Raw genomic sequence first — 72,089 nt, 5'->3', positions numbered from 1 at the left:
GAAAACACATGACTTAAAGCAGTCCTTAACAGCAAGGGTATTAGGCTCAGGTGGTAATTGACTCAATTACATATATGGGGTGCCGAGGGCACTCAATAACATGCCAAGAAAATCCGTAAAGGGTCGTACTCCTTACGAACTCCTGTTCAGTGTGAGAATGTGGAAACCCGACCTTATAGAGTCAGCACAGTGGCGGTGAGAACACCATTTGACATCAATGAACGTTTGGCTGTTTTACAGGAACTCAATGAATTCCGGGGTGCACAAAGCAACGTCAAGAAAAATGCAGTGCCACTGGAGAAGTGAAGGTTGTACCGGCAAGACCAGCCTCGATCCCGAAGATTTGATACCTAGTCAGAGAGAACATTTTGGACAAGAAAGAATTTGGGCCATCTTACAGAGCACCTGTACCTGTCCTGGCTGTCGAAGGTACTGTAACTGTACTTCTTCGTCCACTTGCCGTTCGCAGAGACAAAAGGTTTGTCTCATTGATCTGATCAAACCACACTATGTGGCTGATTCTCAACAATAAGCTGCTTGGGCTCCTGGGTAGCCACCACACTCCTCTCGCTACCATTCAGGAAGTTCACATGGAAGCTTAAATAACTACAGAAGATTCCCCTCTGCAAAGAGAAGGTGTACACAAAGATAAAATGATACTTCTTCCAGTTGAAACAACTGAAAATGTACAGTCGACGAGTACTGAAATGTCAATTTTAAAAATTGACGACGTCTATGTGAATATGCCACAGATCGAGTCATCTCCCAGTTCTACAAAACCTGCTGAGCTGCCTAAAATAGTCAGAGCGGCGTATGGCTACTTTGTGCATTATGGCGACTTCTCATCGGATTCTAGTGAACTGAACTGCCACCACTGCCTCTCCCTTTCATGCTACGAGTGTATACTCTCTATCTTCGGCTCAAAAAGACATACTTTGTTGTTCCATGGATATATCTTTGGATAACAATCACTTTACTGTTTCTGGTCCTCTTGATTGGTTTGGTGACTGTCTTGTTGCTGCTCCAGAGTGGACACTATCTCCCAGAAAGCTCTGCAGTACAACTTGTGAACTTGGTTCTGAAACCACATACATCATCGCACCGTGAGACCTGTCCCTGGTGACGAATACAGCAGTTGCAGTTCCGGCAGGAATAGTTTGGGACAGGGTATCATATGATGTATACGGTCCGAATAAGCTATTGAAAATTCCATATTTGTTTAAAATTTCCTTAAATTATATCATCACCTCTAATACTTTCTCTGATGATTGGGACATTGAAACTGTGCATAATGTGCTTGCAGATCTAGAGCAATCAGCTGCATTTTCTAATGATGAATTGTATAATGGCTAGGGGTGGGCGAAATTTGCGAAGTCGTGCTACGCAAACCTCCAAGAAATGGTAAAAAATCTCCACGAGCACGCCGAAATTCCGCGAACACGCGGAATTGCTTGTTCCGCCATTTCGCGATGCTTTTTTCCTGTTCACGAGCCCCGTTTTCGTGCTCGGGGGGGGAAATATCTCGCGAACACGCATTTTGAAAGCGCGAACAAGCAAAAAATTCCACGAAGCCGTGGATCATGGAATTTTTGGCAATTCCGCGATCTCCGGCGAATGCAAAATTACCCAAATTCCGCGAGTGGAACGGAATTGACCACCCAGACTTGTTCTATTAACAATATTATGGTAACCATTTCTTACATAATGCTAGTGTCCCACGCGCTGTTTATAATTACACTCAATAGGAACATTGCCCAACACCGCCAAAGGGTAGTTCAAAAACGTTTGAACAAACATTTGATTATTTTTCTTGTTCTTTTTTTAAAAACATATTTTATTGAGTTTGTGAAAGTCAACACAGGGTTTCCACATGATGATAGACATATAAATCATATATAGAAGGGAAATTACAGTCCACATCTTATGTATCATATGATTACACACATAAACAAAAACAACTGCATCACACAGGTCCTAACTCTGCGCCTAGTCTTGTGCATTCTGTTCTTGGTTACTCGCGTCTCTGATATAGGCGTGTGATATTGGTATAAACCCTCCATCTTTATTGGATGCTATGACTTCATTCATTGATTGGCGATCCTCTGTGTTGTGCGTCTCCAAGGGAATGGTTCTATATATGGCCCACCGTTTCCATATTTTGGGGTGCTTCCGTGGGCATCCACGGGCTATGAATACCGGTGGCTCTAACTACAGAGCATAATCTATGCCTCCCTTCCTTGTCGATACATGAGGAGGGGTATCAGCCTTCCAATGTTTGGCAATATCCCATTTTGCAAGGGTCAGGCCCAAAAATAATAAATGTCTTTTGTAATGATTACCCCCAATTTCGTATGTGCAATGCAGGAACGTGAGTTTGGGAGACTGGGGAATGCCCCATGCTAATACTGCAGATAGGCTTTGAAGCACCCCTCACCAAAAACGATCTAGAGTGGGGCACGTCCAAACTGTGTGTAGGAAGGTGCCGTCCTTAGAGTGACAGTGGAGCACTGAGGAGAGGCGATCAGTCCAGCCTGCCATAATCTATGTCGGGTGTAGTACACCCTATGCAGGTATTCAAATTGAATATAGCGTAGGCGGGTTTAGATTGCAGCTCCACATGGTGATTGAAGTGCCTCGGACCAGTCATTGTAGTCTATAGGTCCTATGTCCATGTCCTATGAGGCCCATAGGGTAGCAAGGGTTGTAGGGCTGTTCATCACTAGGCTTTGATAGATTTTGGAGATTTTATGGTCCCTAAGGTCGCCCATCAGGAGCTTCCCCTCTAGTGGACTAAACTCAGGTAAGGCTGTCCGATCCTTAATGTAAGATTGCAAGGCATGATGTAATTGTAAGTATTTGTAGAATTGAGAGTGGGTGTAGGAGAGTAGGATCTGCACCTTATGTTGCCCCCACTTTTTTTCTGATGTTTACACTGGTTTCTGGCTATAGTCTGGCTGGGACCCTGCTAATCAGAGCGCCAGCCTCTCTGTTCTCTCTAAACGACTTGGAGTGCATATTAGGTGCAATAGTGATTGGATACTGTGGTACCTTATGAGCCCCTAGTATATGGTACCTTAGGTACCAAGGGCATAGGTACGTCACAGGTCTACCAGGGGCCGAAGCATGTATTATGCCACCCCTGGCAAGCAGACTAAATGTGACACCACAGGCCTGCTACTGCAGCCTGGGTGAGGTAGTGTTAGCACTCCTCACAGAGATATAGGTTCACTATATCTCACCCTGCACACACATTTAAACCTATCAGTCACCCCTAAGGCAGGACCTATCAATCCTGAGGGCAGAGTGCTTGGTTTCCATGTGAGGGGGTGCCTCTGCCTGAGCAGGGCCCCTCTGCAGCTCTCAGAGTCTATTCTCTGGGGCTGTTTGTGAATGCGGTCAAACCATATACTCTTAAGTGCATCATAACCTCGCGGTCAATGCTAACTTTGGAATGGCTGCATCAAAACATGTCGTGTTTGGTGTCAAATGCTTTGGAATCATACCCACACACCAGTAACTGGTGTGGGAGTATGATCCCACCCTTCTAGAGGGATAGACATATACCTACTGTGGAAACACGGTAAAATCCTGAAGAGCCCTGGCATCACAAAATGGATGCCACCAGTCACAGACACTGGGCTGCCCTCCTGCTGATGACCGAAACTCACAGTGGAGGAGGCCCAACAATAGGTATCCTGTCACAGGGAGGTGAGACCACCTCCCAGTCAGGGTTTAGTGTATTGGGGCTGGGTGGGTGCACTCCTAGAGTGCTTTGAAGTCCTGCAATGGGGGAGCAGTAGGCTCCTCTGTGCACATGCCAGTTCAAATCGGCTCCGGGGCTACCTACCCCTGCTCTGGCACAAAAACTGGACAAAGGGAAGTAGGTGTAACCACCCACTCCCCTGACCCTCCCATAGGAGGGGTCATAGAGCTAGTCCCTCCCTTTCTTCTAGTATAAGTTAGGAACCCTTGCCATTGCAAACTAGATATCCCTGGATGACGCTCTAAAGAAGAATCCTGGACCATCGACGTTCCATTACCTCTGGAAGACAGAAGAATCTCCCTTGGAGTCAAGGAGTGACTCCCCCGCTTGGCAGGCACCAAAACATTGCATCAACGGTCACAAACTTTCCCGCTCCTGCCGGAGTCCGAAGTCCCTGCAGCCCAGAAAGAGGATTTCCTGACTTCTCCAAGGCCATCGTGAGTCCCCAGCGACGGTGAGTTAAGTGGGCCCCACGAGTGACGAGGAACCGCAATCCCTGGGTACCGTACACTATTTTCGAGTGCAACCCGTTCACGACGTTCTACGAACTTGTGCATTGGACCACGTGTGGCCCAAGCCTCCAGCAGGATTTCCACCGAAGATCAGAGGCCTACCCCATCCCGAGTGACCGTGGGCCCCTGTTGAGCGAATCCTCCCGAGGCGTCTTCGCGATCCCTTTCCAGCTGGCTTGTGGGTCCCAAAAAGACTTTTCTACAGTTTCAAATGGCTCCCCTGGTTGCACCAGGCCTGCCCTGACTTATCCTCGCTGGGTGAGTCCCTCAGACCTTGTTGGTCTGCACCGCTGACTTTTTCTCCTTTCCACGAGACTTGTTGTTACCAAGGCTTGTTGGCTCCAATTTGGTCTTCGACACCGCAGTAAGCTGCAGACTTCATGGGACACTCCGAATCCAGCTCTTGGTCATCGTCAACACCTCCTGGACCTCGTGACTGAAGAGTCAAGACACCTGTGATCACCTGAAATCACCCGACGACTTTGGGCATCCATCTTCCTTGCCCCGGGTCACTTCCAAGTGACTTTGAAAACTGTCCCCTCTGCTTTCAGGTCTTCTTTCTTCTAAATCCAGCCTTGGATTCCACCGGACACTTGTCCTGTCTTCACAAGCAGCAAGTCTTCTTTGGCTCCCACTAAAAACTACGCCGCGATCCAACACCAAAAGACACCTATGCACCCGGCTTCCCTGGGTGAGGTAACTCCAGCACTACGGTGCTCCTGTGTGTGTTGGCTCTAGAACTACTTCCCCTGTAAGTGACTTGCTTGTAGACTCTCCTGAAGTATCCTAAAACTCTAAAATTCCAACCGCGACTTGCTTCATTGAAGTCAGTTGGGATCCGCGGCTGTGTTCTCACACTGCACGCGTCTCCCGTGGGTCCTTTACTTACCTGCCTTGGGTGGATTAGTGAGGCCCCAGCACTTCTGAAGGCCCTAGGCCTTGTCCCTTCTCAAGTTGTTGTTCTTAAGTCTCTTTTTAAGTATATGGTCTGGTACGTCCCTAGGGCCTCAGCCATATTTGTGCTTAATTTATTGTGAAACGTTGATTTGTGCATATGTTCCTGACTTCAAATCTCATAAAGATATTAGTAGAGTGTGTCTAGTAATAAATACATATATATTTGATATAGATAAATGTGTGGTGTCCTTTCATTTAGTTTACATTCCTCTAAAGACTTAGCCTGAAGGCTGCTCTCCACAGCTACCACTAGGATAGCTTTCTTTAAAAGGTTGTCTTAAACCTATCTACCATAAGAGTCGAATTGTACTGGTGCAAGGTGTCCACTTTAACTAGTGAACAGCATATACCAGGCCAACTACTCACATTGGTGGGCAGCGTGTGGGATTCCAGCTCGCCATTGTTTTACCAGAAAATTTCTATTTGAATTACTAACTGAAAACCACTTAAGGTACTCAAGGTACATATAAAGTCAAGCTAGTATCAATAAGTTCTACTGAACTTAGAGCTGTGTGTCAAGGGATAGCACACCCTCTCTACAGCTCAAGCTAGGATCAGTAGGCCACAAACTAGTGTAGGTAGTACAACACTGCAAAACACTAGAATGTCCTCAAGGGCTGGAACCAGTGGGTCCACCCAGCCTCAGTACAAGGACATGACTTTCTTTGACTTGAAAGCAATGTGTGCTGCAAGGCACCTGAAGCTAGGACAGAGTCCCTCCACACTACACCTGATAGATCTGCTGACAGCAGATGATCTTAGATTAGCTCTAGGAGCTAATAGGTCTGAATCAGGGGGTGGGTCAATTACAGTGTCTGGGTCAGATGATGAAAATCAAGATAACCAGGACTCTGTGGTTGAATTGTAGGGATTTGTAGAATTGAGAATGGAGAACTCCCCCTGGAGGTCATGAAAGGAGCCTAGAGTGTGACCCCTCATGACATCCCCAAGAGTTGATACTCCAATGCGATCCCAGCCGCTGAACCCCTGTAGGTCTGCTACCTGAAGGAGTAGACAGTTTTGCCACAATGAGGTCTCCTGCGTAAGGCACCCCCACCAACCCATGCGACGCAACATCTGTTGACAGGACATGATTATCACCTGTGTTACGGTGGGAGGAGCTTAGGGGCCGATATGCTGTACAGGAGTGGGTATAGGGATGGTTCTCCCATAATCCGCCATTCGATCTTATATACAGGTGCATCCCTAGGCCCATACCACCATTCATTCAAGACCTGTAGTTGTGATGGTGCGTGGCAGGAGTGTATGTCTGCAGTGGTGATGCCGCAGCTGGACTGGACTGGAGCTGGGCGCAGTCCAGGCATGGACGGGCGCAGACGGGCTTGCCTTAGGCGCGCCTTCGGCACGCCAGCCGCGCGCCCGGTGCGAGCGGCCGCCATAACAAGGGGAGGTGGGAGGGAGGAGCAGCTGGGAGGAGGGAACGGACGAATGGGAGCGGGGGGACGGGGCCACAGGGGACGCAGTAGCGAGAATGCGGGATCGGCAAAGGGTACAGAAGGGAAAAGAGGGGCACAGCGGAAACAGGGGGAATGAAGGGGCGAAAAGCGAGTACAGTAAAAACAATTACAAACAATTGCAATACAGGCAAAACAAAGCATGCAAGCAAAAGCCTATGGCCTACCACTGGCCACCAGAGATGAGGCGCTGGTGGTAGCCTGCGGTTGGAGGAGGGCCTTGAACTCACGGCAGAGCGGCAGCAGGGCTCAAGGGCGCAACACACAGGTGATGCTGTGCGGCGTGGGGAGCGACCTTCCTAAACAGGGTCAAGGGTCGCTCCCTTCATCGTGCAGTGGCTGCCATAAGAAAGGGAGGTGGGAGGGAGTGGCCGAATGGGATCGGGGGGCAGGGCTGCAGGGTACGCAGCAGCGGGAAACCGGGATCGGCGAAGGTTACTGTAGGGAAAAGAGGGGCACAGCGGAAACAGGGGGAATGAAGGGGCGAAAAGCGAGTACAGTAAAAACAATTACAAACAATTACAATACAAGCATATTGGTCTTTAGGATGAACAGAGGTCTATTTTCCTTGTTTTGACACAACAGACCCAGCCTCTTATTATTACAGGGTTGCACCTACACCAGCGAAGAGAAATATGCTAACAAACACCAAGCTGATATACTGTGCCTCCATTATTTCCCAACTGTCTGTTCAGGGTTTCGACTTTTGGAAAGAAACCATAGACACAAAATCTGTCTGGGGGACAAAAGATTGGCAGGTTCAGGGAACTGAGGCCTTATTCAGAGTATGCCTCCTACCACATCAAATAATTTTCCTGAATAAAACAGTGCAACAAACTTCCTCTCTTGGAATAGCCAAGATGAAGGATTTGAACACGCATTGCATTCCCTCATTTTCACGATTTGAGAACTGGCAGCACTTAACACACAACAGTGAGGATACACTAGATACCATGATACGTAATGGTTCTTTTAATTAATCAGATCCCAATTGGAAGGGGTGGTTGGTTTGGCCTGCGGACACAAACGGGTGTCAATCTAGAATCCTGGGTTACATCGAAGGGTTTTGGTTCAATAGGGCTGATCAACGATATGTACAAACAGAACACCCTGGGGTGGCGACATCATATAGTGTTGGGAAGTTATGCCTTGATTGGCTAAAAACCTCAACACTCTCCCAGATGAAGCAACACCTGTCCCTTCTTTCAGATTACATGGATCTCAGGGATTTTTTATTAGGTCCTCAGACCCCCCGTCAAAACCACTTCTCGTAACATCACAGAAGATAGAAACTAGAAGAAGCTAAACTTAACTTAAGTTAGGATTTTGTCTTAAGACCAAAATTTAAGACAAAATCCTAACTTAAATTAAACTTAATTTAAACTTAAGTTAGGATTTTGTCTTAAGACCAAAACTTAAGACAAACTTAAGACAAAATCCTAGCTTTACTACTCCTAAATGCCTTTTGTGAATACCGAAAGTCATAAAGTAAGGATTTTGTCTCAGATTACTTTTGTGAATCTGGCCCATAGTCTCGCCCTAAGTGTGCCGGGTATGCCCAGAAGTGGGTCCCAGGCTTACTGTGGCACTGGATTCAAGCTAGCCTGGCTGATGAGAGGTGATTCCCCGAAACCTGTGTTAGGATGCTTGTTTCTGGTCCAGGGAGGACCTGGCTTGGCAGTTTGGGCTGGACTATTCCCATGAGGAGCAGGGTCAAGACTGATTTACATATGGCTTGGTCCAAGCTGGAGTGGCATGGTGAGCTAAAGACCAATGAATTTAACTCAGATCTCTTGACTGGGGGTGAATGTTTGATTTGTTTTGCATTCCGTCAATCATTTGAGTTTCTTTTTCTTTCTCGCCCTAATTAGGGTGGGTATGCCCAGACATGGGTCCCTTGCTCACTGTGACACTAGATTCAAGAAAGGCTGGCTGATGTGGGGTGAAACCTTGAAACCGGTCATAGGATGCTTGTTTCGGGTCCAGGGAGGACCTGGCTTGGCAGTTCGGGCTGGACTCTTCTCATGAGGCACAGGGTCAAGACTGGTATGCATTTTCCTGGATCTAAACTGGGGTGGCCTGGCGAGCAAAAGAACGATGGATTTAACCCAGATCTCTTGACTGGGGGTGAATGTTTGATTTGTTTCGCATTCCATCCATCATTTGTGTGTCTTTTGTCTCCTCACGTACGGGCATAAAGGGCACTATCTGGATATAGCCACCTTGGTCGTGCACAGTGTGTCTAGTTTTACAATACGATGGGACGCTGCAAGATGGTTGAAGAAAGAGAGCAAAGGCCAACCCTCTGTTGTGAGAGACTGGATCTGGCTCCCATGGCACCCGGAAGTCCTGTCCTCAGTTAATATTAAGAATCTACAAATGTTCACACGCGAAAGGTTGTGAGAATCTGCGCATTCTATCCTGGAAGTTGGGAGGGATTAGAACACACACAGAACAAGGAAACCAGTGGAATTATTACTCAAGGATGAAATGTGATTTGAGAGACACAGCATCTTTGCACACAGTGACAATTCTCCAATGTACAGGTGCAGAGTTACAATGTAGTGCTTGTAAAGTTTAACTCTAGTACTACTGGAAAGCTGCACTGGGCACTGGTCTCCAGGCGTACCACTGGAAATATTATGTGAAATCACCTGTGGACTTCTGGTCCAAGCAGCTTCTTTCAATCACTCAGTAGATTTGTAGATTTATAGAGCGCTTCCTGTCACCAGTGAGGGTATCCAGGCGCTTCGTTCCCTTGTCCTCTGGTGGCTGATGCTGGTCCAGGCAGCTTCTTTCAATTCTCAGTCGTTAGATTTGTAGATTCATAGAGCGCTTCTTGTCACCCGTGGGGTTATCCAGGCGCTTCGTTCCCTTGTAGTACTGGTGGCTGATGCTGGTCCCTGGAGCTTCTTTTCATCAATCAAGGGGTAGATTTGTAGATTCGTGGAGCGCTTCTTGTCACCCGTGAGGGTATCCAGGCGCTTCTTTCCCTTGTCCTCTGACTCTCCTCCTCCTTGGATCATGGCAGCCACCGCAGGTTCTCTGCATCCTTCCTTTATTACAATCATAAAGGGCACATCTCACGCCCTTGTCAATGCATCTAACGCGTGCCCTGAGAGCCTGAGTGACGTCTCACTTCTGAAATGTTTTCTGTGATATTTATTTCATTAACTGGCTCCGTTGTTGGGTGGTTACGGCTCTTCATCTGCGCTCATCTTCCTCTTGCTGGGGTGTGTGCGCCATGATGGAAGTATCTGCTTTTCTGGGTCCCCCCACCTCTTATCTCGTCTCCTCCTCACTCTGCCCCCTCCCACTGACTCCCAAAGGCACTCTCTTGCATTTCAGTTCATTTATCCACATAATACACTGTCACCGCATAATTATAGGTAACTCAGGAATGGTGCAATGTGGAAGCCGTTAATCTTCTGCTCTTTATTCTGGTTTTATTTCATATTTCTTTGTACCAAGAATGTGTTTCCCGGCTTTTTATTGACGTGTCAGTTCCATCCTTGTGTCTTTGAACAGCAGTGCCTATGAGTGCTTGTTTGTGCCTATGAGTGCTTGTTTGTGCCTATGAGTGCTTGCTTGTGCCTATGAGTGTCTGTATGCGCCCATGAGTGCCTGTACGTGCCTATGAGTGCCTGTGTTTGACCATGAGTGCCTTTTTATGCCTATGAGTGCCTGTGTGTGAGCATGAGTGCCTGTGTATGCCTATGAGTGGCTGTGTGTGCCTGAGTGTGCCTGTGTGTGTCTACCAGTGCCTGTATGTGTCTGTTTATGCCTGTGTATTCATATGCGAGTGCCTGTGTGCATCTGTGTGCCTGTGAGGGCCTGTGTGCATCTGTATGCCTGTGTGTGTCCATGGGTGCATGTGTTTGCCCATGAGTGCCTGAGTGCCTCTGTGTGCTTGTTTGTGCCTATGAGTGCTTGTATGTGCCGAGGAGTGCCTGTGCGTGCCAAGGAGTGCCTGTGTATGCCTATGAGTGGCTGTATGTTCCTATGACTGGCTGTGTGTGCCTATGAGGGATTGTGTGTGCCTATGAGTGCCCATGGGTGCCTATATAGGACTGTGTTCCTATGAATGCCTGTGTGGGTGCCCATTTGTGCTTTTCGGTGCTTTTGAGTGCCTGTGAGTGACTATGTGTTTCTGTGTGTGTCTACCAGGCCCTGTTTGTGTCTGTATATGCCTGTGTATTCATGTGTGTGTGTGTGTGAGTGCCTGTGTTCATATGTGTGCCTGGCTGTGCCTATGAGTGCCTGTGTGTGCCTGTGGGTGCCTACGTGTGCCTCTTTGGGCCTGTGTATGCCCTTGTATGGCTGGGTATGGCTATGAGTTCCTGTGTGCCAATGAGTGACTGGATGCCTCTGTGTGCCTGCGTGTGCCTTAGCCCCTTGTGCCTATGAGTGCCTGTGTGGGCCTGTATGTGCCTATGAGTGCCTGAGTGTGCCTAGGTGTGCCTGAGTGCCTGTGTGTAGCTCTGTGTATCTGTGTTCCCCTGTGTGTGCCTATTATTGCCTGTGTGTGCCTTTGTATGCCTGGGTGAGCCTATGAGTGACTTGGTGTGCCTCAGTGTGTCTGGCGTGCCTGTGTGGCTATGAGTGCCTGTGTGCGGCTATGTGTGCCTGCATGTGCCTGAGTGCCTCTGTGTGCCTGTGAGTCCCTGTGTCTTCCTGTATGTGCCTGTGTGTGTCTGGGTGTGCCTATCATGTGTGACTGTGTGTGCCTGTGTGTGCCTATGTGTGCCTTTGCACGCCTGTGGGTGCCTGTGCGTAACTGGGTCTACCTGTGGGTGCCCCTGAGTGCCTGTGTATTCCTATGTATGCCTATGTGTGCCTGTGTGTGCCTATGAGTGGCTGTGTGTGCCTATGAGTACCTGTGTGTGCCTGTGCATGCATGTCAGTGCCTGTGTGTGTGTCTCTCTGTGCATGTGCATGCCTATGATTGCCTGTGTGTGCCTATGTGTGCCTATATGTGCCCATGTGTGTTTGTATGTGCTTTTGAGTGCCTGTGAGTTTTGTACCTGTGTGTGCCTATGAGTGCCTGTGTGTGCCTGTGCATGCATGTGAGTGCCTGTGTGTGCCTGTGTATGCCTATGAGTGCCTGTGTGTGCCTATGTGTGCCTCTATATGCGCGTGTGTGCATGTATGTGCCTTTGAGTGCCTGTGAGTTGTGTACCTCTGTGTGCCTATGAGGGCCTGTGTGTCCCTGGAAACAAATGAACAGTGGCATGTGCAAGCTGCTTGAGAATGAATTCAAACACTGACTTCTGTATGTTAAAGATGTTCTGAGGCAGTGTGGACTGGACACAAAGCATAACATTTGCTACTGAATGTTCATTTGTCTGCTCTGCACTGCTATATAGTTGTCCCTGTCTGGTGTCTGGTTGTCCCTGTCTAGTATGTGACTGTCCCTGTCTGGTATGTGGCTGTCCGTGTCTGATCTGTGGTTGTCCCTGTCTGGTTGTTCGTGTCTGGTGTGTGGTTGTCCCTGTTGGATATGTGATTGCCCATTTCTGGTGTGTGGTTGTCCCTGTCTGGTGTATGATTGTCCCTGTCTGGTGTGTAGTTGCCCCTGACCGGTTGACCCTGTCTGGTGAGTTGTTGTACCTGTCTGGTGTGTGGTTGTCCCTGTCTGAAATGTGGTTGTCTCTGTCTGGGATGTGATTGTCCCTGTCTGGTGTGTGGTTGTCCATTTCTGGTGTGTGGTTGTCCCTGTCTGGTGTGTGGTCATCCCTGTCTGGTGTGTGGTTGTCCCTGTCTGGTATGCTGTCCCTGTCTGGTATGTCGCTGTCCCTGTCTGGTGTGTGGTTGTCGCTGTTTGGTATGTGGTTGTACCTGTCTGGTGGGTGGTCATCCCTGTCTGGTGTGTGGCTGTCCCTGTCTGGTATGCTGTCCCTGTCTGGTATGTGGCTGTCCCTGTCTGGTGTGTGGTTGTCGCTGTGTGGTATGTGGTTGTTGGAGCCGGCCTCGTGGCGTGGTCCTGTTCCCCCTCGCTGAGCCGCACGAGGTCCCATGCATCTCGGGGCTCCTCCATTTTGGATTGTACATGACTCTACGTAACCACCTACGTGACCCCGCTCCACCCGGCCTCGGTCCCAGCGAGGCCCAACATCGAGGCGCCAACCCCTGGCCCGGGGGATACCACGTGAACCCTTCCCACTCCCGGCGGAGGGCAGTATCGATGGGACCCCCAACCGTCCTTCCACACCTAGGTGCGATCGCCCCACAGCTCTCTGGGGCCTGGCGCCTCTCCTGCTGGGTGTCTGGCCGCTCCCAACCCGGCCTCTCCGCCGCCCCGGGCGCAAGGGTCCGGACATCAAAGGGCTCCAGACCTATATCTGGGGCGACCCGGCAACAAGACGACAGTTGTATCCCGGAGTCAAGAGCCCTGCTGATCGGATCGCGGCTGACCCTACGGAGAAAGACTCATCCTGAAACCACCCTCTGAGCCCTGCTGACGACGTCGCGGCTCCATCGTGCTTAAAAGACCTTTACGAACCTTTGGGGCCCTGCTGACGCTGTCGCGGCCCGACCTTGTTGAACTTTCCATCAGAGCCCAGCTGACCTCGTCGCAGCTCGACCGAAGCGGACCTACCATCGGAGCCCTGCTGACTGTGTCGCGGCTCGACCCAAGCGGAACTACCACCTGAGCCCTGCAGACACCGTCGCGGCTCTCCACGTCCGAGCTGCTTTGAGACCAGCCCGCAAGGTCTGGCGCAGAACCTCCCCGTACCAGGCTGGTACTAAGACTGTCCCGCTACCCTACCCCCACAAAGACATTGAGACTCTTCTGGATCACTCGATCCCCCTGTAAATATATTGAATGTGCTACCATTGATAAAGTACCAAGATAAGCAACTGATACGGAGTCCTGTGTAGTGGTGTTACTGGGCCTAGTACGATCACAGGAGAAGGACCTCTCCTAGGAGGCTTCTCGGCGGCGCTCGGCTGTAACTTCGCGGTAGGAAGGTGCCCCGGAGTAGTCTCCCCCGACTCCCCGGTGGTCCTCCCTCCAACAGTGGTTGTACCTGTCTGGTGGTTGGTCTTCTCTGTCTAGTGTTTGGTTCTCAATTTCTGTTGTGTGGTTGTCCCTCTCTGGTGAGTGGTTGTCCCTGTCTGGTGTGTGCTTGTCCATGTCCAGGGTATGGTTGTCCCTGTCTCGTCTGTGGTTATCCCTGTCTGATGTGTGGTTGTCCCTCTAAGTGGTTGTCCCTGTCTAATGAGTTGTTGTCCCTGTCTGGTATGTGGTTGTCCCTATCTGGTGTATGGCTGTCCGTTTGGTTGTCCCTGTCTGGTGTGTGGTTCTCCCTGTCTGGTGTGTAGTTCTCCCTGTCTGGTGTGTAGTTCTCCCTGTCTGGTGTGTGGTTGTCCCTGTCTGGTGGTTAGTCTTCTCTGTCTGGTGTGTGGTTGTCCCTGTCTGGGGTGTGGATGAGGTTGGGTGGTTGTGAAGAGGGCCTTTGGAAGAATGAGGTAAAAGGTGTTTGTATGGGAAGCAGAAGCATGTCTGAGGTGTGACTGACAAGGACTCCTTGCACATGAGAAGGGGAAGAAGAGGGGCCTCTCCCAGAAGAAGCCAAGGGGCCTCTCCCACAAGGAGAAGCAGAGGGGTCCCTCAAAGAGAAGCAGAGGGGCCCTTCCAACAAGGAGAAGTAGAGGGACCCCTCCCACAGGAGAAGCAGAGGGGCCCCTCCCACATGGAGCAGCAGAGGGGCTCCCCCCACAAGGAGAAGCAGAGGGACCCCTCCCATATGGAGAAGCAGGGGGCCCCTCCCCCCTACAAGGAGAAAATGGGGGCCCCTCCCACAAGGAGAAGCAGAGGGCCCCCTCCCACAAGTAGAAGAAGAGGGGCCTCTCCTACAATGAGAAGCAGAGGGGCCCCTCCCACAAGAAGAAGCAGGCGGCCCCTCCAACAAGTAGAAGCAGAGGGGGCCCTCCCACAAGGAGGAGCAGAGGGGCCCCTCCCACCAGGAGAAGTAGAGGGGCCCCTCCCAGAAGCAGATGCTGGGGGCCTCTCCCACATGGAGAAGCAGAGGGGCCCCTCCCAGAAGCAAAGGGTCATCTCCCACATGAGAAGCAGAGGGGCCCTCACACAAGGAGACGCAGAGCGTGCCCCTCCCACATGGAGAAGCAGAGGGGCCCCTCCCACAAGCAGAAGTAGGGTGCTCCTCCCACAAGGAGAAGCAGAGGGGCCCCTCCCACAAGCAGAAGCAGAGGGTCATCTCCCACATGAGACGCAGAGGGGCCCTCACACAAGGAGAGGCAGAGGGTGCCCCTCCCACATGAGACGCAGAGGGGCCCCTCCCACAAGCAGAAGCAGAGGGGCCCCTTCTAACCTACTACAGGGGTCACCAGGGAGAGGCAGCAGCAGCCCCCCAGGGAGGGGTTTCTTCTGTATTTATTTTAGGATGTCTATAAAGCGTGAACGAGGCCTGGGGGAGGGGGGGGGGGGGGGGGGGAGGAGTCAAGGCGCCTCGTATTAAACATTTATTATCACAAGTTATGCGCAAGAAGAGATACACACAGTATAACACCCCTAGAGGGACAGACATCAGTAGTGGGGTACAGTGGGGTGCAGTGTCAGCTGCACAAGACGCGATCATCACCACAAGTCATAAATACCCCAGGAGATCTGCCCACTCCCAGAGAGGACACTTCCGGGTTAAAGGTCAATTTTTGGAAGGGGGGGGGGCAGCAGCATCACCGGAACCAGGTCCCGGGGCTGAAAGATGCGAAATGGAACAGGACATTTCCGTAATTTCCCTTATTCTGAGGGATGAACACGTGCCTGGTGTGTAGCGCCTCGTGTCTGGTGTGTGGTATTAAAGCTCCTCGGTCCGAGCCACAGTCCTGCCCCCGGCGCCTCTGGGCAGGTCCAGGGGAGCAGTGTCTCTCTTCGGGGCCTGTGCATAGCGCGCCCCGAGGCTCCGGGCGGAGTCAGAGGCGCTGTATGGGGTGGAATGAACTCTGGGCTCCTCTGTCCTTAATGAGAATCCTTCACCGAGAGCTCCTGTGAGAAGCACCGAGAGGCCTGTCCAGGGGTGCAGAGGAGGTGAGGCCTGTCCAGGGGTGCAGAGGAGGTGAGGCCTGTCCAGGGGTACAGAGGAGGAGAGGCCTGTCCAGGGGTGCAGAGGTGAGGCCTGTCCAGGGGTGCATGGAGGTGAGGCCTGTCCAGGGGTGCAGAGGAGGTGGGGCTGTCCAGGGGTGCGGAGGAGGTGAGGCCTGTCCAGGGGTGCAGAGGAGGTGAGGCCTGTCCAGGGGTACAGAGGAGGAGAGGCCTGTCCAGGGGTGCAGAGGTGAGGCCTGTCCAGGGGTGCAGTGGAGGTGAGGCCTGTCCACTGGTGCAGAGGAGGAGAGGCCTGTCCAGGGGTGCAGAGGAGGTGGGGCTGTCCAGGGGTGCAGAGGTGAGGCCTGTCCAGGGGTGCAGTGGAGGTGAGGCCTGTCCAGCGGTGAAGAGGAGGAGAGGCCTGTCCAGTGGTGCAGAGGAGGTGAGGCCTGCATGTCCAGGGGTGAAGAGGAGGCGAGGCCGGTCCAGGGGGCATAGGAGGTGAGGCCTGTCCAGGGGTTGCAGTGGAGGTGAGGGGTGCAGAGGAGAGGCCTGTCCAGCGGTGCAGAGCAGGTGAGACCTGTCCAGGGGGTGCAGAGGAGGTGAGGCCTGTCCAGGGGCAGAGGAGGTGAGGCCTGTCCAGGGGTGTAGAGGAGGTGAGGCCTGTCCAGGGGGTGCAGAGGAGGAGAGGCCTGTCCAGGGGTGCAGCGGAGGAGAGGCCTGTCCAGGGGGTGCAGAGGAGGTGAGGCCGGTCCATGGGTGCAGAGGACGAGAGGCCTGTCCAGGGGTGCAGAGGAGGAGAGGAGAGGCCTGTATAGGGGTGCAGAGGAGGTGAGGCCTGTCCAGGGGTCAGAGGAAGTGATGCCTGTCCAGGGGTGCAGAGCTGAGGCCTGTCCAGGGGTGCAGAGGAGGTGAGGCCTGTCCAGGGGTGCAGAGGAGGTGAGGCCTGTCCAGGGGTCAGAGGAGGTGAGGCCTGTCCAGGGGGTGCAGAGGAGGTGAGGCCTGTCCAGGGGTGAAAAGGAGGTGAGGCCTGTCCGGGGGTGCAGAGGAGGAGAGGCCTGTCCAGGGGAGCAGTGTCTATCTTCGGGGCCTGTGCATTGCGCCCCGAGGCTCAGGGCGGAGTCAGAGGCGCTGTATGTGGTGGAATGAACTCTGGACTCCTCTGTCCTTAATGAGAATCCTTCACCGAGAGCTCCTGTGAGAAGCACCGAGAGGCCTGTCCAGGGGTGCAGAGGAGGTGAGGCCTGTCCAGGGGTGCAGAGGAGGTGAGGCCTGTCCAGGGGTGTAGAGGAGGTGAGGCCTGTCCAGGGGTGTAGAGGAGGGAAGGCCTGTCCAGGGGTGCAGAAGAGGAGAGGCTTGTCCAGAGGGGGAGAGGAGGTGAGGGATGTCCAGGGGGTGCAGAGGAGGTGAGGTCTGTCCAGGGGGCAGAGGAGGTGAGGCATGTCCATGGGGTGCAGAGGAGGTGAGGTCTGCCCAGGGGGCAGAGGAGGTGAGGCATGTCCAGGGGGTGCAGAGGAGCTGAGGTCTGGCCAGCGGTGCAGAGGAGATGAGGCCTGTCCAGGGGTGCAGAGGAGGTGGGGCTGTCCAGGGGTGCAGAGGTGAGGCCTGTCCAGGGGTGCAGTGGAGGTGAGGCCTGTCCAGGTCGGCCGAGAAGGTGAGACCTGTCCAGGGGGGGCAGAGGAGGTGAGCCCTGTCCAGGGGGGTGCAGTGGAGGTCAGGCCTCTCCAGGGGTGCAAAAGAGGAGAGGCCTGTCCAGGGGGCAGAGGAGGTGAGGGATGTCCAGGGGGTGCAGAGGAGGTGAGGTCTGTCCAGGGGCAGAGGAGGTGAGGCATGTCCATGGGGTGCAGAGGAGGTGAGGTCTGCCCAGGGGGCAGAGGAGGTGAGGCATGTCCAGGGGGTGCAGAGGAGCTGAGGTCTGGCCAGCGGTGCAGAGGAGATGAGGCCTGTCCAGGGGTGCAGAGGAGGTGGGGCTGTCCAGGGGTGCAGAGGTGAGGCCTGTCCAGGGGTGCAGCGGAGGTGAGGCCTGTCCAGGTCGGCCGAGAAGGTGAGACCTGTCCAGGGGGGCAGAGGAGGTGAGCCCTGTCCAGGGGGGTGCAGTGGAGGTCAGGCCTGTCCAGGGGTGCAGAAGAGGAGAGGCCTGTCCAGGGGGCAGAGGAGGTGAGGCATGTCCAGGGGGTGCAGAGGAGGTGAGGTCTGTCCAGGGGTGCAGAGGAGATGAGGCCTGTCCAGGAGCATGCAGAGGAGGTGAGGCCTGTCTAGGGTTGCATGGGAGGTTTATTTATTTATTTAATGCATTTTTATAGAGCTATGACTTTACCCATAATAGAACGTAGCTGTGATTGCCCGTGTTGTAACATGGACAAGTCTTGTTCTAGTACATCAATAGGTGAAGATACAATGTTGCCCAGTAAAGAAATCCTGGATGTTAATGTCGTCATAGCATTGTCCACTACAGCTAACGCCTTTTCTAGGTTAATCCTGTCTATTTCTCTAAGTCTCTCCGCTGCTTCTTGATGGGAGATTTTCCGGATTTCGTTAAAGAGATCATATAAGAAACGTTTGTCACATGGCTTTCTGGAACCTAATAAAAAATCCCGTAAGTCCACATCATCTGACGGTAGGGATAAGAGATGTTTCACCTGTGTGAGTGTTTTCAACCAATCAAGGCACAACTTCCCAACACTGTATGATGTCACCACCCCCGGATGTTCTCTTTTTGCGTAGCGTGGGTCTGGCCTATGGATACTGAACCCTTTGTTGGTACCCCAGAATCTTTTCTGACATCTGTTCGTGTCTATGGGCCAAACCAACCATCCTTTCCAATCAGGGTCTGATCTATTGTACTGAAAAATGTCATCTATTTTTGCCCCTTCTTGTGATGTTGAATTTTGCACCCCTCCATTTGTGACGGTGTTGGAAACCGAGGTGTGTTCAGGTCCTTGTTCTTGGCTAGTCCAAGACAGGATGTCTGTTGCACGGTGTCATTCAGAAATATCAGCTGCTGTGGAATGAGGCATGCTCTAAATAGCGCTTCTGTTCCCTGGACTTGCCAGACTCTAGAACCCCAGACTGATTTTAAGTCTAGTGTCCTTCCATAGGACGAAATCCTGTTCAGACAGTTGGGCAATAAAGGAAGCTGAGTAAATCTGTTTTGTGTTTGTCAACATATTTTTCAGTGCCGATGTGGGTGCAACTTTATAATAATATGAGGTTGGGTCAGAAGTGTTAAACCTTGTAAAATATGAACATTTCTGTGCAAATGTTTGCGAACTACTTTTTGGTGGTTTAGGGCAATGTTCCCACTGGCGGTACTCGAAATCATTTCTAGGTGATATAGATTTGTGAAAAAAATGATGACCATAATGTCGGTAACCGTACAAAGTGTCATAGTCTGAAGTACCTTCTAACATTTCAGTGTTCGGAAATGCAGCATTTTTTTCTAAATCAGACAACATGTTATTAACAGTTTCAGAGTCCCAATCATCAGAAAATGTACTAGAGGTAATGATATAATTTAACAAAATTTTAAATACTTGTGCTATTTTTAAAAGTTCCGTAGGTCCGAATACATCATAGCCAACCTTGTCCCAAACTATCCCATCAGGAATAGGAATCGCTGTAATGTTCACATTGGACAAGTCTCTTTGTTCACGGCGTGAAGAAACATGTGGTTTTAAAATCAAGTTCACGTTCGAAGCTGCAGAGCTCTGTCTAAGATAAGTACCACTAATAAGCAAGTAGAAAACAGTAACTAAGCCTAAGCAGAAAAGAAAGAATAAAACCCCAGTAATTATCCACAGCTGCAACCATGGTGATACCAGGTATGTCAAAGTCAAAGTCGAAAAATACTTTTATTGATTATTTAAAAACCATAAAAGGATGGCAAACCATCATAAAGTACTGATTCTAAACATGAAATGAGCATATGTGTATAAAAATTATTGTTATGAATTTTTTTTTTTTTTTAAACATTAATCAAAAAAGAAAACCTTAAAAGAACCATGATCACAGTAAGAAGTCAGCCAGCGGGTTGTATAATAGCTACTTGGCTTGTAGAAATTGTGTCCAATTCTTTTGCTGCTGTTTTCCAGAATTTTTTATGGCGCTACAGGAGAGTGGAGTCGAGAGCCCTCCGAGACACCTAATGACCGCAGCTCTACATGTTCTGATCTGCTCATTCCTTAAAATCTCCCGAAGAATGGATTTGCGTGTTTTCAGTAAAAAAGGGCATATGCATAATAAATGTAATGATGACTCCTCCCCTTGACAGCAAACGCGACATTCCTTCGATGGCCATACGAATTTCCATTGCGGGGTTAAATCTTTTGAGGGGAATGATCCCAGTCGTAGCAACATCAGGTAATGCTTTTTATGATAAGAGATATGTTCAATCAGGTACCGTTGCGGTTTTAGCCTCTGATATGTCTGTATCACATCCCAGGCGTGGTATTTTTAAAAAAAAGTATTTTTGTCAGTTAGTAGGGAGTTCCTCTTAATTGCGGAATTCACCGCGTTTTTTAATCCAGAATACGTTACTGGTATTGACCAGAACTCCTCTAGCTGTAACGCCGACAAGGATTCCTGCAGGATTGTCGTCGTCGAGTTAGCTTGTCGAGCTTGACTTTCAATCTCAACCCAACAACGGTGGGCTAGAGTGTTATCTTCTGCCTCCCTCATCCTCCAGTAGTACTTCACTAAGGCACCTTGTGTGGCCATAATCTGATTTTTTTATCCAAAATCTAAACGGATTTGGTCTTGTGAGATGTGTAACGGGGTTGAGAACAGTCTTTTGAAAAATATGGATTGTGCTGTATTTAGGGTGGTGGCATCTTTGGTGTTCAAGATTTCTGAGCCATACGAGATGGAGGGTAGAAATTTTGCGGTTATCACTTGTAGCAGGTGACTGGTAGAACAACCTATGAGCTTTTTTTTCAGGACTTTAAAGGCGAACAACAGTTGTTTTGCTTCTATGCTTTTATACTTCCTTGTTCCACGTGTTGTTTAAAGTTAAGCTTGCTGTCTAGCACGAAGCCTAGATATTTGTAGGAGGTAACGCGGGCCAATGGTTGTTCGCCCAATTTCCAGGAGAAGGTATGCCTGGACGGTGTTTTATTATCTTTTGAAAAACGCATTACTTTAGTCTTTTGGTGATTGATCGTAAGCTGGTTGAAGGTGGTGTAGGCTCCTAGTCCCGTGATCAGTTTCTGCAGGCCAGCTGGTGTTTGTGCTAGCAGTACTATGTCATCTGCGTACTGAAGGCATGGCGTTGGTTATTTGCCCAGTTTTGGGGGGTCAGCTGGAATTGACTGAAGGCACTTGTCAAGATCTGACGTATAAATGTTGAACAAACAAGGCGCTAATACGCAACCTTGTTTTAGCCCATTTAATGTTGGGATCTTGCCGGTGGCACTGGACCCGTCTCCTTTCTTGATTTGTGCCCAGGTGTGAGAGTACAGGTTGATAATGGCCTCCAAGAGTCTAGACGGGACCCCCCAGGCCTGCATCTTAGCCCATAGAGAGGCTCTCGAAACTTTGTCGAAGGCCGCTTTAAGGTCCACGAAGCAGGCATACATGGGCCTTGGTTTTATGAAGGCCTGATTAGCTAAAAGAGTGACTGCAGAGATGTTCGTTAGGGTGCCCATCCCAGCCCGAATTCCGGTTTGCGTGGGAAGTATTTGGTTTTTTAGACTAACCCAAGCCTCTAATTCTACTAAGAGATTAGATGCGTAAATTTTCGCCTCTACATCGATCAACGCAATCAGTCTGTAGTTGGAGGGGTCCGAACGGGAACCCGACTTATAGATTGGATTAAGGACACTTCCTCTCCAGGACTCAGGGATCAAACAATCTGCTGTAACTTTGGAAAAAAGAGGAGTCAGAACTTGGGACCAGAATGCGGGGTCATGTCGAAACAGGGCATTTGGTAGTCCGTTCGGACCTGGGGCTCCCTCCGATTTTAAGTTCTTTATAATTTTTAGCACTTGAATTTCTGTGAACAACACTGAATCCTCAAGTGGTTCGAGGTTATTGATACCATTAACTTTATCTCGGCCTCCAGCCTCCTTCACTGTTAGTGCTTCACAGTTTGAAGCCTATCGAGGTGCAGCTCCGTTGTATAGGAGTTCGATGTAGACTCTCCATGTGGCCTCCAGTATATCCGAATGATGATGTTGATTCCGGCCATTGGTTGGTTGGTTTATTTGTTCCCAAAAAAGCCTGGAATCCCCCAATTTGCAAGCGTAATGAAGTTTGGCCCAGATATGTTCTTGGTGCTCTTTTTTTGTGAGTTTTATGTAATTTATTAGCTGTTTTCTAGTTTTTGCGATTAACAGTAGAAGTTCCTGGTGGCATTCTGGTCCCCGAGATCGTAATTGTCTGAGGTATTTATTTAGTTGTTGTTTTTGTTTCCTCAGATTATTGATAAACCAGGCGGCCCCTCTTGAATTTCCAGCTTTGCGGGCATGGGTATTTTTAAAAAATATATTGCTAATTTCATATATAAAAAACTCCCAAGCTTTTATGGTTAGTGTTTCGGGATTGGACTTTTCCAAAAGACTGGTGTAAGTGTTTGCGATGGCCTCGATGTTGTTTTTATTCCAGCGGAGGCGTTTTAAATTATAACATTGTGTTAAAGATGATAGCGCATTTACTTTCGCTGAGGTTTTGAAAGATATTAATAATGTAAAAGATTGTGGCTGATGATTACTTTCTGCCCTATCTTTTATCTGAAAATTCGCGATGTATGGAAAAAGGTCGTAATCTGTAAAGGTATAATCTAAAGTAGAGCGTGTTTTTTGTGTAACCCTGGTGTATGCTGCGGGCCGGTCAGCCGGACCTTGGCCATTGAGTATGCACATTGAAAGGTCTTTCAAGCGAGATGCGCATTTCTTGCCGGAAGTATCCTGTCGGTTGGGGGCTTGTATGGGGCCCTTTTTTCCCTTACTCCTATCGTATTGTAAATTCATATTAAAGTCGCCCGACAGAATGATTTTAGCATCTAAATAGGCAAGTTTTAATGTTTTTAATGAAGTACTTAGTTGTTCAATTCTTAGCTTCTTTAGATTAGATGGAGGGTGAATATAGATGTTGAGTATGAGCAAGGTATAGGTCTCTGGGACGTATATTTTGACGCACAACATCCAGGAGCAATCTAAATCTACAATGGAAGCCTGCTGGTTACGCTTTTGAGTTGTGATATCGGTCCCCAAGTTCCTTCCTTGTCCTCATCTTTTCCTTTTTTTGCTGGGGCTGGGGGGTGTTCTTCTTTCTTATCCCCTCCTCTTATTTTCCCTGACCGCATATCTTCTTTTTGTCGGTTTTTTGTCGGTTATTTGGGCCGACACTCTAACGGGCTGTAGAGTTTAACCAGCAACGGCAAACGGTTTTGGCGGTTTTTGGAACATGACGCATCTAAAATAACGCAATCCAAAGAAGAACTGTGGTTGACTGCGAGTAGATATAAGAGTGCATATATATCACCAACCATAGTAGTTACATGACCCGATAGGATGCGTAATCAATGACAAAGTGTATTGTCTTCATAATCTTTTTCTGTTATGCGGGCTCATAACAGTTCTGTGGATCATATAATAATGTGTATTTGTTATGTCTTGTGTTTATAAGCATATGCAATGTTAGTATTGATTTTATGAATTATATGTATACTTTTTTAATAAATGCCATGAAAATTTAATGTCTTTTTACGTTGATGAGTGTTAGAGTCTTAAGTTTGATACCATTGTGTCAGAGTATAGGGATTGTGCTTTTTCAGGTGTAAGCTGTACCCCATTCCCTGTAAAAGACAAGGGGTCTCTCTCGGTTTCTCCGATAAAAAGGTTTTTGGAACAAAGCAGAGTATTACGGAGTGTTTGCTTTTTGGAGAGAGAGACCACAAGATGTGCTTTTTGAAATTTTTGTGAGCTAGTACGCATTTAAGAATTGAGAGTTAGGATAATGTTTTTTTAAAACTGATTTGCTTAAATACAGTCATATGCTCGAGGACTCGAGGGCGGTCCCACAATGTGACGCGGCTTGTACTGTTATTTACAGTTACTTTCTGAGTGTACCCCAGCTCTCTCTGCTCACCTCTGCTCTTCCTCAATCCACAGCTTTCCTGGGGCCTTTAGCTCACACACTCCCCTGGGCTACTCTTGTGGCTTGCTCCTCGCTCCTGTGACTTCCCCCTCGCTTCCTCGCTTCCTCTCCTGCTGCTGCGGGGGAATCACAGCTCCCCACCTGCTGGCCGCTTCAGCTCACACCACCTCCTGACGCTGTTGGGGAAATGCTTGAGAGCTCCTGCACCCTTGTCCACAACCTCGCTGCCTGCCTGCCGCCGACACCAGCTAGAATCAAATCAGGCTGCTCCTGTGCAGGCTGCTCCAGTGCAGCTCGGATGCGGTAGGCAGTAGGCGGCAGGCGGCGGCGGCGGAAACAGCAAAATCACGGGCACCACCAGCAGTGGAGATCCTCCAGCAGCAGGGGGGGGGCCACAGGTTTACAAATGAATTAGGGAGCAGAGCCTCCGGCGTCTGGTGTTCGGTGGTCCGCTCCGGCACCAGCGAACTTCAAAACCCGGCAACTGGAGCCCGACAACTGGAGTCTACTGCTGCAAACCAGGTATGTCTTTTTAAGTGATTACGTGATTTTGGGGCTAACGTCGTTTCAGGTTCACTTGGATCCAATGAAAAGGAATCAAAGTCCTCAAAATAGCCAGATGCTGTTCGACCAATTGTTGGTAGCTCAGCAGGTTTTGTTGAACTTGGAGGTTGATCTTGTCGAGGCATGTTGACATAGATATCGGTTTGATTTTCAGTTCCAAGAGGGACGAGTTCCATGGAATTATTGCATAGTCCTTCATTCCGTGCTGGTGACTCCTCAATGGTGTCATTGCCTAAACCATTTTCATTTCGTTTTGAGTAACTTAACACGTATGAAATCATCGGCATTGTGACTAACATAGCATTCTCATTGGGTTAAATCCTTTATCTTTATAGCCTACCCGGATCCGAATTGAAAACGGAAAACCTTTGCAATATAATACTATACAAGATGATTACTGGTTGCATCTTTCTGTCTCTATAATTTCGAGACAGTGCTTTTTAACTCTCGGTAAATTGCTGTTATTCTCATATATATTCAGAGTAATAGAGCTATAAATATTTATATTAGTAGAGATAATGGATTTATTTTCATTCACAGAGCGTGATTAAAAACAGATCGATCAAATCAAATTAAAATAAATATGTGAAACGAGCCTACTTCGAATACATTAAGGTGAGAATTCAATATTAGTTTAGCTCCCAAAACTGTTGCATCATGTTAAATTATACATGGTCCCCTAATGGATTAACAATTAGCTACATCCTCTTGCTTTTTGACAGACATATTTCCTCATAGTAATTCCTGCTGCCGGAAGCCTAGAGGTTCACTGCCAGCTATTATTTAACGATATGGGCTGAGGTATTGATATATTTATGATGGTTTGCATGCATTACTCACCCTTCTGGGGGACACATGTCTGAATTTTGATTAGTGACTGACGTAGCGAGACACAGGGGAATACTGGCCTCTATCTATGAATGGGATCATGATTATTATTGATTATTTTATTAAAGCTGTGTAGTATCAGTCGTCTCTGGTTAATACATGAATGCCAAAATGTGTGAATTACAGATGTGTAAGAGATAGGTGGTAGAATATGGAACACTCTCAGTGGGATGTGTAGAAATCTACATATTGCCAACTTTGTGCAATAAGTATTTAATTCTTAGGCTATTTACATTGTTTGAATGTGTGTTTTTTCACATTGATCCTGTGACTGCAATTATTTTGAAAGATTCTTGAATCTCGGAGCATTTAGAACATGTTTTTAACTACTAAACGAAAGATTGTCAATGTCTTTGATTAATATGTATGTCTTTCATGTTTTTATTTATTTTTAATGACATTTATTTTGTATTATATTTTGTGTTAGGTATGCTCATTCACGTATACCAAAGGAAGGAATATTATACCAGTCCTGAAGAAGGTGGTTTTATCTTTTTATTCCACCGAAAAGCGTAGACGTAAAGTTTTTGGTTGAATTTGTCTTGGGACTAGAATTATTAAAATCAGGGTGAATTGCTCCCGGTTATTTCTGGTCCATATAGGTTACAAATTAACACGGTTAAGGCACAACTTTGGTGCTCTTTTTACACATTCTCCTTCCATGTGATGTTTACTCATTGTCTTTTTATGAGATTTCGAACTAATTAAATTGTTTTAAATTTGTATTTTCTGTATGAACATTTACATGTTTTTTTAATAAAGATACATATTTGTGTCATTATATGTTTTTTATGATTACCTATTGCTGTGAATTGGATCATTAATGTGTTAATAAATTTTATTTAATCTAGTGTTAGGTTTCTCACATCTCATTTTGAATTGTTCTTAGCTTGTGATATATTTGACTGAATGATACATTTGACTGCATGGTCTCCTAGTGCCGATTTAAGTAAAGTGTGTTTTTATAGTTCAAAGGGAATTTTTCTAACTATATAGTTGATTCTGGTGCTCTGTCCCTTTGGACTTAAATGAGCCCCTCTCCTTGTTTTCAAAGTTCTGGACTGCACACAGACTCTGCAATGGGAGGTCTGGGACACACTTTACAAGTTGATTCTGTTGGTGGCGCAATCAGCGCTGCAGGCCCACCAGCATTATTCGGTCTACCAGCCCTGGGCACGACCGGTGCACTATACTAGGGACTAACAGGTAAACCAAATGAGCCAATTATGGGTATACCAATTCATACAGTCAATTCTACAATAGGGAGCATTCGCGCGGTGGCACTGAATCGCAGTGGCACAGCGCCCAGAGCATCTAACACCAGCAGAAACAGAGGAGACAAAAGCGAAAAATGGAAGGGATACCCACGCCAATGGTGCCAGGTCTAACAACTGTGATATACTCACTCAAGTCCGCAGTCACCAGAAATTCCGTTAGGTTCTGGCAAGCTATTGTTACTTCCACTGCGCTGTCTAGCATCGTCAGAGCCCATTCCCCGTTCATTAGTTGAGTCCTCAGAATTCTGGGCATGTCTGATCTTGAGACCTGCTACCTTCTTCTTTTTGAACTGAGCTTTTGACTTTTGTTTGTCTTCTTGTTTAGGTGCGTTGTCCGCAGCACGTTGCGTGTCTCTGGACTTTGTACGTTCTTCTTGTCTCTGTTCTGGGCGGTAAATTCTGTTCCGCTTGCGGAATTTGGGTAATTTTGCATTCTACAGAGAACGCGGATTTGCCAAAAATTCTGCAATCCGCAGCTTCGCGGAATTGTTTGCGCTTTCAAAATGCGTGTTCACAAGATATTTCCCCCCGAGCACACAAACAGCATCTGCGAACAGGAAAAAAGCATCGCGAACGGGCTGAACAAGCATTTCCGCATGTTTGCGAAGACTTTTTACCGTTTCGCAGAGCTTTGCGTAGCGCGACTATGCAAATTCCGCCCACCCCTTCTGACCATCCTTCCCTCTCTAAGGTTTTTGATGAACCCTGAAAGGAACGAGAGGAACGTGTTTCAGTGTCCTGATACCTGTCAGGTTTCCTAATATTGTCCCTATTCCTAAGGTTGTACCTCCTTTCGGAGGGCTCCTGTTGAGGAGACCTACCTCTGGACTGATATCTAATGTCCTTATGTTTATGTTGTTTTTTATTTTCCCACTTCTTCTTTGAAGAAGCAGGTGCTTGCTTAGGGGTATCCTTTCCAGGACTACCCACCAATTGTGGTTTCACTGGTCTAGCTCCCAGGCTATCCCTACCTAATTCTGCTTAAGCAGTTTCAATTATTTTAGGTAGTTCTGTCTCTTGTTGTAAAGGAGACAATTCTCTTAGTCTCTGGCATATTGCCACTGATGCTGCCTCTCCTTTAATATTTGCTAATATAGCTGATGCCTGGGCATAATTACCCAGTAATTTCATCCCCAAATTCAGAGCAGGTTCTGCTCCGCACTCGTTCTGTATCTGTCTCACTACATCTGGTATTACAGCTGAGGAGGGATTACCATAAGTTCTGGAATATATGGCAGCGAAAACTGTACCCCAAGAGGTACAATCTTCTATCAGGGGAGCTACTCCCATTGGCAAGCAGATTGTTAACATTCTGTGTTTTTCATGCGGGGTAGTGTGTGGAAACACTGCCTCCAGCCGTGTTATTTTCTGAGCTATTCAGAAGGGATTTGCTCACGTTTTGTGGGAATTTGTCCATTACTGCATGTCATGTTTGTGGTGTGATCTTGGTTGTAGACGTCTGGACTGGTCCTGTTGTTGTTGTAGCCGGTGTTGGCTGTAGTGTGAGTGTTCTCATCACGAATTGTCATGTTTCTGTATAGTCTTATTAGTTCTTTGTGGAGTATAAGTAAATCTCCTCCTGGCATTGTCTCAATGTCAGGGTGTGGTGTATAGGCGGCTAATACTGTCCATGTTGCCCCGTCTCTTTCGAGCGGACCCAGTCTGACTCTGTTCCTAGTATGGGGGAGTGCGCCTTTAAATCAGTATAGGTGTTCCTGGTAAGTTAGTGGAATTTCAATATATTCGTAAGGATTATAGTCATTTGGCACTTCATCTTCTGTGTAGAAATGAAATGTTTTTGTTTCTGCATTTGCTGCTGGGACTGTAACCCATGAATAGAATACCTCTGTTCTATAGGATTCGTGTGCCTCTATCACGAATGTTACCGGTCCATCCATGGATGTTAAACCATACGCACCCAATGTTATGGTGACGGCATTTCTGACGTTTGGTGTCATTTGAATTGCATCTGCATCATTTTCATCATCTGTGGCGTTGAACTGCAGTTGTTGTTCCTCTGCCTCTCCTTTTAATTCTTTTATTTTTTTTATTTATGAAGGGCCTTGTTAGGCTTTGAGATAAGGTGTTTATACACAATTCTAGGAACAATGTGTCCTTCAAGCTTGATTAACCAGCAGCCAATAAATAGTATTTAGACTACTCAGCTGTGCCGGAATTTGTGCCCTCCCACTCCAGACGTCTCTGGAATATGTGAGTAGGGGTCTCTGAGATTAGCACGACTGAACTACTCAGATTCTATTATTAAATAAGTACCCAACCAACGTTGGCGACGCCATGTTGTGTAGTTCCTATATCCCTTTATAGGTTCTGCACTTTTAGACAACATAGACTATAGGATTGGTGTCAGACTGATTCTGGACACCTCTATCGGGTATGTTGGCCTGTATAGCAGCTAGCTCACAGTGCCACAAGAAACTCCTCTTACCAAGGAGGGGATAGTTCCTGGCAACTATCGAACATGACCACCCCGATCCCTCAGGACCGTGGAAATAATGCACCACTTTTCGCTCAGTCACGCGTGCTCACTTTCGTTCAGATAGATACACAGAGTAAATGGTTGGGACGTTGTCAATAAGTATTTATTGAAAAGTCGTTATTCTAGTGTAAAATAGATGTGCTGAGACAATCAATAGACAGTGCAGGATATAGACAACTAGAAGCACTAGAAACGTAAAAGGATGATAGATTTCTATCATTCTGCTAAAATCATGAATGCATACCAGCATATAAAATACATGACAGTAAAATGCATACTCCTTCGATGTAATCCTAACTAGATGTATCTAAGTGTACCTAGCATATGTGTAGGTGTTAAGCCAAGAATCCTCCTAGGATAAGTCAAACCCCATTACCTGAAGTGAGAGATTGCGGGACCCCCGTTCTGGTCTCGAGCTGGACCGCAAGGGATATTCAGACCACCCCAAGCTGGAGTGTCTGCATACAGGAACCTCCGCGTCTCGCGTCAGTGTGTCGGCATGGAAGTCCTGATCTCCTCTGTCTTAACTCAGTAAGATGTGCTGTAGAACTACAGAAAGTATCTAATGTTTCTTTGTCCCTTGTATTAGCCATTGTTGGATTTGAGGATGACGTATGGGATGAACCTTGTACATAGATGTTATGCAGGTGGTGTAGCTTCTGCCTGGTTTCCAAGAACCCTCATGAATATTCATTCATACTGTGTGAGTCCATTGATGAAGTTATAGGAGGCTATTGTTCAGGGAAACACCCTCCTTTTGCACCCAGGAGTCGAACTAGGTAAAGGCTCAATCCTAAAAGCTTTTTTATTGTGTAGTGTAGGGGAAATAATGTAGGTGAAGGTATATGATGTTACCTGGGCCTATATTAGGGTAGCTATATAGAACATAACAGTGAGGCCTGTCCAAGGGGTACAGAGTAGCTGAGATCTGTCACAAGGGCAGAGAGGAGGTGAGATCTGTCCAGGGGGGTGCAGAGGAGGTGAGGCCTGTCTAGGGGGGTGCAGAAGAGGTGAGGCCTGTCCAGGGAGTGCAGAGGAGGTGAGGCCTGTCCAGGGGGGTGCAGAGGAGGTGAGGCTTGTCCAGGGGGGTGCAGAAGAGGTGAGGCCTGTCCAGGGAGTGCAGAGGAGGTGAGGCCTGTCCAGGGAGTGCAGAGGAGGTGAGGCCTGTCCGGGGGGGGGGGGGGTGCAGAAGAGGTGAGGCCTGTCCAGGGAGTGCAGAGTAGGTGAGGCCTGTCCAGGGGGGTGCAGAGGAGGTGAGGCTTGTCCAGGAGGGTGCAAAGGAGGTGAGTCCTGTCCTGTTCAGGGGAGTGCAGAGGAAGTGAGGCCTGTCCATAGGGTGCAGGGGAGGTGAGACCCATGCAGGGTGTGCAGAGGAGGTGAGGCCTGTCCGGGATACAATTGAGGTGAGGCCTCTCCAGGGGGTTCAGAGGAGGTGATTCCTGTCCAGGGAGGTGCAGAGGAGGTGAGGCCTGTCCAGGGGAGGTTTAGAGAAGGTGAGACCTGTTCACGAGGTGCAGAGAATGTGAGGCCTGTCCAGGGACTGCAGAGGCGAGGCATGTCCAGGGGGTGCAGAGGTGAGTCCTGTCCAGGGGGTTGAGAGGAGGTGAGGCCTGTCCAGGGGGGGGAGAGGAGGTAAGGTCTGTCCAGGGGGTTGCAGAGGAAGTGAGGCCTTTCCTGTGCTTTGTGGGTGCAGATAATGTGCAGCCTGTCCAGAGGAGATGCAGACATGAAACCTGTCCTGTCCTGGTTGTGCAGAGGAAGGGAGACCTGTCTGGGGGGGGAGGCAGGGGTGTGTGCTGGGGAGGTGAGACCTGTCCTGTCCAGGGTTTGCAGAGGAAGTGAGGCCTGTCCAGGAGGGTGCAGAGGAGGTGAGGCCTTACCTGTCCAGGGGGTGCAAAGCAGATGAGGCCTGTTCAGGAGTGGAGGCTTGTCTTGAACTGGGGGTTCGGAAGAGTTGGAGCCTGTCCAGAAGGGGTGAAGAGGTGGCGAGGCCTGTCCGGGGGCTGCAGAGGACGTAGGGCCTATCCAACGAGGTGCAGAGGAGGTGAGGACTGTTCAGGAGATGAAGAGGAGGGGAGGTCTGTCCCGTGCTTGTTGGGGTTCAGAGGAGGTGGGGTGATTCTAGGAGGGGTGCAGAGGACATGAGGCCTGTCCAGTGGGGTTGAGGAGGTGGTGAGGCCTGTCCGGAGGGTGCAGAGGAGGTGAGGCCGGTCAACGGGGAGGGGAGTGCAGAGAAGAGGAGGTCTGTCCAGGGCAGGCAGGGGAGGTGAGGCCCGTTGTTGGAAAGTGGATTATTAATAGTGGTAAATGTGCATCTACCACTGGCAATAATACCACGGACACGATATAGGTCTCAGAAAAGTATTCCGATGCTCAACCCTTGGTAGCTCGGCTGTGAGCAGGCAGGCTTAACTTCAGGGACCGGTATGTACAGCATTTAAAGACACAAATTCAGTGATTAATTAAGACACAACCCACAATAAAAATCCAACACCAATTTATAAAAATAGGAAATATGTTTGTTTTAAATAACATCAAAACAAAAAAAATTCAATGTAGGGAACCAGAGATATACATTTTTAACAATTAAACACTTTTTAGTGCTAAGAAACCAATAGTCACTTCTGGACATTTGGTTGCCTCTGACCGGGACAAGGTCAAAGTTTGAGGACGACCGACATGGATCCCTGGTTGGATACACTAAGCGGGAGGCCCCGGTCAAGATTTTACCTTCACACTTAGAAACTTTTCTGGAGGATTTCTCACCAGACGTTGTGCAACCTCCTCCAGCAGGCCGGATTCAGTGAGGGTTCGCCGGATTGCCTTTCTGTGAGAGTCTGGTCTCCCTATGGAGCTTTCTTACAAAAGTTGACCAAACTTTCCCAAACGTCTGGAACTTCTTCCCGAAGTTCCTTTTGATGGTCCAAAGTGTCCAAACACAATCCAAGGGTTGGGACCACAATTCCCACAATGCACCTGGGCAACGCCCTTAAAAGTCCACTAGATTCACTCCAGGCAGGGGACTCTTGGTGGTGTTGAAGGAGGTGATCTCTGTTAACCTGTAGCTTGCAGGGAGCACACTCTTTATTCCTCTTGAAACAAGGTACATCCAAAGGGCTGTAGTTCCAGGTAATTCAGCAGGCGCAGTCAGTCAGAATGCAGGACCTGATGGTGCAAGTCAAGTGTCCAGCTTGGCTGTCCTTCTTCTTTTCTCAGTTTCAAGCAGCAGAGCTGAGTGGCACCGCCCCTCTCAGATACTTATTCAGTGTTCTCTGGGGTCGTACAGGAGGGCACTCCTGTCCAATGAGGTGCAGGGCAACGCCCTAGTGGATGACCATTTCCTCCAAAGTGTGGCGCAATGGTCTCCCAGAAAGCACTATTTCTCCAAAATTAAATATGGCTGAAGTCTCTGAAGAAAGACACGAGCTGGCTAAACCACCCTCCAGGATGGCTCATCTCCATATTCTCCCTCCCCCTGGCATCTGCACATTCCTTCCTTAAGTCTGCCATCTGGCTGGGTTCAGAGGGTAGGGGTGTAAATGAAAGTGGCTTCTTCTGCCTGTCCTCTCCTTCTTTTGAAGATCATAGTTTACAACCCCTCCCCCTTGTTCGTGCATTCCTATGCAGCAGAACCCTCTCCCCCCAGAATGGCTCCTTCACCCCAGGGGCTACTTATCACTTCATCAAAGCAGCCTGGCTAACCCACTTAACTCTGGCCAATCAGGTGAGAGCACTAGCGGGCTGGATGTTGGCTTACAGACAAGAACGACTTGTAACTTCTTGCCTGTACATTTTAGGATATTGTTGGATTTATCATTACCATTCCATTGAGTCCTTGAATTATATTTTATCTCTGTTTCCTGGCGGGAGATTATAATTCATCACTGAATGCCATGTTAACCTGTGTGGCTGGGGATCTGCAATACGACAAATGAACTGGGCAATTTCTCCAACACCAGGGCTTATAAAACATCTTTTATAAGGACCCTGCCTATATCTACAGGACCCCCCACCCCTGGAACACCCAGGGGAGACTGTAGGGGTACTGAATCTGTAGAAATATTGCAGCTCTTCACTCCACAGTGCTCCTAGCAGAAAAGTCGATTTTGAGAAGCACTTTACTACAATGTGGAAATGAAATGTGCAATCTCACTAACCCCAAGGCATATAAAACCTATTTAATAAGGGTCCTCCTTATAAGTACCTGACCGCCCCCACCCCACCCCCACCTCTGGGACACCTAGGGGAGGCCCTGGGGGTACCTAATATTGCAAAATATTGTAGTTTATTTGTTTTTCACTGCCCAAAATACCAAAGTCGAGATTGGGCACAATTGACATGTTAAAAGCTGACCTGCACCACAGGGCGGCTTTTAAACTGACCTCTAGCTCCAGCAGTGCACACATGCTGCTGGCCTCTAAAGTGCCGTGTCCTATTATGTACTAGGGACTTAAAGGTAGTTTTAATCCCCAGCCCTATTATGTACTAGGGCCCTATAGGGGAGGCCATGCCAATCATAGGGGCACCCTAACCCATAGTGTGCTGCCCTAGTGTAAGTAGGTGTTTTCATTGTATTCCTATTGTGTTTTCATCATAGCACTGGCCCTGGGCCCGGTTAGGCAGAGTCCAGGGACAGTCAGTTACCACCAGTACCAGTCAGCAAAACAAATGGGGGTGCCGAGGACACAGGATGACTTTGCGGCATAGCCGCACTCCCCCAAACGAAAAGTGATGTGTCACTAACTCACACCCTGGTAGTCCTCATTAGCTGAGTGGAAAAACCTGGAAAGTCTTTCAGCATTGGCATGGGCAACCCTAGGTCTGTGTCCCACAGTGAAGTCCATTCCCTTTAGGGAAATAGACCACTTTAACAGCGTGGGATTCTCCATCACATCTACACGAGCCATCTGAGAGGTCTGTGGTCAGTTTGAACACGAAAGTGAGTCCCAAACAAATATGGCCTCAGGTTTTTCAGGGACCAAACCACAGCAAAAACCTCTCTCTCAATGGCACTCCCCCTCTGCTGTCTGGGAAGAAGCCTCCTGCCAAGGAAGGCAACTGGCTGATCAAGGCCCTCTTCACTTAAATGTGACAACACTGCCCCAATCCCATGTTCAGAAGCATTTGTCTGAACCACACATTCCTTTGTGTAGTCAGGGGTCAGCCGCACTGGTGCTGGACACAGCAGCTTTCAGAGTGTCACAAGCCTTATGATTCTCTGGGGTCCAATCCACTTTCTTGGGTATCTTCTTAAGTAAGTTCTGTCTGGCGAGCCACAATTGTCCCATAATTCTGAAAATACCTTCTATAGTACCTAGTCAGTCCAAGGCATGCCCTGACCTGTGTCAGGGTGAGAGGAGCCGTCCAATACAGAATAGTTTGAATTGTGGCCTGGAAAGGCTGTACATGGCCTCCACCTACCAGGTGACCCATGTACACCACAAAACCCTGCCCTTTTTTGGAACGTACTTGCCTTAATAGTCAGGCCTGCCTGCTAAATGGCCTGAAGCACTTCCCTTAGGTGGCTTAAGTGATCCTCCCAGGTGGAGCTGTACACATCTATATCATCCAGATAAGCTGCACTGAACTGTTCCAACCCAGACAGGACCCTGTTCACCAACCTTTGGAAGGTGGCAGCTGCATCCTTCAAGCCAAAGAGCATTACTTTGAACTTATATGTCCCTCTGGGGTGGAGAATGCTGACCTCGTCTTCGCTCCTTCAGTGAGGGCAATCTGCCATTAGCCTGAAGTCAAATCAAATGTACTCGGGTACTTAGCAGCCCCTACCCTATCACTGAGCTCATCAGCTCTAGGTATAGGGTGAGCGTCTGTCCTTGTGACTGCATTAAGTCCTCTGTAGTCCACACAGAACCTTAACACTTTTGCCCCTCCACCCTGTGGATTAGGCTTGGGCACCAGCCCCACTGAGCTGGCCCATGGACTGTCAGAAGGTTCAGTTACCCCGGACTCCAGCATCTTACCTACCTCAGCTTTAATGCTGCCACTGAAATGGTCAGACAACCTGTACAGTTTATTTTTGACAGGTGGGCTGTCACCAGTGTCAATGTGGTGAACAGAGAATAGGCCAGCAAGCTGCACCAGCACCTGCTTACAGTCTCTGTGCTGCTAGTCTGTCAATTTGGGAGAGGGTACCACTCCCTCCACTGACCCATCTTGCACTTTATTGGAGAGGAGGTCAGGCACTGGCTCGATTTCCTCCTCCACTACCTCATCAGTGACTAGTAACATGGTCATATCTGCCCTGTCATGGTGGGGATTCAATCTGTTCACATGTAGGACCCTATGAGGGTTCCTGTGGTTGCCAATGTCGACCACATTGGTAACCTCACTCTTCTTTTCTAAGATTGGGTAGGGCCCACTCCATTTGTCATCAAGGATCCTGGGAGCCACAGGCTCCAACACCCACGGCAACTCTCCAGGAGGCTTCTCAAGCATATTAGAACATTGGAATGTTGGGAGCTCCATTGAAAACAATGGAGCGCTCCGGGCTTATAATGGCTGGTATAAGCCCGGAGCACCAACATTCAAATGTGTCTTTGTTCACAGCTCTGGCTGTGAAAAAAGACTTCAGGGAGCCTGAAGGGATTTGAATCCCCTCGCGCTCCCTGAAGGCTTTGTTTTGTTAGAACATTCTGCCCTCTAGTGGCAGAATGTTCTAATAGCCTTATAGCCCTTCGTAGCAGGGCTATACCGGCTTTTAAAGTCCCTCTGCTTTGTTAAAGTCCCTCGCCTTCGGCTCGGGCCTTTAACGCTGAAGCGGGCCTTTAACAGCCGGTATAGCCCGCTACGGCGGGCTATAAGGCTATAATAGCCTTCTGATCATACCAGTGCTTCGTGAACCTCTGGCTAGCCTCCAGTTTTCTGCTTGCCTTGTACATATACTAGGTGTAGGACTTGGCCCTTTTTCCCTCAGTTGTTTTCATTTTTCATATTGATGCAGATTCAGGGAGCCATTTTAATTACCCCTGAAAACTTCTGCCTGAGGGCCTGAAGCACAAAATGGTGGCCTCCCATGACATCACCAGCATCCACTGGAACCTACCAGCACCTTCCAGAACCTTCCAGGAGATTCCAGAACTGTGTGACAGTTGGAAACCGTTTAGAATGTTGGGAGGATAAGAGAGGCAGTTGGCAGTTGGAGCTGGCAGTTGGCACCTGACTGGTGAAGAGAGAGGAGCACAAGAGTGAAGGAGGAAGGAGTGAAGCAGCAGGGGTGGAAACTTGTGCCTGGAGTGGGGTCCATAAACCCACCCTTGATACTTGTCCCAGCTGATGGATCCCAGCCTATAGCCCTGTGTGGGAAGAAGAAAGAAGAAACCCATCCTAAGGACCTGGACAGCAGGAACAGGCCTTAGAACCAAGAAAATAGCAAGATTCTGACCTGAGAGTTGGTTTCCCTGGAGCCTGGCGTCGAGTAGCCGAAGACCTGGAGCCCGAGGTGGAGAAGCGGCGCTGACTGAGGTAGCAGACGTCGTACCCGGAGCCGCCTGAGGTCATAAGAGGGCGCCGGCGGAGGTCGAGTGGAATACCAAGGGTCGAGAAGGAGGTGAACCGAGGTCGAGCGAGCGGCGTCATCGGAAGGGTGGAGTCCGCCCTCCGGAGTCGTCGGAGACCGAGGTAGAGGAGCACCGGAGGTCGGGAGTGAGGATCGCACTCCGGAGTCGCCCGGAACCTGTGAGGAGGAGCACCGGAGGTCGGGGGTGAGGATCGCACCCCGGAGTCGCCGGAAGTCGACAGCGAGGCCAGGCCGGCCGACGTCATCGGAGCCGAGTGCGCCATCGGACCGGAGCCGCCCGAAGTCGACATCGTGTGGAGACTGCCCGACGCCGTCGGATCGAAGGTAGAGGTCGAACCGAGGCCCCGACATCGGACCGGAACCGCCTACCGGCGTCGTCAAAGAACTGACACTGTGCCGAGGCCGCCGAGACCGAACCGGAACCGCCTCACGGCGTCGACCCGACTCCAGCGGCGTCGGAACATCAGAAAAGGGCAGTAAGTGGAGTAGAGGGCGCCTAAGGCCCTGTGGAGACCTGAGAGACTACTCTAAGGGGCTAGGGAGGTGCTGAAACCCACCTGACTGTGCCTGGGGTGAACTGGGACTATCCTAGAGAGGTTCTGTGGAGAGGGAAGCCAGGGCATTTGAATTTCCCCCCTGTTATCTACCTCAGTTTAGGCCTCAGCCTTTGCCTCAGCCAGGGAGTAGTACCCCTCAAGCCTTTCACACCCTACAAGCTGTGCCTGGGCCAAATCAGCCCTTAAGAATTGAAGTGCCATCTGATTCACAAAGTGTACTGTATACTTCTAAATATTTATTGGGGATACTGTATTTATTAAGTTCTTATCTATTTATTGCTGCACTGAATTTATAGGTCCACAGGACTTGTTGGTGTACAGTATTTATTGGGACGGTATTTATTAGTACAGTATTTATTCCCTCAAAGTATTTAATTGTCTGTATATATTGCACTTGTATTTATGCCCTGTATTTATAATCACCCCTATTTATTTCAGCAAACAGCAAATATTTAGTTGACCTGCTCTATTTAAAATGTATATACTGTGATTGTTATTTATTTTCCCAATCAGCAACTAAGAGAAGAAAGATAAAGAAACATATTTTCATAATTTTTACGGTGTAGAGTCGTTTTTGGAACGGATGCACGCATGGTTATTGTATGGGTATATTGTATGCTTAGCACTGCGCCTGTTTCCTGACCACTCGAGCCAAGCTACCCCGTTGTGTCGGGAAGGTCCACCACCACCCTGCGGAGTGGGAGTGGGCTGTTTCCAACATAAATTGGTGTTCAGTGGTGGGATAGAGCTGTGCCTACGCATACTCAACAATAACTGTGGGTAGTCCATAGGCCTACACCGGGAGTTTTCTCACAGCGGCCTTCCTAATTGTGGGTTTTTGTTTTTTTCCAAATTTACTCTGGTGGTGGGAGGAGGTATTATTAAAGGTACCCCCCTGCATAGTTACTGCACAAAAACCTGTCCTCTAACCTGAGTGGGCAAGATGGAGTTTGAACTAGAAGATTTAAAAACGTACACTGTGGCCCAAGTCAGGAAGTTAACAGACCGGAGGGAGGAAAGACAGCTCACATGGGACTTAGCAAGGCTGGAGAAAGAGATGGAGGAGAAAAGGATGGCGCACGAGCTTTGGATGAAGGAGATGAGGCTGCGTGCCCTCCAGATGAGTGTGTCCAGCGAGGACACTGGTGGCAGCATACCAGAAGCTTCACAGGAGCTAGAAGTATATTTACCCCGGGAAGACATCACCAGGGTGTCTGAGGAGGCATTGGGGTGTGAACCTGAAGGGGGTAGTGCAGGGATCTTCCAACCCAGCGAGGTGAGAGAAGTGGCAGATAGCCCAGCTAGGTCCCAGGGAGAGAGGGTTGTAGGGCCTCACGACCTATCTGTAGGAAGGCGTGAGACGGGGAGGTGTCCCGAGGTGCCCCAACCGAAGTCTCAGGGCCTGGAGAGTTCCGCAAGGGAGCCCCAGGTTGGGAGCCTAGGCTGTCCCGAAGTGCCACCCAGTGCAGGGGAGCCCCTAGTGTCAGGAGGACCCAGGGCGACTGTAACCAGCGCGCCTGAGGTTCTGGGGTTGGCTCAGTTTCAGGGTTTAGGTCCTGGGCTGGGATGCCAGGCTCAGGGGTTGCCTGACCTGGCGGGTGGGGCCTCGGTTAACCGGGTCCCCCCGAAATTGACTTCCAGGGGTACTTTTCCCGGTAGGAGGGTGCTGAAATCTGGAAGGGGGTGCAGAGGGAGGAAGGTCTCGCCTCGGGCACCGACTCAGCCTAAGGGTTTAGACCCTAGGTTGAAGGATCAGTTGAGGGGTCAAGGCCCTAGACTGAGGAGGAAGTGTTGGTCTGAGGGTGCCTCGCAGGGTAGGGTGAGGAATCCCAGAAGGAGAGTTAGGGGGAGGAGAGCCTCGCCCCGGAAGGCTGGTCAGCCTAAGGGTGTGAACCCCAGGAAGAAGGACCAGAGGCAGTTTAGGACTGCAAGGAGGAGGACCGGAGTGGTCAACGGGCACTACAGGCCTGGGGCTACTGCCCCCCACTCCGCGAGATCACCCGGGCCAGAGACATCTGGATGGCCCAGGGGCCGGTCCTGGCCACAACTAGCTAGGGAGCCCCCGTGGGGTGGTTTTGTTGGTCCAGGGAGGTTTGTTAGGGAGCCATTGGGTTCCAGAGCGGAGGAGAACTTGCGGGTGCTCCTGCCGTTGCGGGCCTGCGTCCACCTTTTCTCGCCCCAAGCAGGGAAGACCATCAAGGCATTGATCGGTCTACCCTGGCTTTTGGCTGGAAGGGGGTTGTGTAGGACTTGGCCCTTTTTCCCTCAGTTGTTTTCATTTTTCATATTGATGCAGATTCAGGGAGCCATTTTAATTACCCCTGAAAACTTCTGCCTGAGGGCCTGAAGCACAAAATGGTGGCCTCCCATGACATCACCAGCATCCACTGGAACCTACCAGCACCTTCCAGAACCTTCCAGGAGATTCCAGAACTGTGTGACAGTTGGAAACCGTTTAGAATGTTGGGAGGATAAGAGAGGCAGTTGGCAGTTGGAGCTGGCAGTTGGCACCTGACTGGTGAAGAGAGAGGAGCACAAGAGTGAAGGAGGAAGGAGTGAAGCAGCAGGGGTGGAAACTTGTGCCTGGAGTGGGGTCCATAAACCCACCCTTGATACTTGTCCCAGCTGATGGATCCCAGCCTATAGCCCTGTGTGGGAAGAAGAAAGAAGAAACCCATCCTAAGGACCTGGACAGCAGGAACAGGCCTTAGAACCAAGAAAATAGCAAGATTCTGACCTGAGAGTTGGTTTCCCTGGAGCCTGGCGTCGAGTAGCCGAAGACCTGGAGCCCGAGGTGGAGAAGCGGCGCTGACTGAGGTAGCAGACGTCGTACCCGGAGCCGCCTGAGGTCATAAGAGGGCGCCGGCGGAGGTCGAGTGGAATACCAAGGGTCGAGAAGGAGGTGAACCGAGGTCGAGCGAGCGGCGTCATCGGAAGGGTGGAGTCCGCCCTCCGGAGTCGTCGGAGACCGAGGTAGAGGAGCACCGGAGGTCGGGAGTGAGGATCGCACTCCGGAGTCGCCCGGAACCTGTGAGGAGGAGCACCGGAGGTCGGGGGTGAGGATCGCACCCCGGAGTCGCCGGAAGTCGACAGCGAGGCCAGGCCGGCTGACGTCATCGGAGCCGAGTGCGCCATCGGACCGGAGCCGCCCGAAGTCGACATCGTGTGGAGACTGCCCGACGCCGTCGGATCGAAGGTAGAGGTCGAACCGAGGCCCCGACATCGGACCGGAACCGCCTACCGGCGTCGTCAAAGAACTGACACTGTGCCGAGGCCGCCGAGACCGAACCGGAACCGCCTCACGGCGTCGACCCGACTCCAGCGGCGTCGGAACATCAGAAAAGGGCAGTAAGTGGAGTAGAGGGCGCCTAAGGCCCTGTGGAGACCTGAGAGACTACTCTAAGGGGCTAGGGAGGTGCTGAAACCCACCTGACTGTGCCTGGGGTGAACTGGGACTATCCTAGAGAGGTTCTGTGGAGAGGGAAGCCAGGGCATTTGAATTTCCCCCCTGTTATCTACCTCAGTTTAGGCCTCAGCCTTTGCCTCAGCCAGGGAGTAGTACCCCTCAAGCCTTTCACACCCTACAAGCTGTGCCTGGGCCAAATCAGCCCTTAAGAATTGAAGTGCCATCTGATTCACAAAGTGTACTGTATACTTCTAAATATTTATTGGGGATACTGTATTTATTAAGTTCTTATCTATTTATTGCTGCACTGAATTTATAGGTCCACAGGACTTGTTGGTGTACAGTATTTATTGGGACGGTATTTATTAGTACAGTATTTATTCCCTCAAAGTATTTAATTGTCTGTATATATTGCACTTGTATTTATGCCCTGTATTTATAATCACCCCTATTTATTTCAGCAAACAGCAAATATTTAGTTGACCTGCTCTATTTAAAATGTATATACTGTGATTGTTATTTATTTTCCCAATCAGCAACTAAGAGAAGAAAGATAAAGAAACATATTTTCATAATTTTTACGGTGTAGAGTCGTTTTTGGAACGGATGCACGCATGGTTATTGTATGGGTATATTGTATGCTTAGCACTGCGCCTGTTTCCTGACCACTCGAGCCAAGCTACCCCGTTGTGTCGGGAAGGTCCACCACCACCCTGCGGAGTGGGAGTGGGCTGTTTCCAACACTAGGCCATTCTAGATCTCAGGCCTAGCACATAGTCTAGCACATTGTCCTTGCTTCTTCAAAGGCTTCTCTAAAGGCTCTATCAGCAGGCACAATGGACCCCTCACAGGGTGTCCAACCAACAATTCAAAGGGACTGAAACCAACCCCTTTCTGTGGAACCTCCCTGTATGCAAACAGCAGGCATGGGAGGAGAACATCCCATCTCCTCCTGAGTTTCTCAGACAACCCATTGATCATGCCCTTCATGGTCTTGTTAAACCACTCCACCAGACCATTAGTCTGGGAGTGATATGTGGTGGTGAACTTGTAGTTGACACCACAATCATCCCACAACACAGTCAGATAGCTGGACAGAACGTTTGGGCCCCTATCTGACACAACCTCTTTCGAAAAACCCTCTCTGATGAACACACCAAGCAGTGCCCTACCCACCGCAGGAGCATCTATGGTTCTAAGAGGGATTGCTTCAGGGTACCTAGTGGCATGGTCCACTATCACCAAGATGTACCTATTCCATGATGCAGTAGGTGGGTCCAGGGGACCAACAATGCCCATCTCCACCTTTTCAAAGGGAACCCCAACCACTGGCAGTGGTATTAGGGGAGCCTTTGTCTCGCCCCCTGCCTTGCCACTGGCCTGACAGGTGACATAGGAGCTGCAAAACTCCTTTACCTGTTCAGACATATTGGGCCAGTAGAAATGGTTCACCGACCGGTTCCATGTCTTTGTCTGTCCCAAATGTCCTGCCAAGGGGATATCATGACCCAAAGTCAGTATGAACTCTCTGTACTTCCGGGGCACCATCAACCTCCTGGTGGCCCCCTCCTTGAGGTTTCTGGCCTCAGTATAACCCAGTCCATCTTCCCAGGAGATTCTGTGAAACTCACTGTCATCCCCTTCTTCCGGCTTAGAGGCAATCTGCCTCAAGCTCTCAAGGGCGGGACAGTCTCTCTGCCTCTTACAGAACTCCTCTCTGGAAGGCCCACCTGCTCCTGTCAGCTCTGCCAAATCTGACAGCTCTGGCAGGAATGGAGTCCCTCCCTCAGAGGCCAGATCATCCCCATCGGGGTCAGTTTCCTCCTGCACCTCTGGAGCTCCCTGGGCTGTCTCACAAGGCCCAACACCCTTGTCATTGGATGCTTGGCCCTTTGTTCCAGGGTCCAAGTGTCCAGCCTTTCCCTTCTGGCTAGTCTGTGATCTAGTCACAGCACATACCCACTCAGGGTATCTCAATATTTACATATCACATGGATCACATCCTGGTTGTCACCAGCCTCTGGCTCACATCCTTGTCCTCACCAGGCCCTGGCTTACATTGTGATCCTGGCTCACATCCTAGTCTACACCACACCCTGGCTCACATCCTGGTCCCCACCATGCCCCGGCTCACATCCTGGTCCTCACCAGGCTCCGGCTCACATCCTTGTCCTCACCAGGCCCCATCTCACATCCTGGTCCTAACAAGGCCCCGGCTCACATCCTTGTCCCCACCAGGCCCCGGCTTACAACCTAGTCCTCACCAGGCCCCAGCTCACATCCTGGTCCCACCCTGATTCTCACCAGGCCCTGGCTGTCATCCAGGTCCATACCAAGCCCTGCCCACATGCTAGTCCTCACCAGGAGCAGCTCAGTTCCCTGGTCTTCCCCAGGCCCGGCTCAGCATCCCTTTCCACACCAGGACCCGGCTCACATTCTCGTCCACACCAGGCCCTGACTCACATCCTGGTCCCCACCAGCCCTGGCTGACATCCTGACCTTCCCTTGGCCTCCATCTCACATCCTTGTCCTCACCAGGCCCCGGCTTACATCCTGGTCCCCACCAGGCAACTGGTCATGCTCTGCTCCTCACCAGTCTCCTACGCTGGTCTTCAGGAGGCCCCGGCTGACATCCTGGTCCCCACCAGCCCCAGCTGACATCATGATCCTCCCCAGGCCCCGGCTAACATCCTGGTTCCCACCATGCCTCTGGCTCACATCCTGGTCGTCACTAGCCTCTGGCTCACATCTTGATCCCCACCAGGCTCCGGCTCACATGCTGGTTCTCCCCAAGCCCTGGCTCAGCATCCTAGCCCTCCCAGGTCATGCAAGAGTGAAAGAACAAGCAATGCATCCTGGTCCATACCAGGCCTTTCAAGGGAGCGGAAGAGATATTGGTGCAGCTGTACTGCCATCTCTTCCATGTCGCTGAGGGGAGGGCGGACTGTGCAGTCTGGTCCTTGCCTGGCTCTGTAATGGAGGGTGAAAAGCCATATCATACCTTTCCTGCCTCGCCGCAGCTATTGAAGCTCCCAACACTTCACTACACGCGTACCTTGGTGAAGGAAGTGTCATTGAGGCAGTCCTTGTAAGTCTTTTATCTATGTCTTCTCATGTTTTTTTCCTGATGTCATCGCCGACTGTAGCCACACTGGGTCTATTGTAGTGTGATATTATTTCCTATAATGCCATGGACATCATTAGGCATAAAGGGATATGCTGCCATTTCCAGGGAAGTTGAGGTCCTAATCTCAACCACTGATCATTACATCACAACAGACCCGCCTTCCTCCACAGACCCCATGAGGCTTCCTCGCCCAGATACAAGGTAGAGCCGGATAACAGCCACTAACGCGTACCGCCACCTACAATTACACACTTAAAGGGAGCGCGTGCTTCTAAAGCTCAAGGCTCATTGATCCTGGGCACAACGCATGTAAAAACCAGTAGTATGGGTGATTCTGTACCCTGCTCTACAGAACTGCAGGAGTCATCCAAGCAGTTCCCTCGAGTCCTCGCTGTGCACTGTGCCCGATACACACAAACGGTGATGTATCCTTCATAGACTTTAATCAATGTGATGTTTTGTAATCGGGTTCACTACGCTGTATTGATGCACATAATGGTGACAACAAGGAGAAGACATTACAGTCTCCAAATCTCTACAAAGTGAATCCACTTGCAACATAACTGGCGGGGGAAAGCGCCCCTTACTCTGACTAGGATTGTGGTTGCCGCATGAACAGCATTATGCTTATTACGCTTCTCATTACGGTTATGAGAAACTTGAGGATTTATCAAAAGAGAATAATGTGAATTCAGCAATATGAAGTGTGACAATTGTACCATTAAGAACACATCTGAGAGAACTAATAAATACAATAAGAGATTGGAATGATGTGAAGAAATAAAAAACAAGTTTACAACGAAGGGGAGAAAATCACAAAGGAAAAATAAAGAAATAGGGAATGCTGACGAATGTGGTTCAGAGTCGGAAACAGTTGATGTAAAAGAATTTCCTTTGAGAAGTGCATGGAGGAGCGCATGTGCCGTGGTCGAGAGCTGATCTTTGTACATTCACAACAAATTTCCACAAGCTTAGAAAGAACCAGAAAAGTGGGGCTCAGAGGGGGAGAAGATTGTAACTGTTTTGAAGGTGCTTTGGATGGGTTTGAATACGTTCTTTGAAATTATTGTCCCAAGAGATTTGTGGAATGAGTTAAAGTTGGTTGTAAACTGGCCAGTTGAGGAGCCACAGAGTGAAGCGCCCCAAAATAACCCAAGATTGTTGTGCAAAAGTATAAAGAGTTGATCATTTATTTTTGAAGACAAAGGTTTCTCATCCGCAAGTCAATTGTTCAAAAATAATGAGAGCGACACAGGCTAGTGCAGATTTACACAATATAGCAAAGTCGAAGACTGGACAAAGAGGGCGCGTGTGATTTCGTGTCTGCCTGTCTTTTAGCGTTGCATCCAGAATTGTTTTTTCTCAAGGTATTGGTTTTACTAACCATGGCAATATAAATACCTAAAATATTAATAGTGTGCAGAATAAGACACACTCCTTGCCATGCTTGCGGCAAACTGGGAAACGGGAACATGAATCAGATGGCACAGAATGGGATGTCACAGCCAATGGTCCCAGCCCAACTGGCCTCTGTGACGAGCATGCAGAATCAAAGGCAGTTAAATTGGAGCATTCCTTCAGTCTCGATCGCCCCACAGCCCAATACAGAATAAAATGCTAAATTCTCAACAAATTCAGGATTTCAACAAAATCCTTCAGTGATTAATAAGGATTTTCCACAACTTGCATCTACACTAGCATTATGGGGCAAGATTCTAGAGTTTAGTGAATATTATAGTATTAGCTCTCAGCTGAGCCCGAGAGCCTGCCCCTTGAATGTTTTGATATTGCATACTATATTATTCACTGCACTCTAGAATATCGTCCCATAATGCTTTGCAGGGCCTTTGGTTGGGATTGTATTTTTTTGCCCATAACTGTGCTTGAGGTGGTCCTAGGAGGATGGGACCACCACCAATCGTTCAGCATGATGTGCTCTTTGTGTTCAAGGCATCTGCTTGGTTCTCTCCCTAGGTTAGGGAGGACCCCAAAATCATCACCTCTCTCACTGCTTGCTATATTTTCATTTTTACTTTTGTGAGATGATGATATGCGTTTTAGCATGTAATATTAGAGTTATTTGTGAGGTTTCTGTTTTATAAATTGTGGTGATACGGAATGGAGTTGCAGAGCGGAATGCACAGAGTTTTTGATCAAATGTGCAGAATTCCGTGTAGTGGTACTCCGTCAACTACTCCCAGAACTTAGCAAACAGCTATAGGCTTGTGGCTTTAATCGATGTCGAGGTGAAATATTATGCTGGTCTACTTCTGGAAGATCTCATTACCTGGACAGACAAAAAATCTATTATACCCGTAAATCAGACGGGCTTTTGCAAGGGCATGGGTACAACAACGAACATACTTGCCCTGTCCCTAAATGATAGATGGAGCGAAAACAGCAAAACACCCCCTATTCATGTGTTTTATAGACTATTCGTAACTGTTCGATAAAATCGACAGGAGCAAATTATGGCACAAGCTCAAGGATAAGTAAATACCATCACCTCTCCTAAACATAAATACGTGGGTACAAGTCTAGCTAGGAGATGGTAAGTTCCTGTCTCGAAACAGCCCTACAACCAAGGGACTCAAACAAGGGTGCGTCTTGGCACCGGCACTTTTTAAAGTGTATATGTCCGATCTATCATCAGAACTGGAAACCTGTAATTCGCATGCGCCAAAAATAGGAGGGCTGCTACTTTCCAAACTCCTGTATGCAGACGACCTCGTTCTGGTTAGTTGAACCCCCATTGGCCTTCAACATCTACTAGATACAACAAGTATATTCAGCAAACAATGGTTTAACCATCAACTATGACAAAATGAAGGTAATGAGGATTCATCCGAGAAAGAAAACCTCTAACTGCCGCTGGCACCTGGCTAACTCAACAATAGAAGTAGTTGACCAATGCAAATACTTAGGAGTAATAATAGACAATAGAGGCACACTTAACTCACAAAAAGATGTCATCAAAAGAAGAGGCAACTCTATTGCGGCAGCAATGAAATCTATCAAACATAAAATCACCGGCCCAAATCTTATTCCACTTTTACAAGTCTGGCAAGGGAAGCCCATTCCGGCAATTACGAGTGCCTGAGGGGAAGAGATGCGGCCATATTAGACAGCACTGTTTCAAGAGCAGCCAGAATGATTTTTAATCTACCCATGCACGTCTCACCGGCCCAAATAAGGTTAGGATTTGGCCTAAAAAGCCAAGATTTGGCCCGCAAAGGAGCGTATGCCAAGAACTGGTACAGGAACATTGAATTCCTACCTATGGAACGAGATACATCTAAAGAGGGACTGTCCAGGTATGACCTATTTGATAGAATCAAAAGAGTGCCTGGGTCTGGAGGAACTTTGGAATGTCTCAGGGTCTTACAATTGTTTTAAACATATCGTAAACAAAACAGTGAACAACCTATCCCTATTAGAAGTCAAGGCGGTACTAACAGAAAGAGCCCACGGATGGTTTGTTGTGCAAAGCTATGTCAAGTCTTCTCTGCAATCTTACCTAGGCGTAGGTTTCAACAGGAGGAAGAAAGAAAAATATCTTCATCTTCGAATGGGTATTTTACCAGCACTGCCGCACCTTCCCCCTTGGAAACGATCGCCGGGTCAGTCAAGATGCCGTTTATGTGAGGGAGCCAATGAAAGTGTATTACACCTTTTATGCATCTGCAGAGAACTACAAGCTGAACGTTGTCAGTTTCTGAAGCCAGTCTTTGTAAGGATGGGGATAAGAACCTGCAGACAAGCTGTGATGGCAAGCCTCTGAGGTGGAGACGTTCAGCTAGCGTGCCGCTTTGTGCAATTTATGGAAGCGGTAGGGGAGAAACTTGGATCATTGAACACTTCACCATTGCAATAAAAAGATATTCCAGTGACACCTCACAGCAAACAACATATACCTAGGGTACCCCTCACCCAGGACGACATAAGCTCCAGCAAACAGTCAACAGCAATTTACTGCTGCAGCTGCCCACAAAGCAACTGACAATTGCACACTTACCCCTCCACTGAGAACTGAGTACTCGTTTTATCAAATTTTAAGTCTTCTTGTATTGTATTGGACTACAATTTTTATAATTGTATCATTACTTTTAGCATAATGCACGGATATTTTATGGCATATTATTTTTAATTAGTTTCAAACTATTGACTTTGCTGCTATAACTTTTCTTTTTATGAGGAATTGTAAAGTTTTAGTTACCTAGACAATAAACTACTTACATTACATTACAAATAATGTGTTCTCTCCGTCTAAAAACGTATAAAATGTACTGTTTCGCGATATTTGCTGGAATTGTTTTATTTTACCCTTTTCCAAAAGGCAGACTACATGTCAGTCCTCTTACTGATTTTGTACTCAAGAACTTTTCCTTGATTTTTAACTAAGCAGATTCTATGTCAGTTTGCTATTTGATATTATAGAAAAACGTTTTCTTATTTCTTAGCACACATTTGTTTTTTTGGTCTGTCTATGTAGTAATTTCTGATTCGGGCTTTTGATATACTTTAGAGGTTAACTGTGTATGATCCTCCTGAAAATATTATGATGATTATTTCTCTGACTGAGTAACCATGTTTATGCCTTCAGTAATTATTTTAAACCTTTAATATAGCCTTATAGCTTGTTGTAGCTCCAAAGGCAAGGGCCTTTACCAAGAGGGCAATCCTTTAATGGACATAATTACCTGCTATGGCTGACTATAAGGTCATTACAATATTTGCCCCATGAAGGCAGAATGTGTTAATTAATAAAACAAAGGTGTCCCAGAGACCGAGGGGTTGAAACACCTCCGGTTCTTCAAAACCTTTGTTTCACAGTTGTTGCTGTGAATGTTGAACCGTTAACAGCCGCATGCAGGACCACGGGGGTTAATTGTTGAACATTCACAGCAATAGCTGTGAAAGGAGGCTGAAGTCAGCCCCTGGTTCTCCCTGAGCTCAGCTAAACTGCTTTTCATCATTCAGTTGAGCCAGGGAGATGCCGGAGCTGAGTCGAAATCCCCCCTCTTCCTTCTGAGATGCCAGTGACACTGCGAGCTGCGGGAGGAAGAAGGGGGGAGGCTCCTGTGTGCCTTGCTGCAGGCTCTATCTTCTGCCTTCTCCTGCCCAATCCATATATTTCGGAGAGGCAGGGGAAAGAGAGAGGCAGAGGCTGTGTATTAGGACATTGTAATGTTGAGAGCAGCGGGCCTATATCAGGTTTTAGAGGCTTCTGCTGCTCCGTTGTCTTCAGTGGAGATCTCAACATTCCAGTGTTCTAAGCTTTGTCTTGCAAAGGTTTGATTCCTTATTCTAGTCCTTGGGTCGCCACCCTATAGGGCTCTCAAGACACTGACCCGCCGCATCACACCTCTAGATAATTTATAAATAAAAAGCGCCAACACATTGATGCTTTGCTGCTTCCATTGCTCAGCGTGCGAACTCTGCACCAGCTTGAGCTTGAACTGCTGTTGCTCCGAGAACATGGTTTGTATAAATCTAAGAGTCTGGTTGACTCATTTATGAACGGTGCACAGAATTATGTACAAGGACTTTAACATGCCTTTTGTGAACCTGATTGTTTTTATTTGCAAGTTTCATGGGCTGAAAATGGGAAGATGGGCGTTATGAAGACGTGGACTGGGTTGTTGGGGTCTGTTCTCTGAGACTGTGGGTGCACTCCATATTCACAGAGACCTTTTCCAGCCAGGGATCGGGGTTCTTGAACCAAAAAAAGTATTTATTTATAACCAGAGGTGCTTGACAATGGCCACCAGAGAACAAGAGATGCTTTTGTTTTGGAAGTTCAGGACGGTTATTTGGAAGATGGGATGAAGTGTGATTGTCGTCTGATGCTAAACTATTTCTTTACTTCCTTTCAAGGTATTCTGGGATGACCAAGCAGTGCAACGTGGCTGCCACCCTTGGTGGAACAAAAAATAATATAACTGTCAGGTAAGGATTCTTATAACTCCAAGTTTCCTTTTCCCCGGTTTCTTCTTTCTCTATTCCCTTTCTTGATCTCTGTTTTTTTTGTCTCTTCAGCTTCAACATTTGACTCCCTCTGTGCAATATTCTTGTTGTTATCAAACTTCTGATAATCACCTGATGGAGCCACATTCCTCCTGGAACATGTTGGGGTGTAGTGATGGTCCACTTCCTTTCTAGATCCAAATGGAGGAAGGACCTTCGCACTCCTGGTTATTCTGTATGCTCAAAGGTATAGGTGTGATTGGTGGTGATTGGTTATCCCCCTGAGTTTGGGGAACAAAGTTAATGAGAATGATTTGCGCAGTTCCCTGCAGGGGAGCGCGTCCCCAATCGCACTCCTTGGATTTGTTCAATAAATGAAGGGCGAGGCCCGAAATGCATTGGGCACAAAAACAAAAAATATAGTGAATATCACATTATCAAGGTCAATGATGAAAGTAATTGACAAGAACAAAAGAAGATAAATAAAAATTGACGCTTTGAAAATATTTACCAATGGTTTAAAGTTTATTGAACAAATCCAAAGAGTGCGATTGGGGACGCTCTCCCCTGCATTGAGCTGCGCAAATCATTCTCAGTTCCCTTTTAGGTCAGTTTTGCCCAGCAGTTCCTTAAGTATTAGCACATTTGTCTCCTCCTCTACACCACATGATACTATCCTCCCTCGGTCTGTTCTTTCGGCATCTTTTCTCTCTGGATCTGACTTCCATCTTTTTGCGTCCTCCTATCCTGCCCTTTTCTATCTTGTCTACTAAAAGCAAAAGACACAGTACATATGCGTGGACACAGGGCTTGCTTTAGGGTGGTGCGACCGGTGGAGCTGCACCTGGTGATGACCTTGGGGGCACTGTGGTTAGAAGTAAATTATGGGTTTACACGCATCTGCTGCAGAGTTTCCTGTGCTGGATCCTGTGGTGAGAATGGAAGATAGCCTTTTTTTCTTTTTCCTCTGTTTTGTGTGATTCTTTTCTTGACCCTTTTTGGTTTCCTTTAAGGTTGTGCTGTTTTTTTCTCTTTTTCAGGTGTTGCAGTGCCCAGGTCCTGTCGGAGGAGCGTGATGAGTTCTGGGCCACCAAGTAAGTCCAATATTACCCGCACAATTTGAAATAGTGAATTCCGCTGAGCTAACTGGACACAGCCTCAGTCTACGGTGGCATTTAAAGTAAGCCTGGGCAAAGCACTACGCTACGCTCGCGTAGTTTGCAAAGATTGCGCTACTTCGCACTACACAAATTGCACGTAGCACAGTGCAAACATGCGTAGCATAGTGCAGCGGTCATTTTTTGCTTGCTCGCGGTCCTCAACGTCAAGTGGGCGACCGCGAGCAAGCAAAATGACATCCCGGCGAGACTTTTTCCTCGTTCGCGATCAGCAACATCAAGTTGTCGATCGCGAGCATGGAAAATAAACCTCCCTGTGAGATTCTCAACGCGTGGAGGTCAGGTTTCTCATTGCGAGTGGTCGCGTATGCTCGCGACCGCTCGCGATGAGAAACTACCAGTCTGCGTTGAGAAAGCTGCCGCTCGAGTAAAAATCTACTCGAGCGGCAGGAAACTACAGCTCGCACTGTGCAAGATGCCGTTTTCAATGATTGCACAGTGCCGGCTGCTTGTCCGCACTGTGCAATCAATGAAAATGGCATCTTGCGCAGTGCGAACAGGGTACTACGCAGATCGCGAAATGCTACGCGTAGTGCGAAGTGCACTTTGCGTAGCTACGCATAGCGCTACTTCGCGAACTACGCCCAGGGTTAATTTAAAGCACTGAGTGCAGCAAGGCCAATTCCATTGTTCAATAAAATGTCCCTTCATAAATCACTGGAAAATGAATAGATGACCAGTTTATGTGGGTAGAGAAGTAAATAACATCTGATAATTCATTAAAAGTATTACAAATATCTCATTGTGAGGCCAGCCTTTGCCACAGAAATTGTAAATTGATAGTGTTGGCTGCTTCTGAGAATCTGTGCCACAATATATGTGCAACTTGTGTTTCTTTCTTAAATGTTAATTGCGTTTGCTGTCACATCCTTGAGTTCCAGTGATCCGAAGCTCCCGATCTACACAGTGTCCCAGAGTTGTTTCACCACTATCAGAAATGCTACTCAACTGAGTTCCTAGCTTGTTTTTGTACATACTTTCTTGTGCAAATTATACGGTCATAAATAATTTTTCTTTGTGTTCATTTACAATCTCTGACTCCATTTCTACAGGTGACTGAAGCATGAACAGAAAAAAGAAGGTTTAAATTTAGTGAAACACAACGAAAAGGATTATTTCAATGAAGTTAAAACATTCTCGAGCTCTAGAGAAGAAACACATTCTATGTGCCAGGAATGGTGAGGATGTCGTAGCGGAAGAAACTGGCGAATGTGAAAGTTGTCAAATCCGTAAATGAAAATGACCATAAATGTTTACCAAGTGTCAGTAACTGAGATTAAGGAGAACATTGGCCACAATTGATCCCCACGCCGTGCACTTGAGAAAACTCAGTGTTGTAAATTCTGTTTGATGGTTTATGAGAAATGCTTTGGAGACCCAAACCCTCCCCTACAGATCAGCATCCGTAGACGTGTTGTGATGTGACAGAACCGTCAAAAAGACTAATATCCCCGGTTCACAAGCTCAAGCTTTTGTCTCCATCTCCTGTGTTTCAGAGGAAAGAAAAGATTGTTTAAAAGAAACAAATTGTAAATACTCTTTCTCAGATGTCGTTTCGGCAAAGATGCTGGATTATCATTTCCAATATAGAAAGATTTTCCCCCATCAACTCTGTCTCTTGGGTTGATCCGAGTAGTTTCGAAGTGTCCTGTAACTTCAAAGTGGATCATGTACCTGTCTTAACCACTGAACAAAAAAGTATAGACTGGCACAGAAAGTATTAAAGGAGTCATTGTTACGCTATTGATAATTCATAAACCACCCTGGCATGCCCTAATCATCTGTCATTACTTGTATGAACAAACATACCGAACAGGCAAACACTAAAGCCCAAAGACCTTATCAGTGCTTTTAAAACTCCTAAATCAAATGTGATAAACTAGAATCACTAAATGAGACTAATTAAACTTGAGAGAATTCACCCGGGAATAACTTGGAGAAAATGAATCCATGGGAGGCCTCTTAGTAAATACAAGGGGCTCCTCAGTGAAAGTTTATAAGACAAGTGAGATAGGTGCCTTTAAAGGTAAGAAAATTATCTCCAGGTAAAAACTATCATTAGTTAAATACTTATGTTAAGAAGAGCATCTGCAGTGTAGTTTAGAAGTTAATACTCAGTTGTAACATAAACAAGTACACAATCAGAAATCTAATTCAGTCTTAAGATGACATGTATCCAGGAACAAACCCAACTTGGAGAAACAAACAACTCGAATAAGTGCAATGAATGGGAGAACATCTTTAGTTATCAATCCCACCTCACTAAATATAATAGAACTGATACTGGACAAAAACCTTTTCAGTGCCCCGAATGCCAGAAAGGCTTCAGTCGAAAATCCAACCTTACGGTACATGAAAGAACCCACACTGGACAAAAACATTATCAGTGCTCTGAATGCTGGAAACGCTTCAGTCAGAAATCCACCCTTACTGTGCATGAAAGAACCCACACTGGACAAAAACCTCATCAGTGTTCTGAATGCTGGAAAAGCTTCAGTCAGAAATGCCACCTTACGGTACATCAAAGAACCCACACTGGACAAAAACATTATCAGTGCTCTGAATGCCAGAAAAGCTTCAGACAGAAAATAGCTCTCACTCGCCATGAGAGCATTCACACTGGGAAAAAACCTTATCAGTGCTCAGAATGCTGTAAAAGATTCAGTCAAAAATCCGACCTTACGGTACATGAAAGGACGCACACTGGGCATAAACCGTATCAGTGCTCTGAATGCTGGAAAAGCTTCAGTCACAAATCAAGTGTCGTTATACACACAAGAACCCACACTGGACAAAAACCATATCAGTGCTCTGAATGCTGTAAAAGCTTCAGCCAGAAATTCAAACTTACTGTACATGAAAGAACCCACACTGGGTATAAACTGTATCAGTGCTCTGAATGCCAAAAAAGTTTCTATCACAATTCCGGTTTAACTGTACATGAGAGAATCCATACTGGGCTCAGACCGTATCAGTGTTCAGAATGTCAGAAAAGCTTCAGTCAGAAAATAACTCGAACTCACACTGGGCAAAAACCTTATCAATGCAAAGAATGCCTGAAAAGATTTAGTCAGAAAATAGCTCTCACTTGCCATGAGAGCACTCACACGGGGCACAAACCTTATCAGTGCTCTGAATCCTGGAAAAGCTTCAGTCGGAAATCTACTCTCTCACAACATGAGAGAAGTCACACTGGGCACAAACCTTATCAGTGCTCTGAGTCCTGGAAAAGCTTCAGTCAGAGATCCAGTTTAATTGAACATGAGGTAACCCACACTGGGCAAAAACCTTATCAGTGCTCTGAATGCCAGAAAAGGTTCAAATTGAAAAAAGGTCTCACTAGACATGAAAGAACTCACACTGGGCAAAAACCTTATCAGTGCTCTGAATGCTGGAAAAGCTTCAGTAGCAAATCCAATCTCACTAGACATGAAAGAACCCACACTGGACAAAAACCTTATCAGTGCTCTGAATGCTGGAAACGCTTCAGTCATAAATCCAGCCTTACTGTACATGAAAGAACTCACACTGGGCATAAACCGTATCAGTGCTCTGAATGCCCGAAAACATTCTATGAGAGATCCAGTTTAATTAAACATGAAAGAACTCACACTGGACACAAACCTTATCAGTGCTCTGAATGCTGGAAAAGCTTCAGTCAGAAAGCCCACCTTACTGCACATGAAAGAACCCACACTGGCCATAAACCGTATCAGTGCTCTGAATGCCCAAAAAGTTTCTATCACAAATCCGGTTTAACTGTACATGAGAGAATCCATACTCGGCTCAAACCGTATAAGTGTTCTGAATGCCAGAAAAGCTTCAGTCATAAAATAACACTCACTAAACATGAGAGAACTCACACTGGGCACAAACCTTATTAGCTCTCTGAATGCTGGAAAAGTTTCAGCCGGAAATCTGGTCTCGCTCAACCTGCGAGAACTTACCTGGAAAAAACCTTGTCCTTGTTCTAAATGCCAGGGAAGCGACAGCTGGCGATTCAGTTCGATTCAACAAGAGAGAACCCACAACGTAAAAGAAAATGATCCGTGCTTTCAATGTGACAAAAACTTCAGTTGTAAATGCAACCTCTCTGCATGAGAGAGACAATGTGGGAGAATAAAAGGTGCACACTGTAAATCCTGAGCAGGAGCTTTCAGCATCGCAAAACTTCAGATGAAGCAGCCACAAAGACATCAATCCATCGATTGTCCTGCAAACTCTACTGAGAAAAGCACACAGCGAGGGATGGAAATGCTTGAATTAACTTCATTCCTTAGTAACTATTTGTGGCCTCATTCCATTCAGTGTATTTTTTTCCCTGAGTGTTTATAATCCATGGCTCCAACCCACAAGGTCCATTCGATCCTGAACTTTGAGGCCACGCCCCTAGGATCTAGAATCCAAGTAACTTCAAACTGTTTCCAGCCTTAATGAGCCTCACCAGGGAGCTGCAGCAGGAGTCCCTTTGTCGTAGGTCTCTATGGGACCAATATCTGTTAAGTGCCACGCAGGCCTGATCATTGAGAAAAACTAAAGGTGATGGAAGGACTGGTAGTTGATCTCAGTAACATCCCACCACATCTTTCTCTAGTCTTTGTACTACTACAGACGAGGCCAACCATATGCAAACCAGTCTTGGCACCACCCTAGATTTTCCTAATTACTTCTGTTCCAATGGGACACAGCCTCGTATTACAAAGATCCACTTTAGCGGCTTCTTTTCATGTCCTTTTTGCTACAAATGGAACCTGCTTCCCATCTGCTGAGGACAGTTTCACCTGCTTTACAATCTCGTCAGATACACCAAAGAGAGTCTCACAGATAATCAGGCCTATTCATAAACTACAATAGGACGACTAAAATACAAGAAAATGCGATTCACAAACTACGTGCGGTCGTTCTGCCTCTCCTGTCTTTTTCTCTGTGGAGTTTTCTGCCCCAACTGCAGAGATTCCGCACATGCTAGTATACTTTTTAGTAGTAAACGTGGCAGTGACAGAGGGGAGTGCCTGCAAAATATGAAATACTTAAGAATAAAGGGGAGGGGCTAAGGCAGGAGTAAAGAGGATTATAGGGAGGGGTTCGGGAAGGACAGGCACTCACCCACTAAGGAGTATGCCCATTTCTATTTACGAACCCCACATATAAAGTCTTTCCAGCCATAATGTACCTAAAACAGTCGTAAATGTACTCCTGCTCAGAGCCGGAGTAAGTCCTACATCACACATGGCCATCCACTGGAACTGCAACTAGTTACAAATAAAAAATAAAAAATTCAATTGCAAAAATATCTCAAAAGAAAACCTTTTATTATTTTAATAAACATATTTTTTTTAATTTAAACACTGATATAACATTCATTTTTAATAAGGTATAATTACATTTGTTACAATTAATAATTATGAATACATAATAAAAATATTACTTAACTTTTAATTTAGGCTTTAGAATACCATTGTTTATATATTCAACTTGGGTGAAGCTCACCCTGTGTAAAAAATGTAGGGTACATTTTATAAGTTTATCAAACTTGAAAAAAATAAAATATTTTTATGTTAAATATAAAGGTAAATTTATTTTATAACAAATAAAAGTGATACAACACTATTAACTTGAAATGTAATTATTTTAAACATGTTTTTTCAAAGGTTTGTATGAAAAATCCCATCTAAACTAAAATCCTTGTTTTTTCTATTATGTACTCATAATTACTAAATTTCCTTTCGCAACTCTGTTTAGAGGCGGAACTGCCTTACAAAAAGTTATGGATAGAATTAATCGAAATTATTTATTTGATAGTTAAAACATTTTATTTATTAAAAGGTTAACAAATTTTATCATGAAATAATTAATTTTAAAATATAGGTAATTTTGTAACAATCGTTTGGATTTAAATGCAGTTTTAGAAGGCATTACCATTGCTCGGCTTTGCGTGGTGCTGCATTTATGTAGCACCACCCATAGTTCATTTTTGCTTCTGTGGAAATATGGATTTTTCTGGTCAGTTATGTCCCCTATCTTGGACCCCAACGGTTCTATGTGCATGTTACAAGTACATGTATGTTCCCTCCAGTTCCAGTTATGAAGACGCAAACACATGTGCGTCCATCGTCAACATGTCCTTTGTCAGATCCGCCATGAATAGGCCGGATATTCCCTTCTTAAGTACGAAAGGCCACCACCTTTATATGGCTCACTTATGCCATTTTACAGTCCAGGCAAGTAGGCCCTGATTCTGTCATCGAACTCTTCTTGCCTTCTGCCTCTGAAAACTCCAGTCTGAGCCTGCATCCGTGACCATGAACTTTGTCTCATTCTCTGCGCGGCTCACGAAGCCTGACATCAGCCTATTCTCTGCCAAAAACTGTATTTCACCTTTGAGTTATCTGCCTCATCCCTGCCCAACGCATTCCTGTCTAGTAACTTAAGTAAACATTCTGCCAGCTACCAAGCAAAGGCCCGACTTCTCTGTCTTTATGCAAGTAATTCATAGTCCTGTTGCTAAGGAAGATTCCGCCCTCGCATTTAGTATAGACACTTAGACGCTTGTACACGCACGCACAGTCAGTATAGAATAGATTCTGTCCGAGAGTCCTTCTTTTGTGGATAACATAGTTCTTTAAACATAGGATGTTAGATATGATTTGGGATTAGGTTGACTTGACCCTCCAGACTTCTTTCTCCACATGTAGAGCTAAATGTCAAGTCCCCTTCACCCCCTAGTTGCACATCAATCACACGTCATGCTGCTGCGCGCGCATCTATGCCAAGTATTATCTTATAGATCCACCTATATATGACATCATAACCAATTATGTTCCTTTTTACTCCTTATTACACCCATTTTCGGTTACGCATATAATTCGTCATTTTCCTTATCAATTGTTACGCCTACTGTATTCGCTTCATTGTAATGTATGTACTATAAAAGTCATTTCTTGTCAATAATGTATGTACTCCACTCCCTGAACCTTCGTGGTGACGGAACTTGGAGCAACCGATTATAATCGTTCATTGGAATAAAGCCCATTCCGAACCTCTAATACCACGGATTCTGCCTCTCATTTTACTGAGCTGTTTTATTATGTTTCCGTATCAAATTAAGTCCCGGTAAAGGAAAATTATTTACCACATGAATGGCGCCCGAATAGGGACACTTTCTCATCTCACGCGCCGGCGGTGAGTTGCAGGCCCGGTCTCCTGCCACAGCTGGACGGACAACAACGCGTACCAGCAGGATTTCCTGTATCTCCCTCCGGTCAAGCGGGGGCGACTGAGGCTGCGATCAACACCCAGACGAGGCGGTGAGAAGTGCGAAGTATCCCGACCAGAGCCTAGCTGAGAGAGCAAGATCCGAGGTATACAGAGGCCCACCAGTTTCCGAAGTCCCAAGTCGAGTCCAGTGTCCGAAGCGATCGAGTCGAGTCCAGTCCGGTTCAAGTTCAGTCAAGTTTCTGAGGCCTTCCGTTTCCGAAGCTACCCGGTGAGTACCATTGCTGGGGAGGCATTTCTGACGTGCACATAGGTTGTGCCGGTCAAGACGGGTTTGGGTACACAAATCCGGTCTGCACTGTTTCAGCAGTGTATCTGTACTGTTTAGCAGTATATCAAGTATTCCGAAGTATCTAGTTATTGTCAAGAATTATGCTTGGTGATTAGTTATGCAGACGATCATCATTGTTGTTTCAGTTAAATGTTAAATGTTAAATGTTTTAAGTACGTTCTGTATATTGTGGTATGAATGATTGTTCATTATTGTGCTATTGTATTAAGTCTGTTCAAAATCAAGTATCAGGTTAGTTGGCCAAAATCAAATATAAGGCCAGTTCTCAATATGCCGTTCTTTTCGAAACTAAGACAGATCACTACAAGAAAAGGGGTACTCGAAGAAGCCGTTCCTATTCCTCCTAGGGACACTCCAGGGCACTTCATGTATCATAAACATGGCTTAGACGCTATATTATTTCTTGACTTATGGGTAGACTACACCAAGGAATTACCAGAAAGTCAGAGGTGGCCCACAGCGGGAACCTGGGATGCAGAGTGCATCATAAAAGTAGAAGAAGAGTTATGGAAAAGGAAAGTCAGACAGTCACAGAAAGACGCCATTGAATTATGGCGTAAAGAATCACATAGACGAACAGAAAAAGCACATAGACAGGAAGAGAAGAGTAAAGAAAAATCAAATGAAGTCCGAGAAAACCTATTAATTGAAGAAGGTGCACGAGTGAAATCAGAACAAGTAGACAGACAAAGAAATGCCCTTGTGAATGGTATGTATCCCCTTCTGGCCGAAGGATTACCTAAGGCTACTCCAGAGATACCGAAAGACTTGCCAACCCCATTATTTCCAATAAAGGTACATCCTAAGGGGCATCCTAGAACCGCAGAAGATGTTTTTCTTTCCTCATATTTAGATGACGCAGCTCCCGAGTATGCTAATTCCGCCCCACATAGACCGCCTATCAGGGAGGTTCAACGCCAAGATCCAGTACCCGTATCGTTACAGCAACAAGTTCCGACACAAGTTCCGGCAAGCACATCTGTTTCTGCATCTGTTCCTACAGCTACTTCTATAGCTGTGTCCACACCTATAGTTGCTGTGTCACGTTCAACGAATCCTTTCACACCCGACACCCCAGATGGGGCTACGGGAGGTGCTAGTAACATTTTTTCTACGCCGCCTAGAATAAATAAACTTACTTTTCAAGAGTCAGCACATTCACGTACCCCCAAACTCATAAATGCCCGTACGCTTAAGGAACTTCTTATAGATTGTAGATATGACCCTGTGCCCGGAAAAGAGGACGAAATGACCCTAGCATCATTGCGTATCAGACGAGCCGCGGTGTATCTAGGGAAGTTACCAGGAATGACTGCGCATCTAGATAATATATATCATTTTGTTCAAACAGGGCGAGATTCTGAATGTATTAACAGAGCTATGGAATACCAGAAAGTGGAGATACAGGGGGAACTGTTACGTTTCCTCATAAATTGTGTGATCAGAAATCAAGACCGACCAGGGGTAGACCCGGAAGCAATGCAAATTCTTACCAGATGGAGTCAGAATATATCAGAAGGAAGACATGATAAGCAGAATTGTATAATAGCCATGTGCCGAAAGATCCGAAAAGAAATAGAACGCCTACACGAAGAAAGATTAGCGGTAGACCAGTTCGATCAAAGCGAGGAAGAAGGATCAGGACTGCCCACAGGACAGTCAGAAACTATAGCCTATGTGGGTAGAGGAAGACCTTGTAATAGTACTAGATGTCTTATTGACCCGATACGTCCGATATGTCCAGACAATAACAGGGGTTTCCCAACACCCATAGTCCATATAAGGTCTAACGAGCATTCGTTCCAAACCGCCGACAAACTACTCCGAGAACGAAGGGGTTATCATTTTCTCGATTCTATGGATGAACAAGAATTAGCCAGGTCAGCTGTCCATTGGGTTGACAGTCCCGGAAAATACAGTGATAATACAGTAGCACGCACATTTTTGAATCTCACCCCAGATGAACAGCGTTTAGCTGGGATTTATATGATTCAACAACTCATTATACTATATCAGAGTCAACATTCAGATCCTGGTCCTTTACCTGATATATTGACCGAATTACTCACGAATAAATGGAGAGGTTCAGGTACTAAATTAATTAAAGAAATTCTAGAATCAAGAAAGCAGTATATTCTTTTTGTATGCGCAGAGCATGTCTCATTGCCCGTCAAGGAAAGAACCACGTATTACATAGATAGACAGAATCCCTTACGAGAAGTGCACCCAATAAAGGGCGAGGACAACGAGTTCAAGCGCGTATTTGTATATACGCCCATATCGAAAATAGAATTGTTACAAATGAAGAAAGTGGTACCCAGTCATGACAAAGACCCAGCGGGTTTTCACCGAGAAATTAAAGACATGTTACTCATGGGAGGGTATACCTATCCCGACATTATGACAATATTAAAGGTATTGATGCCTGCTGGTATTTATGAGAAACTCAAGGAAAAAGAGTGGGAGGTAGGAGACCAAAAGATAGAATGGACAGCATTAGAAGCAGAAGAAAAGGCCCGAACTGCAGGAGCAGGACTCGGGGATAAAACTAAAGCACTACCAGGTTTATTAGTACAGGTACTGCCACGTTTATTAACTACAAAAAAGGAAGATTGGGGTACAATTTCAGCCTGTAAACAGAAGCAAGATGAAGACACTAGTGATTACTATGCCCGATTTGAAAAATGTTTTGGTATAAATAGTGGCATAAAAGCAAGTAGCGAATCATACCCACATCTGTTTGTAACAAAATTAGTGGAGAATGCCCTGCCCCAAGTAAAGAATAGAGTATTAAAATTCGAGAGTACCTGGCAAGGTAACACTCCATCACAAATGTTACAAATGTTACAGTATCATCACAATAGAATTAGAGAGGAACAAGAACATGAACACAGACGCATGAAAGACACAAAAATGAAAATGCTAGTTTCTCAGACAGTTCCAGCTGAAGGACATAAAAAGGGTATGACACACTCCGGTGATTCAGCAGGACCTGTAAAAGGGACATGCAATTATTGTAAAAAGCCAGGTCATTACGTACACGATTGTCCAGTTTTGAAACATAATATCGCCATAGGTAAAACACAAGAAAGATCACGGCCACTCAGACAGGACCAGAATGAACAAGGAGCTCCGCAGCATGCACAGTCCATGCCAGCTTCACAACAGTCTATACAGTTTGTGCCGGCTGCACCAGCGCTGCCTGTTGCTGCCACACAGACAACAACACGACAAATGTATCAGACCGCACAGTATGAATATCCTGAGTATCAGCGTTACGCATGAACCAGCCTAGAGAGGGAAGTTGACTTACCCCTTATCGAGATCCCTGTAGATCAAGAAGGACCTTATGTACATAGTGAATTGTTAGGCCAAGACAGAAAATTTTTACTCGATACAGGGGCAAGTCGAACGACCATAAAACGTAGTGAAGTTCCAGGGGCACCCCTCTCAGGCTCTCAGAATATTTCCCTTGGTTTTTCAGGAAAACCTATTGTTAATGAAGTGTCACAACCTCTTCCACTTACAATAGGACCTTTGACCCGAACTACAGATTTATTGCTTACTAACTCATGTCCAGAAAACTTGCTAGGAATAAAAACACTGAAAGCTCTAGGAGCTATAATATGTTGTTCTCCGGAAGGAGTAAGGTTGTTTTTACGTGATTTTAAAGGTCACTATGTGTCTAGAGACATGGATCCCCGACTGCAGACTTTACCTACACGTCTATGGGCACAAGGCCCTACTGATGTTGGTTGCATGAATATTACACCATATCGAGTCACATTAAAGGCAGGAGTGGTGCTACCACGAATGCGACAATACAAGTTACCACCAGATGCTGTAGTGGCTTTACTACAAATCATTGACGAGCTCATTGCCCAAGGAGTAGTTGTGGAAACAGACTCCAATGTATGTAATTCACCGATAATTCCGATTCTTAAACGAACAGATCCAAAGGCCCCGCCAGTATATCGATTGGTTATTGATCTGCGCGAATTAAACAAATGTATTGTGCCACAATTCCCTGTGGTCCCCGATATCTCGTCATTATTGACAGCCATTGATTCCGAAGCAACATTCTTTACTGTAATTGATCTTAAAAACGCCTTTTTCAGCGTCCCAATAGATCCAGAAAGTCAATATTTATTCGGATTTAGTTTAAATGGGCGTAGCTTTAAATTCTCACGCGCACCTCAAGGATTTACAGAAAGCCCCAGCATCTATAGCCAAGCACTGAAACGAGAACTTGACAGTATCCACATGCCAGTTAACACTGCCTTGCTTCAATATGTCGATGATCTGCTGATCACCGCCCGAAGCGAACCCGAATGTGAAAAAGCATCACTGACAGTTTTACAATTTCTAGCCGAAAAGGGGCACAAGGTGTCCCCTTCTAAGCTGCAATTCTGTGTCCAGCGAGTTATTTATCTTGGACACTCGCTGTCCAAGGAGGGAAGGCAGCTTACACCAGACCGCATTCAGTTAATAGCTAACATGCCAATACCCAAGACACAAAAGGAGGTGCGGGCTTTTATAGGCCTCACTTCATATTGTAGACAGTGGATTCCCCAGTATGCATTTCTAGCAAAATCGCTCATTCAGTTGACAACACAGGAGGCAGCCACATCGACTGTTCTCCCTTGGACTCAGGAACATACACAAGCTTTTGAAAGCCTAAAGAAAGCTTTATGTCAAGCACCTGTTTTAGCAACGCCATGTTATAGAAAACATTTTACACTCTTTGTTACAGAACGCGAAGGTACTGCCTTGTCAGTACTCACACAGGAACAAGCAGGAGCACACAAACCATGTGCTTATTTTTCTAGTACATTAGATCCAGTAGCTCAGGCTCTGCCTGCGTGCCTGAAATCAGTGGCAGCGACAGCTTTAGCAATCAGACAAAGCGATGCCATAGTGTTAGGGCATCCATTGACAGTACAAGTACCACACGCCGTAGAGGTTCTTGTAAATAGAACGCAAACACAACACTTGACTATTGCGCGACTTACAGGATACGAGCTTACATTGTTTCAGCCACACATAGAAATCAGACGTTGTAACACATTGAATCCTGCCACACTTTTACCTGTAAATGGAACAGACCCATTAGCCCACGATTGTATTGAAGTTATTACAATAACGACGAAACCCAGACAAGACTTGACAGATGTTCCATTGTCAGATCCAGACCTGACGTTGTATGTAGATGGTTCATGTATGAGAACAAGTACAGGGGAGTTAGTGGCTGCTTACGCAGTCACAACAGATACTGAAGTCATTGAAACAAATCATATAAATACTTTGTCCGCTCAAGCAGCAGAGCTCGTCGCTCTGACACAAGCCTGTATTCAAGCCACAAATAAAAAAGTCAACATATACACTGATTCACGTTATGCATTCGGAGTTGTACATGACTTCGGCGTGCTGTGGCGAGAGAGAGGTTATTTAACTTCCCACGGTGCCCACATTCAGCACGGACCCCTCATTCATGCCTTATTAGATGCGATACATCTACCGATTGCAATATCGATTATGAAATGCAAAGCACATACGAAAGTTACTGATATCATTTCTCAAGGCAATGATTTAGCTGACAGAACAGCTAAACAGACAGCTCAAACTCAAAAATCCGACATGACAAAGACAATAGTTCCGACGCTGACACATTGTATGACAGTTAAAGATCCTACTTTTGACGTAATTGACATCCAGACACATGCTACACCAGATGAAATAAAGAAATGGACTGAGTTAGGAGGGATCCAAACGGACCAAGGATGGATGATGAAGGAAAAATCTGTGTGGTTCCTTCCTGATTCAATGGTCCAAGTCATTATTAACACTATCCATAGTCCAGCCCATCTAGGAGAAAAAGCTATGCTAGACAGCATTCAACATATTTGGTTCAATAAACATTTACGAGCTGCAGCCAAACAAAAGGTCCGTACCTGCATGATCTGTTGCCAGTTCAACCCAGGAAAAAGTGTTCCCGTAGAACAGGGTGGATTTCATCCTCCTGATCATCCTTTTGAAGTCCTCCAGATGGATTATATCCAGATGGAACGATGCAGAGGATTCAAATATGTTCTCGTAGTTGTCTGCGCTCTGTCCCGCTGGACGGAGGCGTACCCGATTTCAGATTACACTGCCCCGACTACTGCCAAACAGTTGGTTCGAGAATTCTTCCCACGATACGGTTTACCACGTGTTGTTTACTCAGATAACGGCCAGCCGTTCTCATCCGAATTAATGAAACATGTTTCACTTCTGTTAGGATATCAGTGGAAATTCCACTGTGTCCGACACCCCGAAGCAGCAGGTCTCGTAGAAAGACATAATCAGACCCTGAAAATTAGATTGTCCAAAATATGCAGAGAGAAAGGTGTCGACTGGGTAGTAGCACTACCAGTTGCACTCTTTTTCACAAGAATGGTAGCACACTCTCGAACAGGGCTATCCCCGTATGAGGTGATCTTCGGCAGACCACCAAATATGTGGGGGACGCCTATACCACGCAAAATAACTGATGTTGACTGTAATATGCTGACAGATTACTTGGCTTCCTTGATGTCTGCACTACAATCTTGTCGTTCACAGGTAGCTGCAGCCTTTCCCGACAACACTGAGGTGAAACCCCATGACGTAGTTCCGGGTGATCTCGTGTTTGTGAGAAATTTCGACCGAAAGACTCAGCTGGAGCCCAGGTGGAAGACACCCAAGTTGGTTCTGCTCACTACAAGGACAGCCGTGAAGATCGAGGGCCGCAAGGGCTGGATTCATTCAAGTCATATCAAGAAATTTCATGGACTATCCTCGGATATAGACATTGTGCCCTGCACTCCCTCACAGACTGATTCAAAACTTCCTTTGGTTGAAAAGACTAAAACCGAACTCTACAAAGTAAAATTGAGGCCTAGAACGTCAGACAATTTGATTGTTTAAGTCCTCTCCAAGGTGAAGCGGTTGAATTTGTCTCTGACATGTATCCTCTAGACCTGAATCATGGACAGTCGCGGAAAATGTTGAAACGACAGGCGTATTGTAAATCACTGCGTAGCCATTGCATAGTGACATTAATAATCTTGTTTTTCTTAAGTCTTTTAATAATTACTGCAAGTATATTGTTGCACATATATTACCCTATTGCCAGAAATGTTTACAATGTTACTGCTGAACATTCTTTTAGTGACTTACCCCCGCATGAATTGTCTTATAGGCTTGCGCTGCGCAATAACACTTTCATTAGTATGTTACATCACTCCCACCAGACTAGTAATGCAACTAATTGTTGGGTATGTGGCCGGCTCCCTCCCTATCAGAATTATGAAGGAGTCTTGCCTTTCTTTCCACATCCGTTTACACATAATGGCTCCTGTGGAGCATGGTTCAGCTTAATCAATTCCATAGACTCAGACACAGCAGTTTATCAAGACCATTGGGTATGGGGAAATCTGAACCTAGTTTTATTCAAAGTCTGTTATCCTGACAAGGAGGGTCGCCCCAAAAGAACAGGAACTGATCTAGAAAATGAAGTATATGGATTAGGTAATTTTACTCCTAATCTCATGGTTCTAAATGTCGAATCCGAAGTTGAACTAGTCTTACCCACCATGTCAGTATTCCCAGCGAAAGGTGAATTGTGTGTAAGAAAAGTTGGTTCCATACATATGGGCCATAGTAAATGCACTACTACAGTAGAATTCAGTGATCAAGGTAAATCTTCATTTAGAGCTTATCGCCACTCCTACTTTATATGTGGTCAGACTGCATATATGCGTCTACCTCTAGATTGGGATGGTACTTGCTACATTGCATTCCTTTTGCCACCTGTTTTCCTAGCTCCTCCTGATTATTATAGAAATATTCATTTAGTACACAACAGAGAGAGGAGAGATCTCCCGATTGTCGATTACACTGAAACAGCATGGGAAAAATATACAGATTTCAATAAAGGTATCTTTCCCTATATAGGTACTGTTACTAATAGTAAGCTGATACGTAGATTAACTAGAACTCTTGAAGCAGTAGTGAACGAAACTATTTCCGCCTTAGGCAATTTAACAGAAGAGCAGTCTGCTATGCGGATTGTTGTGCTTCAAAATCGTCTTGTCCTTGACGTCATCCTGGCTGATAGGGGCGGAGCTTGTAGGGTCATCGGATCAAGCTGTTGCGTATTCATACCAGAAAATTCGCCATCAGTATATAAAGCCATAACCCGCCTTCATAAGATTGTAAACCAGATACACCAGAATCCAGGCACCTGGACTTGGTCCGGTTGGTTTTGGAGCGTGATATCAGCCTGGGGATGGAGAGTCCTATCCTTCCTAGGTATTGGCCTTCTCATATTATTCAGTTGCTGTCTATGTCTGCAATGTGGACCAGCGATTTGTGGTCTGTGTACCACATCGTGCATTCCACACCAAGATTTTCATTCAAGACCCCGGAAGAAGAAAGAAGAACAAATGATGCTATATGAACAGATCAATGGATTAATGAAGATTGATATCTCTTGACGGGCAAGTAGGGGACAAGGAGGGAATGTGGAAATATGGATTTTTCTGGTCAGTTATGTCCCCTATCTTGGACCCCAACAGTTCTATGTGCATGTTACAAGTACATGTATGTTCCCTCCAGTTCCAGTTATGAAGACGCAAACACATGGGCGTCCATCGTCAACATGTCCTTTGTCAGATCCGCCATGAATAGGCCGGATATTCCCTTCTTAAGTACGAAAGGCCACCACCTTTATATGGCTCACTTATGCCATTTTACAGTCCAGGCAAGTAGGCCCTGATTCTGTCATCGAACTCTTCTTGCCTTCTGCCTCTGAAAACTCCAGTCTGAGCCTGCATCCGTGACCATGAACTTTGTCTCATTCTCTGCGCGGCTCACGAAGCCTGACATCAGCCTATTCTCTGCCAAAAACTGTATTTCACCTTTGAGTTATCTGCCTCATGCCTGCCCAACGCATTCCTGTCTAGTAACTTAAGTAAACATTCTGCCAGCTACCAAGCAAAGGCCCGACTTCTCTGTCTTTATGCAAGTAATTCATAGTCCTGTTGCTAAGGAAGATTCCGCCCTCGCATTTAGTATAGACACTTAGACGCTTGTACACGCACGCACAGTCAGTATAGAATAGATTCTGTCCGAGAGTCCTTCTTTTGTGGATAACATAGTTCTTTAAACATAGGATGTTAGATATGATTTGGGATTAGGTTGACTTGACCCTCCAGACTTCTGTCTCCACATGTAGAGCTAAATGTCAAGTCCCCTTCACCCCCTAGTTGCACATCAATCACACGTCATGCTGCTGCGCGCGCATCTATGCCAAGTATTATCTTATAGATCCACCTATATATGACATCATAACCAATTATGTTCCTTTTTACTCCTTATTACACCCATTTTCGGTTACGCATATAATTCGTCATTTCCTTATCAATTGTTACGCCTACTGTATTCGCTTCATTGTAATGTATGTACTATAAAAGTCATTTCTGTGATGGAAGGACTGGTAGTTGATCTCAGTAACATCCCACCACATCTTTCTCTAGTCTTTGTACTACTACAGACGAGGCCAACCATATGCAAACCAGTCTTGGCACCACCCTAGATTTTCCTAATTACTTCTGTTCCAATGGGACACAGCCTCGTATTACAAAGATCCACTTTAGCGGCTTCTTTTCATGTCCTTTTTGCTACAAATGGAACCTGCTTCCCATCTGCTGAGGACAGTTTCACCAGCTTTACAATCTCGTCAGATACACCAAAGAGAGTCTCACAGATAATCAGGCCTATTCATAAACTACAATAGGACGACTAAAATACAAGAAAATGCGATTCACAAACTACGTGCGGTCGTTCTGCCTCTCCTGTCTTTTTCTCTGTGGAGTTTTCTGCCCCAACTGCAGAGATTCCGCACATGCTAGTATACTTTTTAGTAGTAAACGTGGCAGTGACAGAGGGGAGTGCCTGCAAAATATGAAATACTTAAGAATAAAGGGGAGGGGCTAAGGCAGGAGTAAAGAGGATTATAGGGAGGGGTTCGGGAAGGACAGGCACTCACCCACTAAGGAGTATGCCCATTTCTATTTACGAACCCCACATATAAAGTCTTTCCAGCCATAATGTACCTAAAACAGTCGTAAATGTACTCCTGCTCAGAGCCGGAGTAAGTCCTACATCACACATGGCCATCCACTGGAACTGCAACTAGTTACAAATAAAAAATAAAAAATTCAATTGCAAAAATATCTCAAAAGAAAACCTTTTATTATTTTAATAAACATATTTTTTTTAATTTAAACACTGATATAACATTCATTTTTAATAAGGTATCATTACATTTGTTACAATTAATAATTATGAATACATAATAAAAATATTACTTAACTTTTAATTTAGGCTTTAGAATACCATTGTTTATATATTCAACTTGGGTGAAGCTCACCCTGTGTAAAAAATGTAGGGTACATTTTATAAGTTTATCAAACTTGAAAAAAATAAAATATTTTTATGTTAAATATAAAGGTAAATTTATTTTATAACAAATAAAAGTGATACAACACTATTAACTTGAAATGTAATTATTTTAAACATGTTTTTTCAAAGGTTTGTATGAAAAATCCCATCTAAACTAAAATCCTTGTTTTTTCTATTATGTACTCATAATTACTAAATTTCCTTTCGCAACTCTGTTTAGAGGCGGAACTGCCTTACAAAAAGTTATGGATAGAATTAATCGAAATTATTTATTTGATAGTTAAAACATTTTATTTATTAAAAGGTTAACAAATTTTATCATGAAATAATTAATTTTAAAATATAGGTAATTTTGTAACAATCGTTTGGATTTAAATGCAGTTTTAGAAGGCATTACCATTGCTCGGCTTTGCGTGGTGCTGCATTTATGTAGCACCACCCATAGTTCATTTTTGCTTCAGTAAGTTACATTTGTACATTTTGCTCCACATCTATTTAAGGGTGTGCAGACGTGCAAGTCCACACTTTAGTAACTTTAATGTAATGGTAGATAGCTAAAAGTAGCAAAGTTACTCTATGAGCTTTCTTGCACGTATAGATTACTCACAGGTGTGAGATACCTTTGTGAATAGCCCTCGAGGCGTCCAACTCGACCTGAGTATTTCATTTTTGTGGTAACGCTCAAGTGGATGCGGGCACTTGGGCTTTTATTAGAGTGAATGGGATGATCGCAGTTGTGTGTAACTGCCTAAAGTTTCATAGATTTTGATGACCGTAGAATCAGGTTCAAATTGATGACCAAACTCTACTCTGCGGAAATTTTGCACTTCAAGCCACTTCTGCGCAGCTCATCACCTTCTACGACTGATTCAGCCAAAAACCTCGCATCAAATTCAAGTGCTGATCATCTCCAGAGACTAAACTTACCTTTGTCCCCTCAAGCATAGCTAGCGAAGTCAGCTACAGTTTTGTATGTGACTTCCTGATTGATTCAGTGGAACAGCTTTTATTTTATTCATTTACCTTTTTGTTTGGTTTTGACAGGTGTTTTTGCTAATTAATAATCCTTTAATCACAGCCCTCCTTTAGATTTTGCTTCTGAATAATTATTACATATTCTTTTTTATCTAAACTTGGTTTAAATCTTAAAGTTCCTTGTCTATTTTTAATAAACTGTATTGAAATTTGTGACTTCCACTATTTTGCTTTACCTTCGAGCGTGCCTTAGGCCATACTGCTCAAGCCACGTTACCAAAAGCGAAATAAGAACACTTTAGTTGAAGACACATTTACCTTTGCTGACCAAAGTTTGGGAAAATCAAAGCAGGCTGACTCCAGAAAGCACACTGCCTAGCTGGAAAGGTTACTCTCTTAGGTGGCATCTGCACCAACTGTAGATGCAAAAAGCAAAGATTATGAGGGAAGCTGTTGGTATCTGTGCCTCCCGAATTTGAGACTGCCACCCTCTCAAACAGTTGAAAGAGCTAAAGATGCACCCTTCAGGCATTCAAGTCTCAGCAACTAAGACTGCTCGCTCCTGTCATACAACACTCTCACTGTTACCTGAATCACACTCCCTGTGCAATGTACAAACTTTTACATAAACAAGTTGTGTTGTGCTTTGTGAGCAGGCTTTCACCCCTCTTTGTATGTAAATGAGTATCTGTGGTCAGACACCCCAGGCTCCCATTTCTTCCAGTGCGGATGATAATGTGAGAACTGTAACGAGATCACAAACAAGGGCTGTATTGAGAAAAAATAGGCTTCCAAGTCACACAGTAGTTTGTAGTTCTTTATTAGTCTTTTATATGTACATCCCCCATCCCTTTCCAAGGTAGAGTATAGTTTGCGAAGCGCGACTCTCTTGTGGCCCGCTCCCCAGATTAAGTCCAAAAGAAAAGAAACAGAGTTCAATTTCCTGAAGAAGCGCCGGGGCGAGTAAAGTGGGTGAGGGGGGTCAAGAAGCAGTATAAATGTATTAACAGCATTTTTGCAACTCCACTCTACCCATGGGTCGATAGTGGCAGCGAGCCCCAAAACGACAGGGAGCTGCAAACATTGGACATCCCCTAAGTTGCCCTGTATAAGTTCTTCATCGGTGTGGTAAGTTCACCGCTAAATACCTGAAGATGTCATGGTGCCACCCACGTGCTAATTGGGGCAGCACTTCCTGTTCTAAGTTGTGAGTTTGCGCATGGGATATAAGCTGGATTTGGTCCAATTTAGCCTCAGTCCAGAAGCCCTACCAAAATCATCTAGGACCTCCATCGCCTGCGGTAGATACGCCTGCACGTTCCTGAGGTACACAAATGCATCATCAGCATACAGTGATATGGCCTTGTAGTGGAGACGGAGTTCCAGGTACACACATTGCTATGTTAGCATAAGCGTCTTAGATTTAAAACGCCATCTTGCCACTTTTGCTGCTTTTGCACACGACACTGCAGGAAGCTGTTATTATAAGAAAATCTGCTTGCTTGCTTTTTCTTCACAAGAGAAAGGTCTGTTGTTCACATCCCTAGACGTGCACCATGGCCTTGGTCTGAACACTGTGTGCAGAAGCCGTCAGGGTCAAATAGCAATGTATGCTTTTGAATTCATGTTGATCGGCCCACGCTCTAGACATAACACGCACACAGCTGCAAATATCTGAAACTCGAGTGCCTTTAATATTGCATTTTGCATGCATGATTCAGACATTTTGGAGAAGACTTTTTCCAGACACAGAGCAGAGGTGATCCTGTGATGTGATTCACCTAAGCTGATCTTTACGGTATGGGGTTCCCCATTCAAACCTAGAGACCTTCTATTAGTTTAATAATACTAGCTTTGTTATGAAGGGAGGGTGACTATAATCCACTATCATATATAACATGATTTCTCCCTTCATTTTATATGGTATTGTAACAATGCTGATGGTTTTATTTTTAATCATTTGTCTGCTTATGTTAGCCAAAGTACTGCATCTTAGGACACGTAGTTAAAAATAAATATTTTAAACTATAATGTGTCTCTGATTACTCTTGTTGTGGACTGATATGAGAATAATAACGAAAAGGTGTTTCTGATTCCCACCATTCCTGAGAGTACTCTAAGTCGCTTGTTCTGGGTTGTCTAATTATTGGTAGCTTCGAGATGATACGGAGAACGAATGAGACAATGATGCTAGTCGGATAGGGGTTCTGGGTACTG

The 72,089-nt window shown here is 46.6% G+C and overlaps 1 protein-coding gene across 1 annotated transcript; it reads left to right on the top strand.

Moving 5' to 3' along the window:
• The first annotated feature begins 16,893 nt into the window (after positions 1–16,893).
• LOC146839129 (uncharacterized) lies at positions 16,894–57,867 on the top strand. The gene is made up of 4 exons (XM_085603147.1): positions 16,894–16,990; positions 49,578–49,649; positions 50,708–50,761; positions 51,898–57,867. Exon 4 carries the CDS (start codon positions 53,011–53,013, stop codon positions 54,727–54,729), a length of 1,719 nt encoding a protein of 572 aa, XP_085459273.1. The 5' UTR covers positions 16,894–16,990; positions 49,578–49,649; positions 50,708–50,761; positions 51,898–53,010; the 3' UTR covers positions 54,730–57,867.
• Positions 57,868–72,089: the final 14,222 nt, after the last annotated feature.

Source organism: Triturus cristatus, chromosome 4_2, assembly GCF_964204655.1.
Source record: "Triturus cristatus chromosome 4_2, aTriCri1.1, whole genome shotgun sequence".
NCBI lineage: Eukaryota > Metazoa > Chordata > Amphibia > Caudata > Salamandridae > Triturus > Triturus cristatus.
This window is presented reverse-complemented; position numbering and strand designations above follow the sequence as displayed.

Excerpts from the sequence above, each read along its gene's own strand:
- LOC146839129 (XM_085603147.1), top strand. The coding sequence starts at position 53,011 with ATGACATGTATCCAGGAACAAACCCAACTTGGAGAAACAAACAACTCG.